The sequence below is a fragment of the Camelina sativa genome, chromosome 12 (genome assembly GCF_030686135.1).
Source record: "Camelina sativa cultivar CO46 ecotype springtype chromosome 12, ASM3068613v1".
In the NCBI taxonomy this organism is placed as follows: Eukaryota; Viridiplantae; Streptophyta; class Magnoliopsida; order Brassicales; family Brassicaceae; genus Camelina; species Camelina sativa.
The window spans coordinates 32465150-32537238 of record NC_141891.1 but is presented as its reverse complement, the minus strand read 5'-3'; the positions used below and the strand labels follow the sequence as shown (position 1 = coordinate 32537238).

Sequence of the window (72089 nt, the reverse complement as noted above, 5' to 3'; positions counted from 1 at the left end):
CTCAATCCGTCTCGACACCCTCGGCAACTCTCTCGGACATTCTTGGCAAGTCTCGGAAACTCTCGGACAACTCGGACGGTACGTCTTGGACTGCTCGGCCATTTCTCGATCCGTCCAAATTTTCTCGGACTTTCCTTCAGTAATCTTTCTGCTCTCTTTGCTGGCTTCCTTTCTTGGTCTTTTGGCCTTGATTTTTTATTTTTAAATTTATCTCATGATGAGGGTCACTACACCGACACCACCCACACCAGTTTAACTGGCTCCAACGGTCCAATTGGTACCACTACCGGCTAAACCCACCAACCCCTCCTGAAACACCTACGAATCACTAACACCCTCACCCGTCACACTCTGATTCACGGTCTCACTATCCACCGGGGATCCAACCTGACCACAAACACGACCGCGTCCATGACCACGACCGCGTCCACGTGCATCAACAACATCACCTCTAACCATCTGCGCTACCATGAATAGAAGGTTAAGAAAACAAACCCAAACCACACACAAAAAGGTAACTTACCATGGAATCTCATTGAAGGCTCGAAGTGGATGAGACTAGGACTTCACAACACACACAACCAACAGTATCAAAACATCATGCACCAAGCACAAGGAAATATAATTCAACAATCAAATTCCCTAAACCGTTCTAACCAGTCTTTTAACCCGACCTAGAAACGCAAGGGCTATGATCCAAACTAGAACAACCTAAAACGTTTTTTAAAATTCAGATTAATTGACTAGTTGTAACACCCGCAAACCAAAACTGTGCGTTTTGGGGGAGGGTGTCGATCGACACCAATATTCTCTGGTTGGACCAGTTCGATATATTTATCGATTTGGACCGGTTTTGTTTAAGGAAACCATTGAACCGAGATATTAAAGTGAGAAATCGACCTAGGTCGTGTTTTGTTTTGTCTCACACCGTTTTTGAGAAAACAAAGAGAGAAAAGTGTTCTTGAGGTTCTAGAGAGAGATTGGGAGATTTGTTGGCTTTTGTTGGGAAATTTAGAGCTAGGAAGGAGCTAGAAGCTTGCTAGGAAGGTTGGATTCGTTGCTGTTGGTCAGAATCTTCCTGCAAAGAGGTGAGTGCATGACCATGACTGATCTAAGCCTGTGATTCCTTGTTCTTGCTGGTTTGTTGCTGTTTTTGTTTGTTTTTCTTGCTGGGATTGATTGCTACGGATGTATATGGCTTGGGTTTTGAGTATTGGGCGATTTGGTGGAGTTTGGGAGCGAGATTCGACTCTCGGCTTCGTGCGGATCGCGGTTGCAGAGGTAGTGTCGACCAACACCAATTGGTGTCGGTCGACACCAGTGAAGCTGAATCGATCGACACCAGTGAAGCGGCATCGATCAACAGTGTGGGGTAGTGTCCGTCAACACCAAGAGCCAGTGTCGGTCGACACTTGGCTGGTGTTGGTCGACACCTCCCTTCCAGCGAGATGATGTTTGTTTTCCTGGTTTGTATGCTTTGTTTGTTGATTGTTTGGAACATTGGAATTACAGTTGCTTGTGTGTATAGCCCAGTAGATGGGAGGATTGCCTCACTGAGTGTTTATAAAATACTCAAGCATCTCAATTTGTGTTTGCGGTGCAGGTAAAGGCAAAGTGTGATCGTGGAATCAAGGCAATGAAAAGAAGGATGTTCTAGGGACTCGATTGGTTGTTGTCTGACACTGCTAGGTTGCTAGAGTTGGTTCATTAGAAAAAATGCTAGGTTGCTGGTTCTATGATTCCTGTTGGTTGAATTTTGGATATGGTTATGTTATAATTATTGGATTATTATTGGATATTTATTGGTTATTGGTATTGGTTATTTCCGCTGTTTATTATGATTGTGGTTAGGTGGCTAGTGGGTATGGGATCACTCTTTGTAGTTTATTATTATTATTTATTATCTATTATTTTATTTATTAAAAAAAAAACGGGTCCAGTCATTTCAGTTTGGTATCAGAGCCCTTACGGTTCTAGGTTTGGGTTCACTAGGCGTTGTGCTGTAGATGTTTGGGGATTTTCATGCTTTGATTGATTATGTGAGTTAGTCAATTGTGTGTGGCATGGGGTCCTAGAACATCCTCTTCGAGCATACTATGTGATTCCACGGTGAGTATACGTTTTATTGTTGGTATAATTACGTGCTTAGCCTTCTGTTCATGGTAGTGCTGATGGTTAGAGAGGATGCTGTTGCTGGTCGTGGTCGTGGACGCAGATGTGGTCGTGGACGCAGACGTGGTCGTGGAGGCGGACGTGGTCGTGGTAGGTTAGTGAGACTGCGGACAAGAGTGTGACAGCTGAGGGTGTTGGCGAGTCGCAGGGTGTCTAGGAGGATTCCATGAGTGTGGCCGGAGGGGGCGGTGTTGATGCTCCAGTGGCCGGTGATGTTATGCTTCCGGGTGTGGGAGTCCCAGGGGGTGGAGTCCGTGGTGTTGATCTTGTGGGCTTGTTAGCACAGTTGTTGGAGCGGTTGTCGGCAGTGATACCGGCTCAGGCTCATGTAGTGCCACCAGTGGTGGCAGAGGAGCGGCAGCCAGTGGCTGCGGATGCGGGAGCTCATTCTCGTTATGTGTCCATGCTGAGGGGGATGTGTGGCATTGATACTGCGCGGTTTTCAGGTGGTACAGATCCTACTGCTGCAGATGAGTGGAGGACGAGTGTGGAACATAACTTCTAGACTCTGAGATGTCCTAGGAGTTTTTGGTGGACATAGGGGTCCACCACTTGATTGGTGATCCTCAGGTGTGGTGGAGATCAGTGGCTGCTAGGAGAGCGCAGAGGGAGATGACTTGGGCTGACTTCATGGGGGAGTTCAACCGCAAGTACTTTCCGAGAGAGGCATTGGACCGGTTGGAGGTGTAGTTCCTTCAGTTATCTCAGGGGACGCGATCAGTGCGGGAGCTAGATTTGGAGTTTAGTCGACTTCTATCCTGAGGGGGTCGTGCTATGGAGTCTGAGGAGGCTCAGATCAGGACGTTTTTAAGGGCTCTACGTGACGATTTGAGGGTTCACTATAGGGGGCGGAGCTATATACTACACGTGCAGAGCTGGTTGAGACTGCGGCAGAGATCGAGGAGAATATCCGGGCACACTCAGTGGCGGTTAGTCCAGCAGTTCAGCCTAGTAAGGCTCAGCATCATGGAAGTTCTAGCAGGGGTGGCAAGCCTGCGTAGGGAACCAAGAAGAGGTGGGAGGCTATGCAGAGGCCGAGTTGTGCGAGTTGCTTCGGGTGTGGGAGCAAGGATCACAAGGTTGCTAGTTGTCCCAAGAGGAGTGCTCCAACGGCAGCGGCTCGTGTATGCTATCATTGCAGGGATCCAGGGCACATCAGGCCCTTGTGATGTGAGCGCGGGTCGTGGTGTTTGTGGAGACGTACGGGCGGATGGTCGCTAAAGACGGACGTTCGTTACGGACAGTCGGACGCGGATCTCTAGTTGCAGAACGACGTACGGTCTTTGAACTAGTTGGTTCTTCTTCAAGGTTTGATGGGATGGAGGGAATTGACCGATAAGAAGGATGGAAGGATGGATAGGACGTTGCATATGGACGGTGATTCCGACGGACGGTCGAACACAATGGGCGGACAGATGGGAGAACGTCTCGGTAAGAAACTCAACCCGATCAGTTCTCAAAGAGATGGACGGAAGGGACGCTACGTATGGACGGAAGTACGGATGCAGTGGAACGGTGGATCGATGCGATGACACACGAGAGATGGCTCAGCTCGTAATGCGAAAAAGGAGAAGGTTGATCACGCGTCATGAATCTCCTAGGGTTTCCTTCAAGCTTAGTCCCAGGCTAATTTGCAAGAAAGGAGAAGGGTGAGACAAGAACCAAAGATTCACTCTTTAAGAAATTAATTCTATATTCAAGTCTAAAGAACCTAAGCTAGCGGCGTTGGAAGCTTAAATAGTGTAAGGGATAAAGGGAACTATGGACACGCGGACTCACAATGGTCCACACACGTTGCCCTTGACGCGTCTCCACAGACGGTGAACACGTCACACTATCCCAATGTTCACAAGGGAAGGATCTAGAGAAGTTCAAAACGCAAAACTTAAAAAAAAAAAACAAAATAGGCCACGTCCTTAGGCTGGACGCGGGAACCACGTCATTGGCTTCAAAATGTGGCATTGTGCGTTAGGACTCGTCGCCTCGTTAAAACCTTTTCCGGTAAACCCCATGGGAAAAACCCGAAGTAAGGAAAAAGAGTACGAGTCATGATCCAAACGTATTTGGCGCCCTCATCCTTGGGTAAGGACGAAGGCCGTAAGGACGATCTCGCCGATGGTTGCCTTGGCCGACTCGATCTCTTGGTCTTCTTGGACGATGCTTGGACGAAGCGGTTAATCTTGTGTCTTAAAGTCCTAGATGAGCTCTTGGTCCGACCTGTTGCACCGGGAAAGATCCAAGGAATGCCGGCTCCAAGTTGTCCCGCGGGTGATAAGAGTGTCTGAGAGGTGTCCGGGTCCGGCTCGAGCGTTTCGGGACATATGTCCGATCCCGTGCTCACATCACCTTGTGTTCCAAGTTGCAGCCGGTGGCAGTGGCAGCTTTGCAGAATGTGCAGCCAAGAGGGCAGCAAGTGGCACGGATTGAGCAGGCGCCACGGGTGTACACGACTGCTGAGACTGGTGGAACAAGTGCTGGGGCGATCACAGGTATAATTTCTGGTACTTAAACTTCTAGTACTCCGGAGTGTGCAGAGAGCGCGGGAATCAGAGGGGATCTCGGGGAGCGTACAGGAGTTGTCAGAGATGTGGGAGGCAAGTTCCAGAGATTTATTAAATGAGCTAGAGGAGTGGATATTCAGATCGCAGGAGAGTCGTGGCCACCGGATTTGCTTATCAGTCCAGTGGAGTTGTATGATGTTATTCTCAGGATGGATTGGTTGCATCGGCATATGGTACATTTGAATTGCCATCGGGTAGTCTCTTGATCTGAACAATTCAGGCTAGGAAGATGATCGAGAAGGGCTGTGAGGCTTATCTGGTTACTATATCTATGCCAGAGTCAGTGGGGAAGTTTGAGGATGTGTTTTAGGTAGTGGAGGAGTTTGAGGATGTGTTTCAGTCATTGCAAGGATTACCACCATCTCGGTCGGATCTTTTTACTATTGAACTGGAACCGGGGACGACGACATTATCCAAGGCTCCTTACAGAATGGCTCAGCAGAGATGGCAGAGCTGAAGAAGTAGTTAGTGGATTTGTTGACTAAGGGATTCATCGGTCCTAGTGTATCACCATGGGGAGCGCCGGTGTTATTTGTTAAGTAGAAGGATGGAAGTTTCCGGTTGTGTATTGATTACCGGGGTTTGAACCAGGTCACTGTGAAGAACAAGTACCCTCTTCCCAGAATCGATGAGTTGTTGGATCAATTGAGAGATGCTACATGGTTCTCCAAGGTAGATCTGGCGTCGAGTTATTATCAGAGACCGATAGATGAGGCAGATGTGAGGAAGACGACTTTCAGGACGAGGTATGGGCATTATAAGTTTGTGGTGATGCCTTTTGGGTTGATGAACAGCGTGTTTCAAGAGTTTCTGGACGTGTCTGTCATCATTTTCATCGACAATATCCTGGTATTTTCTAAGAGTCCTGAAGAGCATGCAGTGCATTTGAGAGCAGTTTAAGAGAAGCTGAGGGAGCAGAAGTTCTTTGCTAAGTTGAGCAACTGCAGTTTTTGGCAACGTGAGATGGGTTTTTTGGGTCTCATTGTTTCCGCAGAGGGAGTTTCTATATATCCGGAGAAGATTCAGGCTATCAGGGATTGGCCTTGACCGCAGAATGCCACAGAAATCAGGAGTTTCCTTGGTTTGGCAGGTTGCTACAGGAGGTTTGTACAGGGTTTTGGAAGTAGGGCACGCCCTATGACTAAGTTGACGGGGAAGGATGTTCCTTTTGTTTACACACAGGAGTGTGAGGAGGGCTTTGAAAGCCTTAAGGAGATGTTGACTACTACCCTCAGTGTTGGTTTTGCCTGAGCAGGGAGAACCCTATGTGGTTTATATTGATGCATCTAGAGTTTGTTTGGGGTGTGTGTTGATGCAGCATGAGAAAGTTATTGCCTATGCTTCGCGGCAGTTGCAGAAGCATGAGGGCAGCTATCCTACTCATGATTTGGAGATGGCTGCTGTAGTTTTTGCCTTGAAGATTTAGAGTTCTTATCTTTATGGTGCAAAGGTACAGGTGTTTATAGATCATAAGAGCCTGAAGTATATATTCACTCAGCCCGAGCTGAACTTGAGGCAGAGGCGGTGGATGGAGCTTGTGGCGGATTATGATTTGGAGATAGCCTATCACCATGGTAAGGCTAACACGGTTGCAGATGCTCTGAGTTGGAAGAGGGTAGCTTCGGCTCATGAGCAGGAGATGGAGTCTCTAGTAGGAGAGATCAGTGCTTTGAGATTATGTGCTACTTCTCAGGAACCGTTGGGTTTCGAGGCGGTTGATAGAGCTGATCTTCTGAGTAGGGTGCGTTTGGCTCAGGAGAAGGATTTGGGGCTAGTAAATACCTCTAAGGATGTTGATTCAGAGTATCATGTCTTAGATAATGGTACTATCTTGGTGCACGGTCGGATTTGTGTGCCCAAGGAGTACCAGGTCTCATATAATGGTACTATCTTGGTGCACGGTCGGATTTATGTGCCCAAGGATGAGGAGTTGAGGCAAGAGATCCTGAGAGAGACTCATGCGAGCAAGTTTTCTATTCATCCAGGAGCGACTAAGATGTACTGTGATCTCAAGAGGTACTATCACTGGGTCGGGATGAAGAAGGATGTAGCTAGTTGGGTCGCGAGGTGCGATGTGTGTCATCTAGTGAAGGCTGAGCATCAGGTTCCAGGCGGGTTACTGAAGAGTCTACCCATTCCTGAGTGGAAGTGGGATATGATCACTATGGATTTTGTGGTAGGATTGCCAGTGCCTTGGACTTTTGATGTTATTTGGGTCATTGTGGACCGGTTGACTAATTCAACACATTTTCTGGCCATTAAGAAGACTGATGGAGCAGCGGTCTTGGCTAAGCAGTATATGAAGGAGATACTCAAGTTGCATGGGGTGCCAGCGAGTATTGAGTCTAATAGGGACTCTAAGTTAACTTTGGTGTTCTAGAAGGCATTTCAGGCAGAGATGGGCACTAAGGTGCATATGAGTACAGCTTATCATCCCCAGACCGATGGACAATCAGAGAGGACGATCCAGATGCTGGAGGATTTGCTGAGGATTTGTGTGTTGGATTAGGGTGGCCATTAGGCAGACCACCTGAACCTGGTAGAGTTTGGAAGGCATTTCAGGCAGAGATGGGCACTAAGGTGCATATGAGTACAACTTATCATCCCCAGACCGATGGACAGTCAGAGAGGACGATCCAGACGCTGGAGGATTTGCTGAGGATGTGTGTGTTGGATTAGGGTGGCCATTAGGCAGACCACCTGAACATGGTAGAGTTTGCTTACAGCAACAGTTTTCAGGCGAGTATTAAGATGGCTCCTTATGAGGCTTTGTATGGGAGATTATGTCGTACACTATTTAGTTGGACTCAGGTGGGGGAGAGGAGCAAGTTTGGGGCAAATTTTGTTCAGGAGACCTCAGAGAAGATTCGGGTGCTCAAGCTGAACATGAAGGAAGCGCAGGATCGGTAGAGGAGTTATGCTGATAGGAGGAGGAGAGATCTTGAGTTTTAGGTAGGAGACAGAGTGTACCTCAAGATGGTCATGTTGTGGGGTCTGAACAGGTCATTGACAGAGACTAAGTTGAGTCTGAGGTTTATGGGTCCGTTCAGTGTGGTTGAGCGAGTGGGACCGGTAGCATATATGCTGGAGTTGCCTGAGGTTATGCGTGCGTTCCATAAGGTTTTCCATATTTCTATGTTGCGGAAGTGTCTCCGTGACGATGATCAGTTGTTGGCTAAGATTCCTGAAGATCTTCAGCCTAACATCACTTTGGAGGCGAGACCAGTGAGGGTTCTCGGGAGGAGGATCAAGGAACTTCGGAAGAAGAAGATTCCTTTGATGAGAGTCCTTTGGGACTGTGATGGTGTTGAGGAGCAGACTTGGGGGGGCCTGAGGCGAGGATGAAGGCAAGTTTTAAGAAGTGGTATGAGAAGCAAGCCGCGACTTGAGCTTGTCTAGCCTTGTCCCATCTATAGTCTGTGGCTGGAGCGGGAATGGAGTATTCCAGCCCATCTCTCTTGTTTACTTGGTCGCTTAGGGGTGGTTGGTTGTGTGACTAAGTAACAAGATGAGGTGGTGGTCGGGGTACAAATTTCCGTGAGGCGGGGTTTTGAGGGAAAGTTTCCTGATATAGAAGTTTCTAAAAGTGGAAAGTTTTCAAAAGTGGAAAGTTATAAAAATGGAAAGTTTTATGTGAGTTAGAATTTGTCCATTTTTAGTGGTTGTGAGCCTTGGAGGGGCTTGTGTGGCCTTAGTGGCGGACTTTTGAGTCATTGTGCCTGTGTGTGGCTGTCTTTTAAGACATTGTGTGGCCTTTCTGGCGGGCTGTTTAGCCAGTTGTGTGGCTTTTGTGGCAGGCTGTTTAGCCAGTTGTGTGGCCTTTGTGGCGGGCTGTTTAGCCAATTGTGTGGCTTTTGAGGCGGGCTGTTTAGCCAATGTGCCTGTGGAGGCGATCCTTCGGGATGTATGGTCTTTGTGACGGTCATTCGGGACTAGTGGTCTTCGTGACGGTCCTTTGGGACAAGTTGTCTTTGCGACGGTCCTGTTGAGGACATTTGTTTGGCCTTGGTGGCGGTCCTGTTGAGGACATTTGTTTGGCCTTGGTGGCGGTCTTGTTCAGGACATTTGTTTGGCCTTGGTGGCGGTCCTGTTGAGGACATTTGTTTGGCCTTGGTGGCGGTCCTGTTGAGGACATTTGTTTGGCCTTGGTGGCGGTCTTGTTCAGGACATTTGTTTGGCCTTGGTGGCGGTCCTGTTTAGGACATTTGTTTTGCCTTGGTGGCGGTCCTGTTTAGGACATTTGTTTGGCCTTGTGGCATGTATATTATCCTTGTGTGGTCATGAGGTATTCCAGAGAGGGGATATGTGGTTGGTAGGACATTTATATGTTCTACGCGAGCCACAGGAAGAAAACCTAGATAGGGATAGGACTCAGACGTGTTCAGAATTGTTTGCTCGCGACTCTTGGGGGACTTTGGTTCTCCTAGTACTATCATATTGTGAGACTTTGTGGCTTGGGAGTATGGTTGGTATATCGACTTCGGATGACGATCCGGGGGCGCACTGTAGGGTGGCAACCCGAGAAACGAATATTGGACTTCCTTTTATATATGGCATGCGGGCCTAAGGCTTAGGCCCGATGAGGAGCCAACATAATGGCATGCAGACTTAGGTCTGATGAGGAGCCAATAAAAACTCAATGTTTAGACATATGAGTAAAGGAAAGTCCAAAAGTCGAGAGCAAATAATGCCTGGAGCGTGTGTCTATTGCCTAGACGTGACCTTCTGTAGATCGGTCGGAGTGCGGGTCGTGGAGACGGTTGCACGAGAGTCCTTGGCTGATGGTTGTTCGAGATTCGAGGACGAATCTATGTTGGTGGGGAGAATTGTAACACCCGCAAACCAAAACTGTGCGTTTTGGCGGAGGGTGTCGATCGATACCAAGGGTGGTGTCGGTCGACACCAATATTCTCCTGTTCAACCAGTTCGATGTAATTATCGATTTGGACCGGATTGGTTTAAGGAAACTATTGAACCGAGATATTAGTGAGAAAATGACCTAGGTCGTGTTTTGTTTTGTCTCACGCCGTTTTTGAGAAAACAAAGAGAGAAAAGTGTACTTGAGGTTCTAGAGAGATTGGGAGATTTCTTGGCTTTTGTTGGGAAATTTGGAGCTAGGAAGGAGCTAGAAGCTTGCTAGGAAGGTTGGATTTATTGTTGTTGGTCAGAATCTTCCTGCAAAGAGGTGAGTGCATGACCATGGCTGATCTAAGCCTGTGATTCCTTGTTCTTGCTGTGATTGATTGCTACAGGTTCCTACGGACGTATATGGCTTGGGTTTTGAGTATTGGGCGATTTGGTGGAGTTTGGGAGCGAGATTCGACTCTCGGCTTCGTGCGGATCGCGGTTGCAGAGGTAGTGTCGATCGACACCAATTGGTGTCGGTCGACACCAGTGAAGCGGCATTGATCGACATTGTGGGGTAGTGTCGGTCGACACCAAGAGCCAGTGTCGGTCGACACTTGGCTGGTGTCGGTCGACACTTGGCTGGTGTCGGTCAACACCTCCCTTCCAGCGAGATGATGTTTATTTTCCTGGTTTGTATGCTTTGTTTGTTGATTGTTTGGAACATTGGAATTACAGTTGCTTGTGTGTATAGCCCAGTAGATGGGAGGATTGCCTCACTGAGTATTTATAAAATACTCATGCATCTCAATTTGTGTTTGCGGTGCAGGTAAAGGCAAAGTGTGATCGTGGAATCAAGGCAATGAAGAGGAGGATGTTCTAGGGACTCGATTGGTTGTTGTCTAGCATTGCTAGGTTGCTAGAGTTGGGTCATTAGAAATATTGCTAGGTTGCTGGTACTATGATTCCTGTTGGTTGTATTTTGGATATGGTTATGTTATAATTATTGGATTATTATTGGATATTTATTGGTTATTGGTATTGGTTATTTCTGCTGTTGATTGTGATTGTGGTTAGGTGACTAGTGGGTATTGGACCACTAGTTGTAGTTTATTATTATTATTATTTATTATCTATTATTTTATTAATTAAAAAAAAAACGGGTCGGTCGTTTCACTAGTCTTCATAAAAACTCAACTTTGAAGCTAGCACTACAAAAAATATATACATTGATAGCACCTCGTAATAGCACGATTTTCAAAATTGCTATCGAAGTTGAGTTTATAATTTGGTTACCATATGATAGCATTGTATTAACGCTATAATAGTATTTTAAGAAGTGGGAACTAAAATCACTTTTTCCGCCAAACACTTAGAAAATTTTGCCGAAAAATAAAAAGACTAAAATCACATATCAGACTCTCTCTCCTTCACTTCACCCTTTTTCTCTTTTACTTGCTGAAACCCTAAAATCTTGTGAGCCAATTCCGTTATTTAACTCGCCATCGCCACCCTCTGAAGCACCGCCAAACTTAATCTCTGCGGGATTTTAGCTGCAACTGAAGGTTGGTTTGATTGAGTCTCTCTCCTTCACTTCACCCAGTTGCCGACCCGTAAATCTATTACACACACCAATTGGTTCACCAATCGCCGTCGCCGTCGCCGCCCTCTGAAGTACCGCCGGAGTTAAGCTCTGGATTTGAGCTCCACTCGAAGGTTGTTTTTTTCCTCATATGATTTTTTATATAAGTTTTGATTTTTGGACATGCAATAGATTTGTTCAATTGATTCACAGTTATGAAATTGGAAAAATTCATAGTTATTTTTCGACATGAAATAGATTTGTTCAATTGATTTGTTCATTATCCAATTGATTCAGAGAACATTAGTATCCGATTAGTTATGTATCCAATTGGTCTCTGCGATTTTGTTTAAGTATCTGATTTTGTTATGTATCTGATTTAAGAACATTAGTTTAAAACTTATACTCTTTCTCTAATTATGTTTTGCAAGTGTTGCTAAGTGCATTGTTGGAACTGAACAAGCTTTTCTTTATCTCTATTCACAGGACAGGTTAGTAGCTTCTTTCTTTCCGTCTCTTATGATGTATATCTTGTTTTTTTTTTCTGTTTGGTTGTTTCTAAATACTGTTTCGTGTTTGTGATTGCTATTGATTTAATATATGCGATATAGTTGTCTTTTATTGTGATTCATGTCTAAGATTCTGTCAATAAATCGTATATGTTTTTATTGTACTAAGGTTAGATCATATAATGGTGGAGAAGGATTGGGTGCATCTTTGCAGGTATATCATTGCATAAATTATATAGGTTAGGCTAGCTTAAGTAGGGGTTTAGAGATTTTACTTTTTTTTTTCTCTTCAATTATGCAATGAAGAGCTGATCCAGCTTATGAGAGAGGGGCTTCAAATTTTGTACAAGTTGTGGCTGCTGATCTGGGAGATGTTGATAAGATTATATGTCCTTGCATTGACTGCCGTAACATTGATCGTCACTCTGCCAGTGTTATCGTTAACTATCTTGTTACAAGGGGTATGGATGAGGCTTATAAGTGGCGGTCAGATTGGTATCATCATGGAGAGTTAAAGTCTAGGGTTGCAGGTGACAATAAATTTAGTCACTTGAATGATGAGATATATGGGTTATATCAAGCTGCTGAGTTCATGGATGATGACTTTGTTAGAAATGCTGAACTCGGTGAGATTGTAGAGTGTGAGGACAAGAAAGAAGATGAGTTTCTTGTAAAGCTTGCAGATGCTGTAACACCCTTATATCCAAGAAAGAAGAATGACGAACATGGTTACTCGTGAAGTAAAGAAAGGTGTTCCACAGAAAGTGTTACGCTACTTTCCGATAATTCCACGGCTGAAGAGAATGTTTAGGTCCGAAGAGATGGATAAGGACTTAAGGTACCATCAAACTAACAACAGCAACGATGGTAAACTCCGCCAAACTGTGGATTCAGTAACATGGGATCAGATGAATGCCAAATATCCTTCCTTTGCAACTGAAGAAAGGAATGTGTGGCTTGGTCTTCCCACAGATGGATTTAATCCATTCAACATGAAGAACAACAACTACAGTTGCTGGCCTGTTTTGCTAGTAAACTACAATTTGCCACCTGACTTATGCATGAGGAACGAGAACACCATGCTTACATTGTTGATACCTTGAGCACAACAGCCTGGTAATAGCATTCATGTATAATTAGAGCCGCTCATAGAGGATCTTAACCATCTCTGGAACAATGGAGAGACAACATATGATGCATTCAGTAAATCAACTTTTAATCTGAACAATGCTGCTTTGGACGATTAGTGACTTTCCGGCTTATGGGAATCTTTCAGGCTGCAAAGTAAAGGGTCAGATGGCCTGTCCATTATGTGGAAAAAAATACAGACAGTTTGTGGTTGAAGTTCAGCCGAAAACATGTTTATATGTGTCATCGAAAGAGACTGCCACCAACGCATAGTTTCAGATTAAAGAAGTCGTGGTTTGATGGAAAAACTGAACAGTGGAGAAATGGAAGGATATTGTATGGGCAAGAAATTTCTCAAAACCTGAAAAATTTCAAAAATGACTTAGGAAATTGGAAATGATCTGCGCGCAAGAGGAAAAAGACTGAGTGTACTAGTATGTAGTCTGATATAGAGGAGTTATCGAGTGAGTCAGAAGAGGATGAAGAAAATGATGTAAATGTAGATGAGGGAGAGTTATCAAGATGGAAGAAAATGTCTATATTTTTCAAGTTACCGTATTGGGAGGTATAATTCTATTTTCAAATTTTATCCATTGAACTTTGTTGAACCTTATAGTTACCTATTGTATTTGTTCTGTGTATTTCTTAGGATCTTCCTGTGAGGCATAACTAAGATGTTATGCATGTAGAAAGGAATGTGGCTGCAAGTATTCTCTCTAAATGCTCGTAAAGATTTGGAGTATCTTGGTATTAGGAAGGATTTGCACCCTAGGACTCAAGGGAAAAGAACATATCTACCTACAGCTCCTTGGTCTTTATCGAAGAAAGAGAAAAAAATATTATGTTGTCTTCTTGTTGATTTCAAAGGACCAGATAGCTATTGTTCAAACATAATGAGAGGCGTATCTTTAGACGACTGCAAAGTAACAGGTCTAAAATCACACGACTATCACGTGTTAATGTAGCAACTCCTTCCGATTGCACTTAAAGGTTTGTTGCCAAAAGGTCCTAGGCTAGAAATTGTACGCTTATGTGCATTCTACAACCACTTGTGTCAGCAAGTAATTGATAGAAAGCAGATTTTGGTAATGGAAGCTAAGATTTTTGAAACGATATGCATGCTTGAAAGATTTTTTCCGCCAAGTTTCTTTGATACCATGGTGCACTTGACGGTTCATCTAGGAAGGGAAGCTCGGTTAGGTGGACCAGTCCATTTTAGATGGATGTACCCTTTTGAGAGGTATACATTATCCCTTTTTTGGTTATGTGGTAATATTTTCATTTTTTTTTCATTTCTAACCTATAAGTCTTCAAACATTTCATAGGTATATGAAAGTGCTCAAAGACTTTACGAGAAATCCTGCAAGACCAGAGGGTGTACTGCTGAGTGTTATCTAGCCGAAGAATGCATTCAGTTTTGTTGTGAATTCTTAAAGAAGTCTACAAACGTACAAGAAAAGCTAGATAAAAACACTAACTATGATAATAGTTCTATTCTAGAGGGTCGTCCTATATCTGCTGGAACTTCTATAACTCTTTCAGAAATGGATAAGAAAATAGCTCATCTTGCTGTCATCCAAAATATGGTTGTGGCTGAACCTTATATCGAGTAAGCATATTTTACAGTCTCTCATGAAACTTATTTTTATTAATTTTGTACAAGTGAGCATCTTCAGCATCTACAAGACACAAATGGAAGATGCCGACATGATGCATCAGTTTTATGGGCTACGCACACTGAGGATTTTGCGTCTTCGTTAAAACAACAGGCAAGTTACATCAATTCTACTACTTTCTGCTGTTATTTTATGTTTATGTTTGTAGGTGTCTGATTTTTTATTTTTTTTTTATTTGTCGTAGATACCACTTGATTCAGACAGCCATGGAGTAGTTCTAAAATTGTTGGCTTATGGTCCACATTCCATTGCACGGTCATATACGGGTTACATAGTGATTTGTCAACGGTTTCTTACAAGATCAGTTGATAGGAAAAATCAGAATAGTGGGGTTTTTAATGAGGCGACGTCAGTCTGTAGGGCTAGTGCGAAAGACACTTCACAAGTGGTTGATTTGGTATCCTACTACGGCCGAGTGATAGACATCATACTGTTAGATTATAATGTTTTTTATGTTCCTCTTTTCCGGTGTCAATGGGCAGTAATGGGTAATGGAGTTAAGATGGAAGATGGTTTCACACTAGTTAATTTGAATCATAGTCTCCTTTTTAAGAGATCCATATATATTAGCCTCGCAAGCAAAGCATGTGTTTTACTTAAGGGAAGACGCAGAATGAAGTTGGCATGTTGTTATGTGAGGTCCTTCAAGAAGATATAAGAAAGATTTGGATGATGGAATTGGAGACACTGGACCATTACCGTTAAATGTGGACATGGATGTTCACATGGATGAATCTGAAAATGCCCGAAATGATTGTGAAGGCATATATGTCTGAAATGGAGTTTGTTAGTCATTTACATTCTTCTAATTATTTTATTTGCTATATCTAATGACTGCTTGATAATTGTTTGATTTGTAGTTGTGTTTGTTTGTTATGTCTGATGACTGCTTGGTAATTTTTTATTTGCTATGTCTCATGACTGGTAATTGTTTATTTTCAGGTGAATTGACATGGGACCAAAGAAGAAGAATGTAGGGATCAGAAAAAAGAAAAAGAACTCCGATGAGCCAGAATTCATGTGTACGGTGCTTCCACAACCTGAGCAGCCTATAGGAGAGCAGCCTATAGGAGAGCATCCTTTAGGAGAGCAGCCAATAGGAGAGCAGCCTATATGAGAGCAGCCTATAGGAGAGCAGTCTATAGGAGAGCAATTACCAGAAGAGCAGCCTTTAGAAGAGCAGCCTACACGTAATAGAAAGCGAGGATCAACAAGGATGAAAGACATCGCCAAGGATCCAAATAGCAGAGTACATGTAGACTTCACTTTCATGGGAGAAAATTATGGTCCTGGGTCAGTTAAGTTGTCATCATATCTGGGTCCATTGGTAAGAGAACATGTTCCTGTAACAGTTGAAAAATGATCAAAAATTACTGAGGATGTCAAGACAGTGCTTTGGAAATCTATCCAGGTAAACTTTTCTCTACTTTGACATCTACTTACTTAATAGCTGGTTTAAATGTTGATTCTTAAAATGTGATTGATTACAAGTAAGGTTTGAATTAGACAAAGATTACCAAAAGACTGTCGTGCTTAAACAGATGGGGGGTTTGTGGAGGTCATCAAAGTCACGACTGGTTAGGAAAATTAGGGAAGCTCACACTAACCAACGAAGGATAAATATGCGACCTAAGAATGTTAATCCAACTTGTTGGCGTAAATTTGTGAAGAGCAAAACTAGCAATGAGTTTACGGTATTATTTTTTAAGTAAGTAAGTTTTATGTTTGTTTTTTGGATATAATATGACATATCTACAATCATGTGTTAGGTTCTAAGCGATGCCTATAAGGAAAGGAGGCGCAAACAGATTCCACACACTTGTAGTCGCAAAGGATTGGTTAGACTAGCTGAAGAATTGGTAAGCTTAATGCAATTACGTTGTCAATTCTCAGCAGTTAAAAAGTATTTTGATTTATATATTGTTTATTTGTTTAGAAACAAGAAAGTTCAGATCATTTTGAAGTCTTAAGACTCAAGGTGTGGGAGAAATCGCGTACTAGAAAGGATGGGACACCCGTGAATACAAATGCAGCTGAAAAAAAGTGTAAGTTATAATTTATGTACCTCGTGAATTTGGGACAAAAAAATACGTTTAATTTATACTGTTTTTACATGTAAATGACTAAATTTGCAGAAAAATGCAGCTGAACTTGTTAATTTTGATCATCCATCAGTTGCAACAAATGAAGGACAAGATACACTTAGCCAACTGTTAGGACCTGATAATCCCGGTCGAATAAGGGCAATGGGCTGAAATATGACTAAGACCAAATTAGCTTGTTTCCAAGTTAAGCACAAGTGTATGGCTGAAATGGAAGAGAATCAAATTAAGCTCACGCACAAGGTTACTAAGCTCACGCACTATTCTATTTGTAAAATAAGCTGATGGATTCTTGTAACATAAACTTTGTTTGATATTTTTCTTGCATGTTACAAAGACAAGAAGCTGAAGGTTGTGAAAACTCCGTTGCAAGGGTAAGTGATTAATAATCCATTATATTGATTTCTTTATAACTATACACCCTGATTTTGTTTTTAATAATCTAAATTTGCGTATAGTGTGAACAAAAAATCACAACCAAAGTGTATTTTGATTGACTAGTCTGGTGATGCGGCGAATGTTGCTGAGGGACGTATTATATTGACGGATCCAGATGATGTTGTGAATGGGATTCGTTTAGGTCCTTTAGATTTCCATGTGTCTATGTTGCGGAAGTGTCTCCGTGAGGATGATCAGTTGTTGGCTAAGATTCCTGAAGATCTTCAGCCAAACATGAGTTTGGAGGCGAGACCAGTGAGGATTCTCGAGAGGAGGATCAAGGAACTTCGGAAGAAGAAAGTTCCTTTGATGAGAATCCTTTGGGACTGTGATGGTGTGGAGGAGCAGACTTGGGATCCTAAGGCGAGGATGAAGGCAAGGTTTAAGAAGTGGTATGAGAAGCAAGCCGCGACTTGAACTTGTCTAGCCTGGTCCCATCCGTAATCCATGGCGGGAGCAGGAATGGAGTATTCCAGCCCATCTCTCTTGTTTACTCGGTCATTTGGGGTGGTTGGTTGTGCGACTCAGTAACAAGATGAGGTGGTGCTCGGGGTACAAAGTTTCCGTGAGGCGAATTTTTGGGGAAAGTTTCCTGAAATAGAAGTTTCCAAAAGTGGAAAGTGCTAAATATGAAAAGTTTTATGTGAGTTAGAATTTGTCCATTTAAGTGGTGGAGAGTCTTGGAGGGGCTTGTGTGGCCTTAGTGGCGGACTTTTGAGTCATTGTGCCGTGTGTGGCAGTCTTTTTAGACATTGTGTGGCCTTCATGGCAGGCTATTTAGCCAGATGTGTGGCCTTTGTGGCGGTCTGTTTAGCCAGATGTGTGGCCTTTGTGGCGGGCTGTTCAGCCAGAGTGCCTGTTTAGGCGGTCCTTCCGGACAGATCTTTGTGACGGTCCTTCGGGACAGATGGTCTTTGTGACGGTCCTTCGAGACAAATGGTCTTTGTGACGGTCCTGTTTAGGACCTATGGTTTGGTCTTTGTGACGGTCTTGTTTAAAACAGATTGTTGGTCTTTGCGACGGTCCTGTTTAGGACAGATTGTTTGGTCTTTGTGACAGTCCTGTTTAAGACATTTGTTTGGCCCTTGTGGCATGTATATGATCCTTGTGGGGTCATGAGGTATTCCAGTGATGGGATATGTGGTTGGTATGACATTGAGATGTTTTACGCGAGCCACGGGAAGGAAACATGGATAGGGATAGGACTCAGACGTGTTCAGAATTGTGTGCTCGCGACTCTTGGGGGACTTAGGTTCTCCTAGTACTGCCATATTCAGAGACTTTGTGGCTTGGGAGTATGGTTGGTATATCAACTTTGGATGACGATCCGGGGGCGCGCTGTAGGGTGGCAACCCGAGAGACGAGTATTGGATTTTCCTTATATATTTGCATGCGGGTTTAGGCCCGATGAGGAGCCAAAATTATGGCATGCAGACTTACGTCTGATGAGGAGCCAATAAAAACTCAAGGTTTAGGCCTATGAGTAAAGGAAAGTCCAAAAGTCAAGAGCAAATAATGCATGGAGCATGAGTCAAGGTTTAGGCCTATGGTTTAGGCCTAGAGGTGACCTTCCGTAGATCGGTCGGAGGAGTGCGGGCCATGGAGACGGTTGCACGGGAGTCCTTGGCTGATGGTTGTTTGAGATTCGAGGACGAATCTAGATTGGTGGGGGAGAATTGTAACATCCGTGAACGAAATCCCGGTTTAGGGGATTGCATCAGTCGATGCATATAGTGCATCGGGTTGATGCAGGTTTAGTTTTCTGCGTTTTCACTTAAGTTAAACGCTGCGTTTTGGGTATGGAAAACCCGTAAGTCGTGTTTTTGTCTCATTCGACGAATTTGGCCGATTTTGAGAGAAAATAAGAGAGGAAAAGAGTTCTTTAGCGTTTTGGGGAGATTCTTGGAGATTTGTGGCGTTCGTGGTGAGATTTGAGGCTTAGAACGTTGTAGGAGCTTGCTAGGAGTGGCTTCTTGATTGTTTGAGGTTCAGAATCGTCTTGGCAAAGGTAAGTGTATGACCATGGCTTATCTAAGCTAGAGATCTCTCTGATTTGCTTTTTATGTGTTGTTAGGCTTGTTAGATTGATATTTGGGACTTTAGCAAGCTTTCTTGTGGCTTGGGATCAAGTTTTGTGGTTGTAGGAACGAAGATCCGGCGAGAAGCTTCGGGGAGAACATGATGCTCGGCATTGCATCGGTCGATGCACTTTGTGTGTCGGTCGATGCAGGTGCGAGAACGGCGCGTAAAACCAAGGGTTTTTATGTTATGTTGAGCATGCGTCGGTCGATGCAGTGCAAGTGTCGATTGATGCAAGTGCATCTAGCATTGGTCGATGCAACCTTGTGTCGGTCGATGCATCTCCATCTGGTGTCGGTCGATGCATGTTGGTGTCGGACGATGCAGAGTCCTGGTTTGTTTATTGTTGATTGTTGATTGTTGGTTGATGGTTAGAGATGTCTCCATTGCTTGTGTGTATAGCCCAGTAGATGGGAGGATTGCCTTACTGAGTGTTTTTTTGAAATACTCATGCATTGCAATTTGTGTTTGTGGTGCAGGTAAAGGCAAAGTGTGATCGTGGAATCAAGGCAATCAAGAGGAGGATGTTCTAGGCACTCAATTGGTTGTTGTCCGGCATTGCTAGGTTGCTAGAATTGAGTCATTAGAAACATTGCTAGGTTGTTGTTTCTATGATTCTTCTGTTTGGTATTTGGATATTGATTATGTTATAATATTGGATTATTATTGGATAATGGTATTTGTTATTCCGCTGTTGATTGTGCTTGTGGTTAGGTGGCTAGTGGGTATGGGACCACTAGTTGTAATTTCTTTACTAGGAGAGTTACCCGCACGCTTGTGCGGGCAGGAACTGAATAGAAAAAAAAAAAATTTAATTCTGTAAAATGTTGAATCAAATTTTTATTATATTTTAAAAACCTGTTTAATTTTTTTAATTTTTATAGTAGTTCGTATGTTCAAATATAAATTATCTTTTTAAGTTTCGTATTAAATATTATTTTTTCACTTTTTAAAATAATAAAATGAATAGTTAATAAAATGTTTATAGTATTAATCTACATATGCAAAATATAAATTGAAATTTTAAAGTCCATTTTTAAAGTTTAATTAAAATTTTAAAGTCCATTTTCAAAGTTTAAACCCAAATTTACCGTAACAAAGGTTTAAATGAGCCAAATACAATTGTTACGGTCAATTTTAATTACCTTGATATAATAATTTGGGACAATATAATATGTAATTTCGTTTAGACCATTAAAATAATATTTTAAGTAACCCATAAATGTACTTCTATTTAGACCATTCTTTATGACTGAGTCCCTGAACTCTCACTTTGATGCTCCATCACATGGTTTATGTAATAACGTCTAGCAGACTCAGACCTGTAAATATATAAAGTGTATGAAACAAAATTATTTTAACATCATACATAATCAGATATAAAGTATATAAAGTTATTTTTACAAATTCAAATCTTACATAGCCTGGTGATGCTCTAGTCCTTCGAACTGTGGTTTTATAAAGATCTTCGAATAGGCCAATGTGTTTTCGATACATGGTGCACCTATAAACATTTGCAGTTTAAAGTGAATATTTTTGTTACCTTATGAAGATTATATCAAAACTATTTTATGTTACACACCTTCATATTCTCCGACTTTCACAAACCGCATTACACAAAACAAAGGTTCGGATTTGTATATGAGATGACACCCGTTTGATTGCCATTTAGACATGAATTGAGAAGTGTAGTTGTCTTTGACACAACATTTCACAGTTTCATTCCTACATGTTTATCAAATTAATAAAAAAATTTAACTGAGACAACTTTAAAACGTAATTGTCCTAAAGGTAGAGTAAATGTCTTTTACCTACCATTCAACAACGTGACAACATCATTACTATTATTGGCACTCTCAGGTCTTCTTTTATCTCCCACATCTACTATACACTCACATACATCTAATTTGGGAAAAAGACAGAATTTAGCTTTCCAAAGTATTGCAAATCTATATTTGGTAAAATTTTAATTCATACTTTTCTAAGGAAGGGACCAATACACAAAGTTACAACAAATCCTATAAAGATTCTAGATTCCCGAACCTAATGTTACAATTAACTATACTCACATATTGTACCATATCAATATTAAATTAATTAACGAAACACTTACCGAAAGAGATGGGATGCTTTATTTTTCAATGATATATATCATCCAAATCCTTGAATCAAAAGTAATTCTTTGGACTCAATTGTTGGGCCAGCGTCATAGTGGTATCGTCCGTGAATTTAATTTGATAATGATGATAAGTATTCCTCTCATTCAGGGTTGGATTGATTACTTTGAAAGTTCTAATATCATACCCTTCACCATCGTCGATATATTTCCGGAGTTTAGCGAGTGTATTTGGTAAAAAATTAGTTTTGATTGTGTTACTCTTTACAGTTTAATAACAATTGTGTAGGAAGTCGTATATATAAGAATTGTTAAAAATTGAACTTTAAATAAGAATGATGTTCAATTAACGATACTAACCTCTACTTCCACAAGAAGCAATACTCTTTTTGTAAAAAACTCGCTGATACTCCAAGAATGTAAGACCTTGGCGTGTATACGCCAATTAGTTCTTCCGGAAAGAAGATCAATTAGACTTTGACCTTGGCGCTAATCATAATCTCATGATTTTCTCCAATTAGGGTTTTTCCTGTTTCTTCTCTGTTATCGAAACCGAAAAGGAGATTCCAGATTTGTAAGAATACAAACAGTCACGATTAAACGTTGCGTCTTAATCGTTTTAGTGTCTCACCTTTTGTTTGACTATTAAATATTTTTAATATTTATTGTTATATATATAATTACAGATTAAAGGTAAAGTTTGTAGTTAATAGAAATGATGTAAAATTATATATACATTTTATGACACAGCTAACAATTATATGTTTTTAAACAACATTGTTGCAACCAAATAAAATATAATCATGTGAAATTTTTTAATAAAATGTTCTTAGATCATCTACAATGTATTTATCTATTATTTTATGATATAGAATAAGTCAAAATTAGAAAATGGTTTTCTCCAATATGGAAGTCTATATCTGACTATTAAATAGAGGTAGTGTTAAAGATATTAAAAATCACTTTATTTAAGAGAAAAAATATAATTCAAGTCTAAATATCCAAAACAATTATTCAACTACACACCATAATTATACAGTCTCAAATACCTCTTTGAAAACAACATTAAGTGTTTTATTCTGGCATTTCCCATCTTTATCTGTAATTAATACCTTTAAGCATTTTCTGGTTGTGACTCGAGAGAAGGCAACATAAAGCTGTCCCTGTGTGAAAACCGGTTTCGGTAGAAACAATCCAACATGTTCTAGCGTCTGACCTTGACTTTTGTTTATAGTAATTGCAAACGCCACGGTAATAGTAAACTTTCGTCGCCTCATACGAAAGGGAAACTTTGCATCAGGTGGACTAACATACATCCTAGGGATAAGTACTTTATCACCAACCTTTTTCCTCTCACAATTCTTGCTTCGATTACATGATTGGTCATATGAGTAATAATTAACCTCGAACCGTTACGCAAACCTCCCTTAGGATCTATATTCCTTAGCAACATGACAGGTGCTCCTATTTTCAATGTTAAAGCATGACTTGGCAATCCAGAAACTTATATACTGTATTAGGAAATCCTGAGTGTAGATCAAATTATCATGAGCACTTTTATCTGACGTTTCAATACTATCAGAGTTAAGATATCGTCTCTCCTCACCTGTAAATAAAAAAATAAAGATGGAATTTTAGATATGTGATATCTTGTTTTTTATTGGGTTTTAAGCCTTGTTTTTGGTTAGTTTTGTTGCATAATCTTAACATTCTAGGTTGTTTTAGGAGCATATGCATCTAGTGTGCTACCTCTCAGGTTCTTGGAGTAAAATCATCACATTTGGAGCATTTGGACTTGTTTCGATGCAAAGAAGCAAAGAAGAGTGAAGTGGAGAAGAGGCACTTGATCACCACCATCAGCGGCCAAGACCACCGGCCAAACGGTGGCCGAGTGAAGCAAGCGGTCAAGACCAGCAGCCAAACACAAGCCGATGGAACAAGAGACGCACTTGATCACCACCATCAGCGGCCACCTCCCGCGGTCAAACCTTTTCCGCGTGAAGCCAGCGGCCACATCCCGCGGCCAAACCATGCCTGCGTGAAGCCATCGGCCACCTCCCACCAGCCAAACGGGGGCCGAGTGAAGCAAGCGGTCAAGACCAGCAGCCAAACACAAGCCGATGGAATAGGAGACACACTTGATCGCCACCATCAGCGGCCACCTCCCGCGGCCAAACCTTTTCCGCGTGAAGCCAGCGGCCACCTCCCGCGGCCAAACCATGCCTGCGTGAAGCCATTGGCCACCTCCCATCAGCCAAACCTTGCCCGCGTGAAGCAAGCGGTCAAGACCAGCAGCCAAACACAAGCCGATGGAACATGAGACACACTTGATCGCCACCATCAGCGGCCACCTCCCGCGGCCAAACCTTTTCCACGTGAAGCCAGCAGCCACCTCCCGCGGCCAAACCATGCCTGCGTGAAGCCATCGGCCACCTCCCACCGGCCAAACGGTGGCCGAGTGAAGCAAGAGGTCAAGACCAGCAGCAAAACACAAGCCGATGGATCAGGAGATGCACTTGATCGCCACCATTAGCGGCCACCTCCCGCGGCCAAACCTTTTCCGCGTGAAGCCAGCCGCCACCTCCCGCGGCCAAACCATGCTTGCATGAAGCCTTCGGCCACCTCCCACCGGCCAAACGGTGGCCGAGTGAAGCAAGCGGTCAAGACCAGCAGCCAAACACAATCCGATGGAACAGGAGACGCACTTGATCACCACCATCAGCAGCCACCTCCCGCAGCCAAACCTTTTCCCCGTGAAGACAGCGCCCACGTCCTGCGGCCAAACCATGCCTACGTGAAGCTATCGGCCACCTCCCATCGGCCGAACCTTGCCCGCGTGAAGCAAGCGGTCAAGACCAGCAGCCAAACACAAGCCAATGGAACATGAGACACACTTGATCGCCACCATCAGCGGCCACCTCCCGCGGCCAAACCTTTTCCGCGTGAAGCCAGCGGCCACCTCCCGCAGCCAAACCATGCCTGCGTGAAGCCATCGGCCACCTCCCACCAGCCAAACGGTGGTCGAGTGAAGCAAGCGGTCAAGACCAGCAGCCAAACACAAGCCGATGGAATAGGAGACGCAATTGATCGCCACCATCAGCGGCCACCTCCCGCGGCCAAACCTTTTCCGCGTGAAGACAGCGCCCACCTCCCGCGGCCAAACCATGCCTGCGTGAAGCCATCGGCCACCTCCCATTGGCCAAACCTTGCCCGCGTGAAGCAAGCGGTCAAGACCAGAAGCCAAACACAAGCCGATGGAACATGAGACACACTTGATCGCCACCATCAGCGGCCACCTCCCGCGGCCAAACCTTTTCCGCGTGAAGCCAGCGGCCACCTCCCGCGGCCAATCCATGCCCGCGTGAAGCCATCCGCCACCTCCCATTGGCCAAATCCTGCCCGCGTGGAGCCGCCAGGCTCCTCACTTGTTTTAGTTTTTATCCGGGTTTAAATCGGTTTGAAGTGGATTGACCCGGCTCCCTTTTATCATTTATCTTATATTTTGTTTAGCAGCCACTTAGGGTTCTTAAGCTTATCTACTCTTGGTTTGTTGAATGATTTAGTACTTCTAAGTTTTTAATAGCAATTTCTCCTTTAAATCTCTTAATCTATAATCTCTTATTATGATTTCACAAAGATCAAACTCTTTCCTTTGTGTGATCATGATGATGAGTGAGTAGATCCTTAGAACTTTGGGCTAGCTAGATTAAGGAGATAGATGATTGATCTTTGATGTTTAAGGCTTTATTTATGTGTTAATTATCTAGATTAGTGTTAATAATGCTAGATAGCCTTGATTATGCTTGAATCTAGACATTAGGATTTCCATGCCCATAAGATGTTTGATGAAATTCCCGAACCAAATTAATCAAGAGCTTTGTATTCCTAGCCAATGAGAATTGATGATTAGGGTGCTTAGTGGTATTTAGACTTGTTCTTAATGCATGTTTGCCTTGTGATTGCCTTTGGAAATTGTTGATTATCACTTGATTAGCATAGGAATCTCTATAACGGAAATGAATTGATTTGCATAAGTGTTCTTAGCCATAGGATTGTTCTTGATTGTTGCTTAGACATCTAGGATTGGTTAGCTATCTCCCAAGTCAATTACCTTGCCTAAGGTTCACTTGTTTAATCTTGATTTAAAGTTTGTTGCTAGTTGTGTTTTGTTTCTTTGAGTTTGCATTGTTTGAATTGTCTTGTTTTCTTTCTTTGAATCAGTTTGTTAGTTAAGATTGTTACAAAAGAACCTTTTCCTGTTTAAGAATAGATTAAGCATATTTGTGTATTCTTAGTGAGTTAATTAATGCAAATTGTAGATTGATAATTTAATTGATAGAAAAATACTACATCAATATGTATTTAATATTAGTATTTTTAAAAATTATTACTTCAATATCCATATTCCATATCCTATTTAATTTGCATACCTGGTAGCTTGCTAAGCATAAATTGATTTATCTTATCAACATCATCATTTCTTGGACTTAGAATAGCTCTTTCCCTATAGAACGTTGGATCAGTTCTGCTTGCAAAATTTTCACCTTAGTTTTCTTTAACTATTGCTTGAATAGGATTTCCACTTGTATTCATTAATAAATCATCCGGAATTTCTATCTCCATATCTCCACTTTGTTTTGTTGATTTTGCCATCCCCGATATCAAGAAGCTACTTTGAAAAAGTGGCGAGAGCACCGCATCCATACTATTATGTGCCTTGCCAAGTCTCAAATTTTCGGTAAGTTTAAGAACCTTACAACTATTCCAAAGAACAGATGAGTTGATAGATGCTAAAATTGTCGCTACTCTTCCTCCTTCTGTAATAACATGTAGAATCTGTCTAAAATCACCTCCAACCACAACAACTTTACCTCCAAAAATCTGGTCACATCTCATGATATCTCGCAAACTCCTATCCAAATTTTCGTAACAAAGCTTGTTCATCATTGGAGCCTCGTCCCATATTATGAGCTTTGCTTCTCTAATTAAGTACCAGCAAGATCAGATTCAGCATCGATCGTACACACAGAATATCCATTAAGATTGATTGGAATACCAAATCTTGAGTAATCCGTTCTACCACCTTTCAAAAGCAAAACAGCTATACCACTTGAAGCAACATTCAGAACAATATTACCTTTAGACCTTATATCAGCACCAAGAATAGTCCACAATAAAGTTTTCCCAGTACCACCAAATCCATGAATAAAAAACATACCACCTTTGTCGTGATTCACAGAGTGAATGATTTCTTCATAAACATGTCTTTGTTCCTCAGTTAGCATAGGTAACAACTCATTGTATAATTCCTGTTGTTTATGAGGCTTATATATTCTCTTATCTGCGATAAGCCTATTTACACCTGTGTTCATCATACTATTATCTGGTTTAGGCATTTTCTCGAAGGTCGTAAGATACGTCCCATTCGATTGCAACATCAGTTCTATTTCAATTAAACATATATTTTCTATCTAAGCCCATGTCAACATTAGACCTACAACAGTAAAGTCAAACACTTATTTATAATTTTGTTTTGCGGAAAAATAAATTACATTCAATTAACAAAATAACAATTTGATGTACCTGGATCTTTCATGCGTTTCTCAATATTTCTCATGATTTAAATTACCCTTTTCAAACTGTCAAATTTGTTATAGTTATCTCAATATTGCATACAATTCTTTATTAGAACTAAATTAACACCCAAAAAAATCAAAATTATATGTTTAGTTTAATGAATATGACTTCTACTGTTTTGGCTCAGCATGAATTTATAGTTTATAAGAAATATTATTGAAGATTTATGAAGATAATTTTGTTAAGTTTAGATATATTTCAATTTTTATTTTTAGATGTATAGCTTTCTTGTAAGATCCAAATTTGCATGCTTCAGTCACGTAATTGTTCCACACATACATGGAAGTGTCGGCTCTAAGCATGTAATTAGGGTGCAAAGGCATAACGTCTACTTTGTTTTTGATAAATTTGTACATAACTTAAGGTACACTTAATAAAACAATTGTTTTTTATATATACTTGTGAAATTAAATTATTTATAGTTTTGTACATGATAAATAATATTAATGAGACATGATTGAATCCTAGTTAAACACCATTAATATATATATGAAAAATTTGAATCTAAATAAATCGAGCTCTGATAAAGATAGCTACTTAGGAGGCACATGAATAGTTTGGGATGGATTGATCATAGAAAAGGAAAAAGATTGAGGGAAGCTTGAGTTGAAGGAGGCGAGATGGAGACAGCGTTGAACTACTGCAACATAGTCCATCACCACATGCAGTTTTCGAGAGGATGTCCAATGTTATTTATCTTCCTTGATGGCCAACTTGAGATATCGTTTTCAGCCCTTTTCTTGCGTTTTCAGCTCTCCTGAGAGGAAGAAGAAGAAAATAAAAGCGACTTTCCCTTCGGCTCTGAAGGTTGTTTCTTGGTTGCAATAAAAAGGTCTTTCAGCTATTTTTTGGCCTTGAGTAGATGGGGCTCTGAAAAGGCGGCCAGGTAGCAGGGGATGTCTTGGTCAACAAAATAAGAGGCGGAGATTAGAGCCAGAAGACAGGATGAGTCATGCCTTGGAGATTTTAGGCCACCTCTATGTGAAGGTCATTCGTGTGCGGCTGAGGAAAAAAGGACACCACTGAGAGATTAATATTTGAGAGAATGTCCAACTGAATTAAGATAAGGGACTTGAAGAACTGACCTTGAGAAGGGCTAAGGAACGATGGAGGGGGTTGGTAAAGTCTGGAGATCGAAGGCAAAGTCACGACATAAGCATCTTTATTAAAAGTCGATTGATGGAGAGCTTTGGTTTTATCAGATTTGTGACTCTAATTTGGTCTTGTTTATATAAAGTAACGTAAGCAACGGATGTTAACCATTGAAGCTCTCCAAATGCTGCTTACGTCAACCAAAACCGCGTAATCCCATCCTTAACCAATAACAATGATCCAAATGATTAAATATCGCAAGGTGTATGAGATCAAGTGATCAACTATACATATATGTAGACTGCATCTTCATATATATATATATATATATATATATATATATATATTTTAAAAAATTTAGTTTGTAATATACATAAAAAGGTCAATACTTTAACTTTAATCTAATTAATATAATAGATAAGTCACACAATCAATTCATTTTTAGTTTAGACATTAAATACATCTGACATGAGCATTAGATGGCAATTTTTGTTTGTTATTTTTGTAAATAAGTCACTAACAAATAAAAAAGAGTTAGCAAAAGAAGAAGAAGAACATCTATACACAAAGGGAATTAAAAAAAAGAGTTGTAACCGTGATAGATAAGTGGTAAATAACATACCTTTTACCTTCACATGTGAGATCACAAACCGGCTAGAAGATGGATTGTTAGGGTTTAGGAAAACCAAATTGAAAAAGAGAAACCCTATTGATAAAAAATTAAAAAATTAGATTATTTTACTTAATCGTCCGAAAGATTCAAACTATCATTCCAATATCAAAACTATTATCCCATCAACCATGCACCTCAAATACTATAGTACTTGGAAATTTTGAATTCAAATAAAATTCCAAAAAAGAAGAAAAAATACAAAAGGAACCAAAAATTAAACCTAATAATACCTTTTTAATATTACTTTTATCTCTTTGTATGTAGATATCTTCTTAAACACATCAAGAACCACGATGATTTGTAGTTCCAAAATCCCACGGTAAACCCTAAAACAAACAAAATCAAGTCAGTAAGATAATATTGATCTATAATCGAATCAAAGGTTTTTGAAAACTAAATCAGAAAATCATTAGCACCTTAATAGAAAGAAAAAAACAACAATAATAATCCCGTGATATAAACAAACAACCACTAAATAGAGAACTAAAAATTAAAATAAGATGCAATCAAATCAAGGACCAAAATTATAATACAAATATAAATATAAATTTGAGAACATGATAATAGATTAGGGTTTTTTCTTGTTTTGGAGTTATGGAGAATGATTAGAGAATCAAGTATTTATAATAGTAAACCGTTTATGATTTTAGGGTTTTGAGTAAGGAGGTGTATGTTACGGGTTTTATTTACAAAAGCCCATTTACATATATTCAGATTATATTTTCGATTATATTTAGAATCCAATGAAATCGTCATAATTATCTTTACCTATTTTAACATGTAAAATAATAGAAATTTTCTTTAAACGGATATTCATAATATATTCTAATATTTATCTTTTATTTTTTAAAAGAGAGATATTGCATATAAATATATTAGATTCCCGTTTTTATTTTTAATTTTCGTTTTTTTTTTAATTTAAAAAAATTTAAAACTTAGCAAAAGGGTAAAATCGTCTTGTTTTGAATCTCATTAATGGCAAATTAGTAATCTTAAGTCTGAGGATGAATGTGGTGCGTTTCAGCAACCTAAATAGAGAGAAAAGCTTCTCCGAAATATTTTTAGGGGTATTTTTCATTAAGGGCAAAGGAGGTCAAATTTTGTGAGATTCGCTGTGAGCCATCTCGACTTCTCCTTTAATATATTAGATTATATTATATTTATATATTTATTATTTATTAATTTTTGTTATTTAAAAATTAAAAAAAAAAAGGTCGGTCTTTTCAGTCTTTCTTGTAGTGTAGCACACATGAACTTTGCGACAAAGAACAAGTTCACTACTCGCTTAAACAACTTGATTTATGATGTTCATATATTTTACTATATTTTCCCTTAGTATATTTACATCTTTTGCTAGCCATTTTCACCATTATTGCATAGCTTTAGGACTAATCATGCATTAGAGTTTAGTTGCATTGCATTTGCATCTTTTCATGCATAATCAGGTGATTTTGGAGCCTAAAGAGCATGGAAGCAATGCTGAGGAGAAGTGAAGCAATCATGAAGGGAAAGCAAGAGAGTTAAGGCTGAAGAACCAAGGTCCGGAGTCCACTCCCTCTCCTATATAAAGCCTTGTACCTGCAGCCACCAAAAGAGTCCAGCTTTTTAGATATTCTCTAAACCTAGTTTTACCCTTTTGGAAATTATTCCTTTTGCACTTTTATTTTTCTTAGATCTTGTACTTGTTTTTAAGGAGAAAAGACTAAATTCTTCAATATTGTTGGTTCCATAACTTTCTTAATATTGAGAATTCGAGTTTGATTCTTTCTCCAATATTGTAGATCTTTGTTTCATCTTTCTAATGATGCAAGTTTCATATTTTCTGGGTTTTTGACTTTGTTCATCATGTGTTCTTGTGAGTAGTTCTCTAGGATCTTGAGGATAGGTTAGGCTGGATAGATCTTGTGGTTTATTTGATTTGGTCAAGCTTGATTGTTGTAGATCTCTTCTAGGCTAGATGTTCTTAATGCTGATCATATATCTGAGAGGGTAAGGTTTGATTTCAAGCATCTTAGCATCACACCAATGTTTAAGAAGCATAGATAAGGCCAGATCTAGAGCTTACCATTAAGCTTGCTAAGAGATTAGAGGTCTTGTTTGGTTTGAGATGTATTGCTTAATGCCTGCTTGTGTAGATTCTTTACTTTGTGAGAACAAGTCTAGAGATGCATAGGTTTGATTGTTTCTTGCCATGAGAGTGGAGGAAACTTGTCTTAGATTTATATGTCTAGAGATTACCTCAAAGTTTACTTGACATTTGTTGACCAAGTTAGATAACCACAATGATTAGTTCAGCCCATGAATCCCTCCTCAAAGCCTTCTTTGTTTATTGATTTTTAAGTCTTAATCTTGTTGCTTGCTTGTTGTTTGATTTGTTTTTGCATTGCTCTGTTTTTATTGTGTTGCTCTATTTTTGCGTTTAGTCCAGCTCGACCCTGCACTCGATCTACACTCGATCGAGTGCTTGCTCGAGTTCTTCCCCAGAACTTTGGTTTATGATTTGTAGTTGTCCTGTCTTATCTCTAGTCTCATTCTATTTGCATTTCTGTTGCATTTACTTATTTTCCTGTTCATTATTGTCTTGCATTAGTTCATTATTGTAGTTTCTATTTATGTTCTAGCTTCATATTAGTCATAACCATTCTGTTCCATCTACATTTAGCATCTAGTTCTTGTAGTTTTACTTCTTGCATGTTCATGATAGGATTGTTAGTGACAAACATCCTTACATTTGGCTTGACTTAGTCTCATATGCATGTCTTAATTGTTCACAAACACTCAGATAGGATTGACACCTCTTATACCTCTTACCATCCATTCATTCATATCTCACCATTGCATACATTCATCATCATTCACCACCCATATAAAAACCTTGTTTCAATTTGGCGCCGTTGCCCATTTGAGTGTGTTTTTTGTGACATTTACGATCCATATTAGTCTAAGATTAAGTTCGTTTATACACTTGTGAAGTTGCTGGATTCGAATATTCTGTTGCTGGGCTGTCTTGAGTTTCAGGTACCCACTCGACCAACCACTCGACCACCACTCAACCAAGCAGTGATCGAGCACCTGATCGAGTCAGAAGCCGTCTCTATTTGGACACCACTTCCCAGTCGCCTTAACCGCCTACACAAGCCTGAGCTCAACTGTGTACCTGTTCAAGTATGTACTCGTGTCTGTTGATGCACACAAGGTCTAAGGGGAAAGACAATCTTCAAAAGCCTCTTGACGACATCCATAGGAAGCAAAAGGGTTTGGGGAATCAAAGAAGGAGAGTAGTTCAACAACAGCAAGAGGTTCCAATCATAATGGAGCAACAAGATGCAGTTCCAAGACCAAGGAACATTGGTGCTGGAGATGCACCCAACACACACAACCAAAGAGCTGGTATTGTGCCTCCCACAGTGCCAAACAACAACTTTGAGATCAAGAGTGGATTGATCTCCATGATTCAAGCCAACAAGTTTCATGGGTTGCCAATGGAGGATCCTCTAGACCACCTTGATGAATTTGATAGAATCTGTGGTCTTACAAAGATAAATGGAGTGAGTGAAGATGGATTTAAGTTGAGGCTCTTCCCATTCTCACTTGGAGACAAGGCACACCTTTGGGAGAAGATTCTTCCTACTGGAGCAATAACCACATGGGATGCTTGCAAGAAAACTTTCTTGGCAAAATTCTTCTCAAATGCAAGGACTGCTAGATTGAGGAATGAAATTTCTGGGTTTGCTCAAAGAAACAATGAAAGCTTTTGTGAAGCTTGGGAGAGGTTCAAAGGATTTCAAACTCAGTGTCCTCACCATGGCTTCAGCAATGAGTCACTCTTGAGTACATTGTATAGAGGAGTGCTTCCCAAGATCAGGATGCTTCTTGACACAGCCTCTAATGGAAACTTCCTCAACAAGAATGTGGAAGAAGGCTGGGAGTTAGTTGAGAACCTTGCTCAGTCAGATGGCAACTATAATGAGGATTATGACAGAACCATAAGGTCATCATCAACTGATCAAGAGGACAAATACAAGAAGGACTTGAAGATGGTCAATGAGAAGCTTGACAAGATCCTTCTTAGCCAACAAAAGTCTCTTCACTGAATTTGCTAAGCTATGTTATATGCAAAACCAAGGTGGATTCAAAAGCTACAACCAAGGAGGGTTCAAGAACAACAACTTCTCCTATAGGAGCACCAATGTAGCTAATCCACAAGACCAAGTGTATCCACCTCAACAGCCTCAACAGCAACAATACTATGTCCCCAAACAACAACATCAAGTATTCCAGCCTCACTTGTGTCCCCCACCAGGGTTTCAGACTAACCAAGGCCAAGAACAAGACCTAAGAGCTATGATGCAACAGTTGTTGATTGGGCAAACACAAGGAAAGATTGAGGAGGCCAAGCAGTTTTCTGAAGTGAATCAAAGGCTCACATCCCAGTATAATGACCTTAACATGAAGTTTGAAGGTCTCAACTCTAGAGTGAAGTTTATGGAGAGCAACATTGCCTCTACGTCTGCTCCTAAACCCAACCAACTCCCTGGAAAAGCTGTTCAAAATCCAAGGGAGTTCACTGCAAAAGCCATCCATATCTCTGATGAGGAAGTCACTGAGGACAGTGATGTTCAAGATGGGGAGGATTGGTCAGTTATTGAAGCTTTGAGTGAAGTTTGTGCAGAGAAATCTGAATCTGCCATTGCACTCGACCAGGTACTCGAGCCAACACTCGACCGAGTGCCTGATCGAGTGGTCGATCGAGCTGGAGGATCAGGAGCTGTTAAACCTGCTAAGTACATTCCTCCTGCTTACAAACCACCTCTACCATTCCCAGGACGTTTCAAAGCACAAAGGATCAAGGAATTAAGGGAAATGATTGAGAAAAAGGAGATGTTGGCTAAGCAACAAAAGGATGAGGAAGCTTTGAAGGAAGAAGTTGTGGTTGAGAAACAAGAGGAAGTGATGGCTATACAAGCGATCATCATTGCTTATCAAGAAGAGGAGAGAGGACCTGCCTTGGAACAGTATGAACCTTATCCTCTCTATAGAGATTTTTTGCTTGATTTGTCAAAGAAGAAGGCTCAAGCTCAAGATGAGAAGGATCTTGAGAACCTTGGAGGAGTGATCATCCCAATTAAGCTTAAGGATCCAGGACCATTCTATCTACCTTGCACAATCAGTTACCTTCACTACAACTAATGCCTTTCTGATTTGGGAGCTTCAACTGGTGTGATGCCATACTCATTAGCTCAAAAGCTTGGGAGAACTGATTTCAAATCCACCAACCTCCATGTATGTCTAGCTGATGGGTCAAACAGAGAAGTAGTTGAAAGGTTGGAGAATGTCCCAATCAAGATAGGGAAGGCAAGTTCATGGGGCTTTGCATGGAGGGCTACAAAGAAGAAAGTTGTGAGTTCCTAGCCACTGTCAAGCTGACTACATATGCAAGGAAAGATGCTGAATTTGGAGCTGGTCACATTGCTTTCACAATCAAGGGGAAGAGGTATGATCTTTCAATGAAGAAGATAGCAAATGTGTTTGGATTTGAGGTTGGGAGCAATAGGAATTTGATGATTCCAAGAGAAGAACTCTATGCTGTTTGGGAAACCATTGGGGACAACAAACTCTACTCATCCTCCAATTCCAAGAGTTCAAGGATAAGGAGCCCACCTAAGGTACTTCCACAAAGCTCTTGCCAACACCTTCTTTGCAAGGAAGGAAACTGGGAATATCAATGAGGGAGAGCTTAAGATGATTGATATGGCTCTCAATGGGATCATCCTCAAGGCAAGAGATGGAACCATCATTCTTGAGAGCACTATGGAGACTGATCATGCAATGGTGCTCATAGACCATATGATATATTTGAGAAGTTGGGTAGGCAAGTTGGAGAACAAAGGCTCAAGAGGAGCACTAACCATTGGAGGCATCATTACTCCAATCTTACAAGCTGCCAAGGTCCCACTTAGAGGAGAAAGGGTCTCACCAAGATGGATTGACTCAAGCTACCTCACCTCTACTCTCATCCTAGCCAAGGAGATGCATCAAGGAAATCACATCTTCAATTTTGAGCTTCCAACACTTGGGAAGAAACAATTGATCTTGCCTAACCAAGAGCTCACCACCATTCAAGAAGGAGCCAACATTGACTTTTGGCCAGCTGAGGAGCACTTGTTTGATGGGATAGTTCAACCTAGAGTTGAAGAAGCTAGGAATGCACAAATGGCTGATGGGGAGGAGCAATTCTACTTTGAAGATTATGAGCCCAACCCAAGGGATAATAGAGGAGTGAGGGAGAATAGCAAGAGGTTGACACTTTTGCAAAGATGGAGCAAGTGGAATGGGAAGAGGTTTGATAAGCTTAAGAAGAAGGTGGGCAACATGGCTAAGTCCATCAAGAGCTTAAAGAAGGAAATTGTTGAGCTAAAGAGTGGAAATTCATCTCCAAGCCATTCAAGCCCTTTGAGAAGAAGTAGCTCAACTAGAGCACTTTCAAGAGTTGCAAACCCTTTGGAACCAGCTAGGGCTTCAATGTATGAGCCAAATTAGAGGAAGAGGAGCTCAAGTACCCAAGAACAACAATTTTCAAGGCATTCGACCCGGTCACTCGAGCGCCCACTCGACCGAGCACCCCCGATGTACTCGACCGAGTTCCAGCCCAGATCACCATATGGCTTCCCACCTCCAGCTGCTTATCCAGACTATCCAGGTTACCTCCCATCCAACCTCAATACTTCATGGATCCAGCTCTCTACCTGCAGTTCTACCAGCAGCAGGCTCAACATTTTGACACACGCGGTCCAGCTTAACCCCCCCACTCGAGCACGCACTCGACCGAGTGCCGGTCGATCGCTGTCGTCGAGCTGCCCCAATCTCCATCTCCAAGTCACCATGAAGACCCCAACTACTCCTTTGACAGAATGCAAGAGGATGTGGACAACTTCTTCTCCAATCCTTGAGGTACCACTATCACCTTCCCTTGTAAATATCATTGCATTTCATATTTTGTTTAGTTTTTTTTAGTCCTGAATCCTCAATCAAATTTCTTTCACACAAGGGACTGTGTGATTTAAGTGTTTGACATTGTGTTTTGTGTTCTTTTTTCAAATTTTTAGCATCTTCATATTAGTATTTGCATAAGCATCGACCGATGCTTATGCATCGATCGACACAGAAGCTGCATCGATCGACGCAAGGGTAACTTGCATCGACCGATACCCAATCTGCATCGACCGACGCATGCTCGACGTTACACGAAAACCCTAGAGTTTACGCGCCGTCCTCGCACTTGCATCGACCGACGCAAGATATGCATCGATCGACGCAACGTCGAGCACCGTGATTTCCCCGAAGCTTCTCGCTGGATCTTCGTTCCTACAACCACAAAACTCGATCCCAAGCCACAAGAAAGCTCCCTAACGTCCATAGCAACGAACTAACAAGCCTAACATCACACAACCAGCAGATTAAAGAATCCTCTAGCTTAGATAAGCCATGGTCATGCACTTACCTTTGCCACAGAAGAATCTGAACCTTAAACAAACAAGAACAGGCCTCTAGGAAGCTCCTACAACGATCCCAGCTACATATCTCTACAAGAACGCCTCCAATCTCCCAGAATTCTCAAGAACACTCAAGAACAACTTTTCTCTCTTTCTCTTTTCTCAAAAACGGCCACCCAAACACGAATGAGACAAAACTCGCATCTAAGGGTTTTCCTTAACCCAAAACGCAGCGTTTGACTTAAGTCAAAACGCACATAATTGAACATGCATCGACCGATGCACCATCTGCATCGACCGATGCAACTCCCAAACCGGGATTCCGGTTCACGGATGTTACAATATCTCAGATGGAATATGCAATTGTAAAACAATAAACGTAATCACAAAAGACATTGACAAACAATTATTAATAGATATTATAGATAAAATAGATGATCAAGAAACAAAAAAAAATAATATTTATTAAAATTAAAAGATTTAGTACAACGAGAAAATCAATTATTAACTCCACAACCATTTAGTCTTAACAAAATAATAGAAAAATATCCCTCTCCAACACTATTTAAACAAGTAACTACTGGTGAATTACAAGAAGAAGTTAAAAATTTAAAAACACAAATAAAAGAATTACAACAAATAGTTCACCAACATCAACTTCACCAATTGCAAGTAGACGCTAGATTAGCCCTTATAGAACCAAAAGTCCATGAATCTTCACCCACAACAATGGACAAACCCTCCACAAGCAACCCTGAAAACCATAAACAAACAAAAGAAGAAGAAGAATATATCCAGATAATAAACAAAATAAACTATCAAAAATGGTATACAAAAATCACATTACACATAGGTATGATTTTAAACTAGAAACAATAGCACTTTTAGATACAGGAGCTGACTATAATTGTATTAGAGAAGGAATAGTTCCTACAAAATTCTATGAAAAAAACATATGAAAAACTTAGTGGTGCAAACGGAAGTAGTTTGAAGGTCAACTATAAATTACCTAAAGCAAAAATCTGTAACAAAAATTATTGTTTTAAAACTCAATTTATCCTTGTGAAAAACTTAAGCCAAGAAGTTATACTAGGAACTCAATTTTTTACACAAATTTATCCGTTTAAAGTTACAGAACTAGGAATTACCACAAAAATTGTAGGAGAAAAAATAATGTTTGAATTTCTATCCCCAATGAAAACAAAAGAAATCTTAGCCTTACAAAAATCAACAATAGAGAAATCCATAAATTTAATCGATGGGGAAACAAAAACAGATACAATATTTACAACAAGAAATAAAATACCAACAGATAGAAAAACAACTAAGTGATCCACAAATCACAAATAAAATAAAAATATTAGAAATCGAACTACTAAACCAGGTATGTTCCGAACTCCCAAATGCCTTTTGGGAAAGGAAAAAACATATTGTTGAAATACCCTACGAAAAGGATTTTAATTAAAAAAATATTCCAACTAAAGCTAGATCCATTCAAATGAATCAAGAACTTCTAGAACATTGCAAAAAAGAAATACAAGAATTACTAAATAAAACTTAATAAGAAAATCTAAATCTCCTTGGAGTTGTTCAGCATTTTATGTAAACAACCAAGCTGAAAAAGAAAGAGGAGTACCACGCTTAGTAATCAACTATAAACCCTTAAACAATGTAATACAATGGATAAGATACCCAATACCAAACAAAAGAGATCTATTAAAACGATTATATGACGCCTGTATATTTTCTAAATTTGATATGAAAAGTGGATTTTGGCAAATCAAATTGCCGAGAAGGATAAATATAAAACAGCATTCACAGTACCTTTTGGGCATTACGAATGGAATGTTATGCCTTTCGGTTTAAAAAACGCACCATCCGAAATTCAAAATATAATGAACGAAATATTTAACCCTTACTCCACCTTCTCAATTGTATACATAGATGATGTGTTAATATATTCAAAATCTATCGACCAACACTTTCAACATCTATACACCTTTTTGAACATTGTTAAAAAGCATGGACTAGTAGTATCTGCAAAAAAGATGCAAATATTTCAAACAAAAATACAATTTTTAGGCCACAACATTTATCAAGGCACTATAACACCTATATCTAGATCTATAGAATTTGCAAATAAATTTCCAGATGAAATAAAAGAGAAATCACAATTACAAAGATTTTTAGGTTGCTTAAACTACATATCTGATTTTCTACCTAATCTACGAAAAACTATACAACCATTGTTTCAAAGATTACAAAAGAACCCCATACCATGGTCAAGTCTGCATACTAGTCTAGTCCAGGATATCAAGAAAAAGGTTATAAAACTACCATGTCTAGTCATCTCACACCCCAATGCATTCATGATAGTAGAAACTGATGCATCATAAATAGGTTATGGGGGATCCTTAAACAAAAAATGCCAGAGTCTACCCAAGAGTCTATAGTTTGTTTCCACTCAGTTGTTTGGCTTGGACCACAAAAGAATTACTCTACAGTTAAAAAGGAAGTTTTCTCTATAGTAAATTGTATTTCTAAATTTCAAGATGATATAATAAACAAAAAGTTTTTACTACGTGTCGATTGCAAATCGGCCAAAGAGATTTTACAAAAGGATGTTAAAAACTTAGTTTCTAAACAAATATTTGCTAGATGGCAAGCTATTTTATCTATTTTTATTTCGATATACAATATATAAAAGGGGAAAATAATTCTTTACCTGATTTTCTAACAAGGGAGTATTTACATGGAAAATCTCAGGATCACCAAAATGAGTGAAACACAAAAGAAACCAATGAGTGGATCAGACTACGTCAAGAATCAACCACATTTACAAGGAAAGCAATTAACCACTAGCAACCAATTCTCTCCGTTGGCGGAATTTTCTCCTTTATCCTATGCAAAAGCCGTCAACCCCCAGCCACAAAAAATATCCAATCCATCCTCCTCACAAAATACCGTAGACCAAAAATCATCCTACTTCCTTAAACCACAATGCCAACACCTTATTACAACCTCATTTACCAAACCAATATCCCTTAAAGACCTAACCCAATATACCAACCGCATATTTACGAAGAAAGCCAATACCTTACCGACAACCTTACCAAAAACCGCACATTCTACGAATTCATTCTCGTAGACACCAAATCAGTAGAAATAACCCACCATACCAACAAGAATGACCCAAACCTCATTTCCTACTCCACCTGCAAAATCCTCAAAGTATGCAATCCCCAAGATCTCGGATTCATAAACCTGCACACTGCAAAAGAATTCTCCATCCCGGGTTCCATATTCCAAGATTTACCTACATAGATTTCTGATGTTCATATATTTTACCATGTTTTCCCTTAGTATATTCACATCTTTTGCATCTTTTGCTAGCCATTTTCACCATTATTGCATAGCTTTAGGACTAATCATGCATTAGAGTTTAGTTGCATTGCATTTGCATCTTTTCATACATAATCAGGTGATTTTGGAGCTTAAGGAGCATGGAAGCAATGTTGAGAAGAAGTGAAGCAATCATGAAGGAAAAGCAAGAGAGTTAAGGCTGAAGAACCAAGGTCCGGAGTCCAACTCGACCGCACACTCGACCAGACACTCGACCGTGTGCTGAGTAGGACTCGACCGAGTGGAGGATGCACGAGAGAAGCCAGCTCGACCTGCCACTTGACCGAGCACAGGTCGAGTTGACCGAGCCGTTGACTATTTTGTCTTTTAGTATTTTTAGGGCTTCCACTCCCTCTCCTATAAAATGCCTTGTACCTGCAGCCACCAAAAGAGTCCAGCTTTTTAGATATTCTCTAAACCTAGTTTTTACCCTTTTGGGAATTATTCCTTTTGCACTTTTATTTTTCTTAGATCTTGTACTTGTTTTTAAAGAGAAAAGACTAAATTCTTCAATATTGTTGGTTCCATAACTTTCTTAATATTGAGAATTCGAGTTTGATTCTTTCTCCAATATTGTAGATCTTTGTTTTTCTGGGTTTTTAACTTTGTTCATCATGTGTTCTTGTGAGTAGTTCTCTAGGATCTTGAGGATGGGTTAGGCTGGATTGATCTTGTGGCTTGTTTGCTTTGGTCAAGCTTGATTGTTGTAGATCTCTTCTAGGCTAGATGTTCTTGATGTTCATATATTTTACCTTATTTTCCCTTAGTTTATTCACATCTTTTGCATCTTTTGCTATTCAATTTAACCATTATTGCATAGCTTTAGGACCAATCATGCATTAGAGTTTGGTTGCATTGCATTTGCATCTTTTCATGCATAAACAGGTGATTTTGGAGCTTAAGGAGCATGGAAGCAATGGAGAAGAGATGTGAAGCAATCATGAGGAGGAAACAAGGGAGTTAAGGCTGAAGAACCAAGGTCCAGAGTCCAACTCGACCGCACACTCGACCAGACACTCGACCGTGTGCTGAGGAGGACTCGACCGAGTGGAGATTGCACGAGAGAAGCCAGCTCGACCAAGCCACTCGACCGAGCACTGGTCGAGTTAACCGAGCCATTGACTACTTTGACTTTTTGTATTTTTAGGGCTTCCACCTCCTCTTCTATATGAAGCCTTGTACCTGCAGCCACCAAAAAAGCCCAGCTTTTTTTTAGATATTCTCTAAACCTAGTTTTTATCCCTTTTGGGAATTATTCCTTTTGCACTTTTATTTTTCTTAGATTTTGTACTTGAAAAAGACTAAATTCCTCAATATTGTTAGTTTCATAACTTTCTTAATATTGAGAATTTGAGTTTGATCCTTTCATTAATATTGAAGTCTTTGTTTCATCTTTCTGATAGTGCAAGTTTCAATATTTTCTGAGTTTTTGACTTTGTTCATCATGTATTGTTGTGAGTAGTTTCCTTAGGATCTTGAGGATGGGTTAGGCTAGGCTTTGTTTGAGGTTTGTTTGCTTTGGTCAAGCTTGATTGTTGTAGATCTCTTCTAGGGTAGATGTTCTTAATGCTGATCCTATATCTGAGAGGGTAGGATCTGATCTTAAGCTTCTTAGCATCACACCAATGTTTAAGAGGCATAGATAAGGCTAGATCTATAGCTTACCATCTTGCTTGCTAAGAGATTAGAGGTTTTGCTTGGTATGAGACATATTGCTTAATGCCTGCTTGTGTAGATTCTTTACTTTGTGAGAACAAGTCTAGAGATGCATAGGTTTGATTGATTCTTGCCATGAGAGTGGAAGAAGCTTGTCTTAGATTAATGTGTCTAGAGATTGGCTCAAAGCTTTGCTTGAGATTTGTTGGCCAAAGTGTGATAGCCTCATTCATTAGTCTAGCCCATGAATCCCTCCTCAAGGCCTTCTTTGTTTATTGATATATTAGTCTTAATCCTGTTGCTTGCTTGTTGTTTGATTCGTTCTTGTGTTGCTCTGTTTTTCTAGCATTGCTCTGTTTTCCGGATTATTCTAGCTCGACCCTGTACTCGACCTACACTCGGTCGAGTGCTTGCTCGAGTTCATCCCCAGAATTCTTGTTTATGATTTGTGATTGTCCTGTTTCATTCCTGTTTCATTTTAGTTGCATTCATTTAGTTTTCAGTTCATTACCTGTCTTGCTTTAGTTCATTAGTAGTAGTTCCTACTTCTGTTCTTGCTTCATTACTGTTACAATCATTCAGTTTCATTTGCATCTAGTTCTTAGTTCTTGTAGTTTATTTTCTGCATTTTACATTTCCATCTTAGGATTGTTAGTGACAAACAATCTTCACATTTGTCTTAACTTAGATTCATATGCATATCTTAATTGTTCACAAACACTCATTTAGGATTGATACCTCTTATACTGCAACAGCATAAGGGGAATTGAAACACCCATCCATCATTCCATTCATATCTCACCATTGCATACATTCATCATTCACCACCATAAATAAATACTTGTTTCAATTTGGCGCCGTTGCCCATTTGAGTGTGTTTTTGTGACATTTAGGATCCATATTAGTCTAAGATTAACTTCGTTTATACACTTGAATCTTCTGTTGTTGGGTTGAAGTTCCATTTCAGGTACCACTCGACCAGTCACTCGACCATCACTCGACCGAGCAGTGATCGAGCACCTGATCGAGCCAGAAGCCGTGTACATTTGGACACCACTTCCCAGTCGACTTGACCCCCCAGACGAGCCTGAGCTCAATTGTGAACCTGTTCGAGTCTGTACTCGCGTTTGTTGATGCACACAAGGTCTAAGGGGAAAGATAATCTTCAAAGGCCTATTGACAACATACATAGGAAGCCAAAGGGTTTGGGAAATCAGAGAAGAAGGGTAGTTCAAGTTCAGCAAGAGGATTCAGTGATCATGGAGCAACAAGCTAACCATGAGCAGAGACCTAGGCACATTGGTGCTGGAGATGCACCCAACACCCACAACCAAAGGGCTGGAATTGTGCCTCCAACTGTAGCAAACAACAACTTTGAGATCAAGAGTGGATTGATCTCCATGATTCAAGCTAACAAGTTCCATGGGTTGCCAATGGAGGATCCACTAGATCACCTTGATGAGTTTGACAGAATTTGTGGTCTTACAAAGATCAATGGAGTGAGTGAAGATGGATTCAAGTTGAGGCTCTTCCCATTCTCACTTGGAGATAAGGCACACCTTTGGGAGAAGACTCTTCCTACTGGAGCAATAACCACATGGGATGCTTGCAAGAAGGCTTTCTTAGCCAAATTCTTCTCCAATGCAAGGACTGCTAAGTTGAGGAATGAGATTTCTGGGTTTGCCCAAAGAAACAATGAAAGCTTTTGTGAAGCATGGGAGAGGTTCAAAGGATTTCAGACTCAATGTCCTCATCATGGCTTTAGTAATGAGTCACTCTTGAGTACATTGTATAGAGGAGTACTTCCCAAGATAAGGATGTTTCTTGACACAGATTCTAATGGCAACTTCCTCAACAAGAATGTGGAAGAAGGCTGGGAATTAGTTGAGAATCTTGCTCAGTCAGATGGCAACTATAATGAGGACTATGACAGAACCATAAGGAGTTGCTCAACTGATCAAGCGGACAAGTACAAGAAGGACTTGAAGATGGTCAATGAGAAGCTTGACAAGATCCTTCTTAGCCAACAAAAGTCTATTCACTTTATTGGTGAAGAAGAGGTTCCAGCTCAAGAGGGGGAGACTGAATTTGCTGAGTTGTGCTACATGCAAAACCAAGGAGGATTCAAAGGCTACAACCAAGGAGGTTTCAAAAACAACAATCTCTCTTATAGGAGTACCAATGTGGCCAATCCTCAAGACCAAGTCTATCCACCTCAACAGCCTCAACAGCAACAAAACTACATCCCCAAACAACAACATCAAGTGTTCCAGCCTCAGTTGTGTCCCCCACTAGGGTTTTAGACTAACCAAGGCCAAGAACAAGACTTAAGAGCAATGATACAACAATTGTTGATTGGGCAAACACAAGGAAAGATTGAGGCCACCAACAGATTTGATGAGTTGAACAGGAGGATATCAGATGTTTACAGTGACCTCCATGCCAAGTTTGGTGCACTTACTTGCAGGATTGTGACTATGGAGAATCAACTAGCTAATGCCCCAAATAACAAGGGCAAGGCCATCATGCACTCTATAGAATCTGCTCATGCTATCAATCTACGCAGTGGAAGGGTTCTACCAACAAGAGAGGGAGCTTTGCCAGACACTGAGGACAGTGGTGATCAAGAGGGGGAGGGTTTTCAGCAAGAAGAAACTCAGAATGAAAATGCCACCGAACTCGACCCACCACTCGACCACTCACTCGACCGAGTGTGTGATCGAGCAGCCGATCGAGCAGCCTCTGAAGAAAAAACCAAGCCAGTTGCTTCCAAAGACAAAGAAGTTTGGTTCATTCCTCCTCCTTACAAGCCTCCACTACCTTTCTCAGGAAGATTTAAGAAGCAAATGGTTGAGAAATACAAGGCATTGTTTGACAAACAAGTTAGGGAGATTGAGCTTAGAATGCCTCTAATAGATGCATTTATGATGATTCCTCCTTACCAGAAATTCTTGAAAGATGCTGTGATGGAAAGGATCAAAGAAGTTCAAGGGATGGTGATTCTTAGCCAAGAGTGCAGTGCCATCATCACAAAGCAAGTGAATCCTCAAAAGCTAAGGGATCATGGCTCCTTTACTCTACCTTGCTCTATAGGCCCTATAACTTTCAACAGATGCCTATGTGATTTGGGAGCCTCAGTTAGCCTAATGCCTCTATCAGTTGCTAAGCGCCTAGGGTTTACAAGTTATAAGCCATGCAATATATCCTTGATCTTGGCTGATAGATCAATAAGATTACCACATGGTGTTTTGGAGGATCTACCAGTTAGAGTTGGAGAAGTAGAAGTCCCAACAGACTTTGTAGTCTTGGAAATGGATGAAGAACCAAAGGATCCTTTGATACTAGGGAGACCCTTCCAAGCTACAGCAGGAGCAATAATTGATGTGAGACAACGGAAGATTGATCTTAACTTGGTAGAGGATTTCAAAATGATATTTGACATTGTGGAGGCTATGAAGAAACCAACCATTGGAGGGCAAGTCTTTTGGACTGAAGAGATGGACAAACTATCAAAGGAATTGATAGAGGAACTAGCAGAACAAGATCACCTTAGAACTGTTTTAACCAAAAGTGGGGAGGAAGGATTCCTTCATCAAGAAACCAAGGCTTATGAGGAGATATTGGACTCCTGTAGAAAATCAGACCACCCAGAGGTTTTTGAGGGATTACCAGCACAAAGAGAGGAAGTCTGGTCAGTTCAAATAGCAACTTTGGATAGCTCGACCATCAACTCGAGCATATACTCGACCGAGCACCAGAGCCACTCGACCGAGTGCACCACCGAGTCCTACACAAATGATTGGTCCGAACTAAAGGCACCAAAAGTAGAGCTCAAACCTCTCTCATATGGGCTAAGGTACGTTTTTCTAGGTAAGAACTCTACTTATCCTGTGATAGTAAATGCTAAGTTGAGTGAAAATGAACTTGAATTGCTAGTTGTAGAGCTAAGGAAGTATAGGAAAGCAATTGGTTATACTTTGGATGACATTCAAGGCCTTTCACCTAGTCTTTGCATGCATAGAATCCATCTTGAAAATGAATCCTACTCTAGTATTGAACCTCAAAGAAGGTTAAACCCCAACTTAAAGGAAGTAGTTAAAAAAGAAATCCTTAAGTTGCTTGATGCTGGTGTAATCTATCCTATCTCTGATAGTACTTGGGTTTCACCAGTTCATTGTGTCCCAAAAAAGGGAGGAATAACTGTGGTAAAGAATGATCAAAATGAATTAATTCCCACTAGAACCATTACAGGGCATAGAATGTGCATTGACTATAGAAAGCTTACTTCAGCCACTAGGAAAGATCACTTTCCTCTTCCTTTCATTGATCAAATGATGGAAAGATTAGCTAATCACACTCACTACTGTTTCTTGGATGGATATTCTGGATTTTTCCAAATTCCTATTCATCCCAATGATCAAGAGAAGACAACATTCACATGTCCATATGGTACTTTTGCTTATAGAAGGATGCCATTTGGATTATGTAATGCTCCAGCAACTTTTCAAAGATGCATATTGTCTATCTTCTCTGATCTCATTAAGGATGTTGTGGAAGTTTTTATGGATGATTTCTCTGTCTATGGAGACTCCTTTCCTTCTTGTCTTGCTAATTTATGCAGGGTTCTAAAGAGATGTGAGGAGACAAATCTTGTTTTGAACTGGGAAAAGTGTCACTTCATGGTTGAAGAAGGGATAGTTCTTGGCCATAAGATTTCAGAAAAGGGGATTGACGTTGATAAGGCAAAGATTGAGGTCATGGTTCAACTCCAACCTCCAAAAACAGTCAAGGACATAAGAAGCTTTCTTGGGCCTGCTGGGTTTTATAGGAGATTCATCAAGGATTTCTCAAAGATAGCTAGGCCATTGACAAGGTTGCTATGTAAGGAGACTGAGTTCAACTTTGATGAGGATTGCTTGAAGGCTTTCAAGGAGATCAAAACTGCTTTGATTTCAGCTCCAATAGTCCAAGCTCCAAACTGGGATCTTCCATTTGAGATTATGTGTGATGCTTCAAACTTTGCAGTAGGAGCAGTCCTAGGTCAGAAAAAAGATAAGAGGCTGCATGTGATTCACTATGCAAGTAGAACCTTGGATGAAACTCAAGGAAGATATTCAACAACAGAGAAAGAGCTCTTAGCAGTGGTATTTGCCTTTGAAAAGTTCAGAAGCTACTTAGTAGGGTCCAAGGTGATTGTGTACACTAATCATGCTGCTTTGAGGCACATCTACTCAAAGAAGGATACAAAACCAAGGTTGTTGAGATGGATTTTGCTTCTCCAAGAGTTTGACATGGAAATAGTTGATAAAAAAGGGATAGAGATATGGAGTAGCTGATCACTTGTCTAGGATGAGGATAGAAGAGGAGATTCCAATTGATGATTCAATGCCTGAGGAGAAACTGATGCTGATTGGGTCAACACGGCTCCCCACTCGACCCCCTACTCGAGCAAGCACTCGACCGAGTATGTTTGGGAGCCCGATCGAGCAGGACAAGATGGAGGAGTTGATGGCACTTGAGAGTGAGGATCTGCCTTGGTATGCTGATATAGTCAATTACAAGGTGTGTGAAGAAGTCCCAGCAGACATGGACTCTTATAGGAAGAAGAAACTCCTCAAGGACATCAATGGATACTATTGGGATGAACCTTACTTATACAAGAAGGGATCAGATGGATTGTTTAGGAGGTGCATAGCAGAGAATGAGGTTGAAGGAGTGTTAGGACATTGCCATGGTTCTGCTTATGGAGGCCATTTTGCAACTTTCAAGACAGCCTAAAAAGTCTTACAAGCTGGCCTATGGTGGCCTACATTGTTCAAGGACACTCACAAGTTCATCACAAAATGTGATGCTTGCCAAAGGATGGGGAATATCACAAGAAGAAATGAGATGCCTCAAAATCCAATTCTTGAAGTTGAGATATTTGATGTGTGGGGGATTGATTTCATGGGACCCTTTAATCCACCTTCAAATGGGAATGCCTACATCTTAGTAGCAGTGGACTATGTCTCCAAATGGGTGGAAGCCATTGCTAGCCCCACTAATGATCACAAGGTAGTTCTTAAACTTTTCAAGAACATAATCTTTCCAAGGTATGGAATCCCAAGAGTTGTGATAAGTGATGGAGGATCACACTTCATCAATAAGATCTTTGAAGGAATGCTAAGGAAGTATAGAGTTAAGCACAAGGTGTCTACAGCCTATTACCCTCAGACAAATGGGCAAGTTGAGGTGTCAAACAAACAGATCAAGGCCATTCTATCAAGAATAGTAGGAGCAACAAGGAAGGATTGGTCTAGTAAACTTGATGAAACACTTTGGCTTATAGAACAGCCTTCAAAACACCCATAGGAAGAACCCCATTCCAGCTTGTGTATGGAAAGTCTTGTCACCTTCCAGTTGAGGTTGAATACAAGGCTCTATGGGCAATCAAACTTCTGAACCTGGATCTTGAAACAGCACAAGCTAAGAGAAGCCTTGACTTGCATGAACTTGAGGAGATCAGATTGGAGGCTTATGAAAACTCCAAAATCTACAAGGAGAGGACTAAGGCTTTCCATGATAAGAGGATTCTCATTAAGGACCTTAGGCCTGGAGACCAAGCCTTGCTTTACAATTCAAAACTCAAGTTATTCCCTGGGAAGTTGAAAAGTAGATGGGGAGGTCCTTTTGAAATAAAAGAGATTTTACCATATGGAGCTGTCACACTTCTCAACAAGGATGGTAGTGAGTTCACAGTTAATGGTCAAAGGTTTAAGAAGTATTTGGGAGAAAAGGAGACACATGAGAAGTGCTCAATACTTCTCATAGATGCTCCTCAAGCTTGAAGAGCCATAAAAGTCAAGCTTAGTGACTCTAAACAAGCTCACTAGGGAGGAAATCCCTAAGGTATCTCTGTATATATTGCTTAGGATTTTGGTATTTTGATTTTTGCTTTAGTATTTTCATGGTCAGGGAAGCAAGGGAGCCTGAATAGAAGAGGAAGGGACAGCTAATGGACACTCGCGGTCCAGCTCGACCCCCCCCCCACTCGGACACGTACTCGACCGAGTGCCGGTCGATCTCCATCGTCGAGCTGCCCCAAAGCCCATCTCCAAGTCACCAACAAGACCCCAACTACTCCTATGACAGCATACAGATGGATGTGGACAACTTCTTCCACAACCCCTAAGGTACCACTATCACCTTCACTTGTAAATATCATTGCATTTCATATTATGTTTTGTTTTGTTTTTAGTCTTGAATCCTCTTACAAATTTCTTTCACACAGAGGACTGTGTGATTTAAGTTTGGGGGAGGATTTGAGATAGCATTTGACATTGTGTTTTGTGTTCTTATTTCAAATTTTTATCATCATCATGTTAGCACTTGCATAAGCATCTAAGGCATAAAAAACCATAAAAATTTGAAAAATTTTGAAAAAAAAATCTTCAATAAAAAGAGTGTTCATGTAGTTTGCATTGCATATTAGGATCTTGTTTAGCATGTTTCATGTAGAATTGTATAATATTTGCATTAGGGATCTATGATGAGTATTTCCTTGTTAGCTAGCTTATTCACTAGACTAGGATCAATGCCCAAGTTATTAGTACTTTGATGCTAGTTGAGTAGTTAGAATCATAAGATTGAACCAAGCCTTGAATTCTTGCATTGCATTTGGTCTAAATTGAAGCATGTTGAGATTTGAAACCATTTCCTATTTATAAGAACCTAATATTGACTTTTAATTATCAATGTGTGCATTGTTTTAAACTCATGGATACCATATACATACTTGGATCATCTTTCTCCTTTTTACCACTCTTGTTGATCCAAGTAGCTGATTAAATCATTAAGATCAGTTCCCCTACCTCTAAACCAAACCTTCTTTCAAGCCTTGTTGATTCTTGAGTGTGTGAGGCCTATTTTTGGGATTGAGCTTGGTAGAAAGTGTTAGGTTTGAACTGACAAGAGTAAGACCTTGTGTAGTTCTAGTTTGCATTTTTCAAGTTAGATAAGACTATGTGGTTCACTTGTTGGGTTTGGGACTTGGCTTTTATAAAAAGAAATGAAAGAAAAGAGAAAGAAGGGTAGAGTCTTTAAGAGGAGATTGTGTTTAAGCAAAAGTCTAGTGAAAGGATGGGAAGTAAAATGTTGTTTAAGATGGTTCTAGTTAAGGAAAAGAAAAGAAAGAAAAGAAAAGTTTAGCAAAATGCTTATATGTCTTAAGAATAAGAAGAAAAGAGAACCATAGCAAATAAGTAAGAATCCCCCATCCCACTAGAAAGATCCAATAAGAAAACATCTCCTAAGACTTGAAAACCAAAAGAGAAAAAGGGTTAAAGAGAAAAGAAGAAGTAAAGGGTAGCACTAGAATCATTTGGGTTTAGATTGCTAGGATAAACACTTTGGGTGCCTTTAGGTAGACAAGGTTTTATTCTTGTATGTGTCTAGGTGTTCTTACCTTTAGCATTCTTCTAAAGCTCAATCCATTTTCATGAGAGAATCTTGATATTGACAAGCCCCACTCTAAAAGAGACCATCATTGTCTCAAAACCCTTTATTACCAAGCCAAATGAGTTTAAGCATTGCATAGAATTGATTCATGTTCTTGTTTAATGAATGTTAAAGGAAATGGTTGATTTGAATGCATGTGGATATCTAAGGCTCAAATCAATAAAGGTTGTGAAATGCTTGTCTAAAGTCTTTAATTCCAGCTCATTCAACTTGCATCATAGTATTAGTAACTTGGACATTGATCCTAGATGGTCTTTTTGCAAGCTATAGGAGCTGAGATCCCATTTTTAAACATCACTTACCTTCTTATGTCTTGCTTATTTGCTTGAGGGCAAGCAAAGACTAAGTTTAGAGGTGTTGATGTTCATATATTTTACCTTGTTTTCCCTTAGTTTATTCACATCTTTTGCATCTTTTGCTATCCATTCTAACCATTATTGCATAGCTTTAGGACCAATCATGCATTAGAGTTTGGTTGCATTGCATTTGCATCTTTTCATGCATAAACAGGTGATTTTGGAGCTTAAGGAGCATGGAAGCAATGGAGAAGAGATGTGAAGCAATCATGAGGAGGAAACAAGAGAGTTAAGGCTGAAGAACCAAGGTCTAGAGTCCAACTCGACCGCACACTCGACCAGACACTCGACCGTGTGCTGAGGAGGACTCGACCGAGTGGAGATTGCACGAGAGAAGCCAGCTCGACCAAGCCACTCGACCGAGCACTGGTCGAGTTAACCGAGCCGTTGACTACTTTGACTTTTTGTATTTTTAGGGCTTCCACCTCCTCTCCTATATGAAGCCTTGTACCTGCAGCCACCAAAGAAGCCCAGCTTTTTTTTAGATATTCTCTAAACCTAGTTTTTACCCCTTTTGGGAATTATTTCTTTTGCACTTTTATTTTTCTTAGATTTTGTACTTGTAAAAGACTAAATTTCTCAATATTGTTAGTTTCATAACTTTCTTAATATTGAGAATTTGAGTTTGATCCTTTCATTAATATTGAAGATCTTTGTTTCATCTTTCTGATAATACAAGTTTCAATATTTTCTGGGTTTTTAACTTTGTTCATCATGTATTGTTGTGAGTAGTTTCCTTAGGATCTTGAGGATGGGTTAGGCTAGGCTTTGTTTGAGGTTTGTTTGCTTTGGTCAAGCTTGATTGTTGTAGATCTCTTCTAGGGTAGATGTTCTTAATGCTGATCCTATATCTGAGAGGGTAGGATCTGATCTTAAGCTTCTTAGCATCACACCAATGTTTAAGAGGCATAGATAAGGCTAAATCTAGAGCTTACCATCTTGCTTGCTAAGAGATTAGAGGTTTTGTTTGGTATGAGACATATTGCTTAATGCCTGCTTGTGTTGATTCTTTACTTTGTGAGAACAAGTCTAGATGTAACAACCCGTCCCGTGGACCCTGCTAGCCTCACTGCTAGCCCGCTAGCCTCACTGCTAGCCGCCCAAACGGACCCCAAGCTGGCCCTGCAGGGCATCGATCCTAACCCATCACTGTGGAAATCCACATCCACCAGTAGGTTATTGGTGCACCAGACATTCCTCGAACCCTGGTCCCCACCCTTTAACAACCTTCCCACAGACAAGTTGCCACCAATTGATCTGCAGCTCATTAACTTTGTAGTTAGAGAGCATTTAAGGAAGGATTAGCATGCAAATGTTAATAACTCGTGTTAGGCTAAAATTGTAGAAATTTTTTTCTTAAAGAAGCAAATAGGTCCAAATAATAACACATGGCTGCCTGCATAGTTTTGATTAATTACTTTCCCAATCATATCCGGCGCCAATAAATTACTACTTTCTTTTTTGTGTCAGTGTAAGAATTCCACGTGGCACCAACTCAATTTATTGAATTCCAAAAACTTTCGAATTCAATTCTTTCAGGCAGAGCCCCCTTTGTTTGATTTAACCGTGATATTTAAAAGTTTGTATATATTTTAATATTTCTTGGGAATATTAAAGTTTTCTTAGGTCATATATAATAAATGAACTAGGTTCAGGTTCTATGTTCTCACGGTGAATGATGATGAATCATACGGATGCTTTGCGAATGCATAGGTTTGATTGATTCTTACCATGAGAGTGGAAGAAGCTTGTTTTAGATTAATGTGTCTAGAGATTGGCTCAAAGCTTTGCTTGAGATTTGTTGGCCAAAGTGTGATAGCCTAATTCATTAGTCTAGCCCATGAATCCCTCCTCAAGGCCTTCTTTGTTTATTGATATCTTAGTCTTAATCCTGTTGCTTGCGTGTTGTTTGATTCGTTCTTGTGTTGCTCTGTTTTTCTAGCATTGCTCTGTTTTCCGGATTATTCTAGCTCGACCCTGTACTCGACCTACACTCGGTCGAGTGCTTGCTCGAGTTCATCCCCAGAATTCTTGTTTATGATTTGTGATTGTCCTGTTTCATTCCTGTTTCATTTTAGTTGCATTCATTTAGTTTTCAGTTCATTACCTGTTACTTAGTAGTAGTTCCTACTTCTGTTCGTAGTAGTTCATTAGTAGTAGTTCCTACTTCTGTTCTTGCTTCATTACTGTTACAATCATTCAGTTTCATTTGCATCTAGTTCTTAGTTCTTGTAGTTTATTTTCTGCATTTTACATTTCCATCTTAGGATTGTTAGTGACAAACATTCTTCACATTTGTCTTAACTTAGATTCATATGCATATCTTAATTGTTCACAAACACTCATTTAGGATTGATACCTCTTATACTGCAACAGCATAAGGGGAATTGAAACACCCATCCATCATTCCATTCATATCTCACCATTGCATACATTCATCATTCACCACCATAAATAAATACTTGTTTCAGTTCTTAATGCTGATCCTATATCTGAGAAGGTAGGGTTTGATTTCAAGCATCTTAGCATCACACCAATGTTTAAGAAGCATAGATAAGGCTAGATCTAGAGCTTACCATTAGGCTTGCTAAGAGATTAGAGGTCTTGTTTGGTTTGAGATGTATTGCTTAATGCCTGCTTGTGTAGATTCTTTACTTTGTGAGAACAAGTCTAGAGATGCATAGGTTTGATTGTTTCTTGCCATGAGAGTGGAGGAAACTTGTCTTAGATTTATATGTCTAGAGATTAGCTCAAAGTTTGCTTGAGATTTGTTGACCAAGTTAGATAACCACAATGATTAGTTCAGCCCATGAATCCCTCCTCAAGGCCTTCTTTGTTTATTGATTTTTAAGTCTTAATCATGTTGCTTGCTTGTTGTTTGATTCGTTTTTGCATTGCTCTATTTTATTGTGTTGCTCTGTTTTTGCGTTTAGTCCAGCTCGACCCTGCACTCGATCTTTACTCGATCGAGTGCTTGCTCGAGTTCTTCCCCAGAACTTTGGTTTATGATTTGTAGTTTTCCTGTCTTATCTCTAGTCTCATTCTATTTGCATTTCTGTTGCATTTACTTATTGCATGTTCATTATTGTCTTGCATTGGTTCATTATTGTACTTTCTATTTCTGTTCTAGCTTCATATTAGTCATAATCATTCTGTTATATTTATATTTAGCATCTAGTTCTTGTAGTTTACTTTCTGCATTTTGCATTTTCATCATAGGATTGTTAGTGACAAACAACCCTTACATTTGGCTTGACTTAGTATCATATGCATGTCTTGATTGTTCACAAACACTCAGATAGGATTGACACCTCTTATACTGCAACTGCATAAGGGGAATTGAAACACCTTACCATCCATTCATTCATATCTCACCATTGCATACATTCATCATCATTCACCACCCAAATAAAAACCTTGTTTCAATTTGGCGCCATTGCCCATTTGAGTGTGTTTTTGTGACATTTAGGATCCATATTAGTCTAAGATTAAGTTCGTTTATACACTTGTGAAGTTGCTGGATTCGAATCTTCTGTTGCTGGGTTGTCTTGAGTTTCAGGTACCCACTCGACCAACCACTCGACCACCACTTGACCGAGCAGTGATCGAGCACCTGATCGAGTCAGAAGCCGTCTCTATTTGGACACCACTTCCCAGTCGCCTTGACCGCCTACACGAGCCTGAGCTCAACTGTGTACCTGTTTGAGTCTGTACTCGTGTCTCTTGATGCACACAAGGTCAAAGGGGAAAGACAATCTTCAAAAGCCTCTTGACAACATCCATAGGAAGCAAAAAGGTTTGGGAAATCAGAGAAGGAGAGTAGTTCAACAACAGCAAGAGGTTCCAATCATAATGGAGCAACAAGATCCAGTTCCAAGACCAAGGAACATTGGTGCTGGAGATGCACCCAACACACACAACCAAAGAGCTGGTATTGTGCCTCCCACAGTGCCAAACAACAACTTTGAGATCAAGAGTGGATTGATCTCCATGATTCAAGCCAACAAGTTCCATGGGTTGCCAATGGAGGATCCAGTAGATCACCTTGATGAGTTTGACAGAATCTGTGGTCTTACCAAGATTAATGGAGTGAGTGAGGATGGATTCAAGTTGAGGCTCTTCCCATTTTCACTTGGAGATAAGGCTCACCTATGGGAGAAGACACTTCCTACTGGAGCAATAACCACATGGGATGCTTGCAAAAAGGCTGTCTTGGCAAAATTCTTCTCAAATGCAAGGACTGCTAGATTGAGGAATGAAATTTCTGGGTTTTCTCAAAGAAACAATGAAAGCTTTAGTGAAGCTTGGGAGAGGTTCAAAGGATTTCAAACTCAGTGTCCTCACCATGGCTTCAGCAATGAGTCTCTCTTGAGTACATTGTATAGAGGAGTGCTTCCCAAGATCAGGATGCTTCTTGACACAGCCTCTAATGGAAACTTCCTCAACAAGAATGTGGAAGAAGGCTGGGAGTTAGTTGAGAACCTTGCTCAGTCAGATGGCAACGATAATGAGGATTATGACAGAACCATAAGGTCATCATCAACTGATCAAGAGGACAAGTATAAGAAGGACTTGAAGATGGTCAATGAGAAGCTTGACAAGATCCTTCTTAGCCAACAAAAGTCTATTCACTTCATTGGTGAAGAAGATGTTCTAGTTCAAGAGGGGGAGAATGAGTTTGCTGAGTTGTGCTACATGCAAAACTAGGGTGGCTTCAAAGGCTACAACCAAGGAGGGTTCAAGAACAACAACCTCTCCTATAGAAGCACCAATGTGGCCAATCCATAAGACCAAGTGTATCCACCTCAACAGCCTCAACAGCAACAAAACTATGTCCCCAAACAACAACATCAAGTGTTCCAGCCTCAGTTGTGTCCCCCACCAGGGTTTCAGACTAACCAAGACCAAGAACAAGACCTAAGAGCTATGATGCAACAGTTGTTGATTGGGCAAACACAAGGAAAAATTGAGGCAGCGAACAGATTTGCTGAGTTAAACAGGAGAATATCAGATGTTTACAGTGACCTCCATGCCAAGTTTGACACACTGACTTCAAGGATTGTGACTTCGGAGAACCACCTAGCTAATGCACCAAACAACAAAGGCAAGGCCATTATGAACTCCATAGAATCTGCTCATGCTATCAATCTAAGCAGTGGAAGGGTTCTACCAACTAGAGAGGGAGCATTACCAGACACTGATGACAGTGGTGATCAAGAAGGGGAGGGTTTTCAACAAGAAGAAACTCAGAATGAAAATGCCATCAAACTCGACCCACCACTCGACAACTCGCTCGACCGGTGTGATCGAGCACCCGATCGAGCAGCCTCCCAGGAGAAAACTAAGCCAGCCACTTCCAAAGAAAAAGAAGTCCGGTTCATTCCTCCTCCTTACAAGCCTCCACTACCTTTCCCAGGGAGATTTAAGAAGCAGATGATTGAGAAATACAAGGCATTGTTTGACAAACAAGTTAGAGAGATTGAGCTTAGAACGCCTCTAATAGATGCCTTTGTGATGATTCCTCCTTACCAGAAATTCTTGAAAGATGTTGTGATGGAAAGGATCAAAGAAGTCCAGGGGATGGTGATTCTTAGCCAAGAGTGCAGTGCTATCATCACAAAGCAAGTGAATCCTCAAAAGCTAAGAGATCCTGGCTCCTTTACTCTACCTTGCTCTATAGGCCCTTTAACCTTCAACAGATGCCTATGTGATTTGGGAGCCTCAGTAAGCCTAATGCCTCTATCAGTTGCTAAGCGCCTAGGGTATACAAGGTATAAGCCATGTATTATATCCTTGATCTTAGCTGATAGATCAATAAGATTACCACATGGTGTTTTGGAGGATCTACCAGTTAGAGCTGGAGCAGTAGAAGTCCCAACAGACTTTGTAGTCTTGGAAATGGATGAAGAACCAAAAGACCCTTTGATATTAGGGAGACCTTTCCTAGCTACAGCAGGAGCAATAATTAATGTGAGACAAGGGAAGATTGATCTTAACTTGGGAGAGGACCTCAAAATGACATTTGACATTGTAGAAGCTATGAAGAAACCAACCATTGGAGGGCAAGTCTTTTGGACTGAAGAGATGGAAAAATTATCAGGAGAATTGATGGAAGAACTAGCTTAACAAGATCACCTTAGAACTGCTTTAACCAAAAGTGGGGAGGAAGGATTCATTCATAAGGAAGCCAAGGCCTATGAGGAGATATTGGACTCCTGTAGAGAATCAGATCATCCAGAGGTTTTTGAGGGATTACCTGCACAAAGAGAGGAAGTCTGGTCAGTTCAAATAGCAACTTCAGATAGCTCGACCGTCAGCTCGAGCACGCACTCGACCGAGCACCAAAACCACTCGACCGAGTGCAACGCCGAGTCCTACACAGATGATTGGTCCGAACTAAAGGCACCAAAAGTATAGCTCAAACCTCTACCATCTGGGCTAAGGTACGTTTTTCTAGGTGAGAACTCTACTTATCATGTTATAGTAATGCTAAATTGAGTAAGAAAGAACTTGATTTGCTAGTTGTTGAGCTAAGGAAGTATAGGAGAGCCATTGGTTATACTTTGGATGTCATTCAAGGCCTTTCACCTAGTCTTTGCATGCATAGAATCCATCTTGAAAATGAATCTTACTCCAGCATTGAACCCCAAAGAAGGTTAAACCCCAACCTAAAAGAAGTAGTTACGAAAGAGATCCTTAAGTTGCTTGATGCTGGTGTAATCTATCCTATCTCTGATAGTACTTGAGTTTCACCAGTTCATTGTGTCCCAAAAAAGGGAGGGATCACTGTAGTAAAGAATGATCATGATGAATTAATTTTTAACTAGAACCATTACAGGACATAGAATGTGCATTGATTATAGAAAGCTTAATTCAGCAACTAGGAAAGATCATTTCCCTCTTCCTTTCATTGATCAAATGTTGGAAAGACTAGCTAATCACACTCACTACTGTTTCTTGGATGGATATTCTGGATTTTTCCAAATTCCTATTCATCCTAATGATCAAGAGAAGACAACATTCACATGTCCATATGGTACCTTTGCTTATAGAAGGATGCCATTTGGATTATGTAATGCTCCAGCAACTTTTCAAAGATGCATGATGTCTATCTTCTCTACTCTCATTGAGGATGTTGTGGAAGTTTTTATGGATGACTTCTCTGTCTATGGAGACTCATTTCCCTCTTGTCTTGCTAATTTGTGCAGGGTTTTAAAGAGATGTGAGGAGACAAATCTAGTTTTGAACTGGGAGAAGTGTCACTTCATGGTTGAAGAAGGGATAGTTCTTGGTCATAAGATTTCAGAGAAAGGGATTGAGGTTGATAAGGCAAAGATTGAAGTCATGGTTCAACTTCAACCACCAAAGACAGTCAAGGACATAAGAAGCTTTCTTGGTCATGCTGGGTTTTATAGAAGATTCATCAAGGATTTTTCAAAGATCGCTAGGCCATTGACAAGGTTGCTTTGTAAGGAAACTGAGTTCAACTTTGATGAAGAATGCTTGAAAGCTTTCAAGGAGATCAAGGCTGCTTTGATTTCAGCTCCAACAGTCCAAGCTCCAAACTGGGATCTTCCATTTGAGATTATGTGTGATGCTTCAGACTTTGCAGTAGGAGCAGTCCTAGGGCAGAAAAGGGATAAGAAGCTGCATGTGATTCATTATGCAAGTAGAACCTTGGATGAGACTCAAGGGAGATATTCAACAACAGAGAAAGAGCTCCTAGTAGTAGTGTTTGCTTTTGAAAAATTCAGAAGCTACTTAGTAGGGTCAAAGGTAATTGTGTATACTGATCATGCTGCTTTGAGGCACATCTACTCAAAGAAGGATACAAAACCAAGGTTGTTGAGATGGATTTTGCTTCTCCAAGAATTTGACATGGAGATAGTTGATAAAAAGGGGATAGAGAATGGAGTAGCTGATCATTTGTCCAGGATGAGGATAGAAGAGGAGATTCCAATTGATGATTCAATGCCTGAAGAGAAACTGATTCTGATTGGGACAACACGGCCTACAGCTCGACCCCCTACTCGAACAGACACTCGGCCGAGTTGGTTTGGGTACTCGATCGAGCAGGATGAGATGGAAGAGTGGATGGCACTTGAGAGTGAGGATCTGTCTTGGTATGCTGATATAGTCAATTACAAAGTATGTGAAGAAATCCCAGTAGACATGGACCCCTATAGGAAGAAGAAGCTCCTCAAGGACATCAATGGATACTATTGGGATGAACCTTACTTATACAAGAAGGGATCAGATGGATTGTTTAGAAGGTGCATAGCAGAGAATGAAGTTGAAGGAGTGTTAGGACATTGCCATGGTTCTGCTTATGGAGGCCATTTTGCACCTTTTAAGACAGCCCAGAAAGTCTTACAAGCTGGTCTATGGTGGCCTACATTATTCAAGGACACTCACAAGTTCATCACAAAATGTGATGCTTGCCAAAGAATGGGGAATATCACAAGAAGGAATGAGATGCCCCAAAATCCAATTCTTGAAGTTGAGATATTTGATGTGTAGGGAATTGATTTCATGGGACATTTTAACCCTCCTTCAAATGGGAATACCTACATCTTAGTAGCAGTGGACTATGTCTCCAAATGGGTAGAAGCCATTGCCAGCCCCACCAATGATCATAAGGTGGTTCTCAAACTTTTCAAGACCATAATCTTTCCAAGGTATGGAATCCCAAGAGTTGTAATAAGTGATGGAGGGACACACTTCATTAACAAGATTTTTGAAGGGATGCTAAGGAAGTATGGAGTTAAGCACAAGGTGTCTACAGCCTATCACCCTCAAACAAGTGGGCAAGTTGAGGTGTCAAACAAACAGATCAAGGCCATTCTATCAAGAATAGTAGGAGCAACAAGAAAAGACTGGTCTAGTAAACTTGATAAAACACTTTGGGCTTATAGGACAGCTTTCAAGACACCTATAGGAAGAACCCCATTCCAGCTTGTGTATGGAAAGTCTTGTCACCTCCCAGTGGAAGTTGAGTACAAGGCTCTATGGGCAATCAAACTTTTGAACTTGGATCTTGAAACAGCACAAGCTAAGAGAAGCCTTGATTTGCATGAACTTGAGGAGATCAGATTGGAAGCTTATGAAAACTCCAAAATCTACAAGGAAAGGACTAAGGCCTTCCATGATAAGAAGATTCTCATCAAAGACCTAAAGCCTGGAGACCAAGCCTTACTTTACAATTCAAAACTCAAGTTATTCCCTAGGAAGTTGAAAAGTAGATGGGGAGGTCCTTTTGAAATAAAAGAGATTTTACCTTATGGAGCTGTCACACTTCTCAACAAGGATGGTAATGACTTTACAGTCAATGGTCAGAGAGTTAAGAAGTATTTGGGAGAGAAGGAGACACATGAGAAGTGCACAATGCTTCTCAAGGATGCCCCTCAAGCTTGAAGACCTATAGAAGTCAAGCTTAGTGACTATAAAAAAAGCTCATTAGGGAGGAAGTCCCTAAGGTATCTCTGTATATATTGCTTAGGATTTTTGTATTTTGAGTTTTGTTTTGGTGTTTTCATGGTCAGTGAAGCAAGGGAGTCTAAACTGAAGAAGAGAGGGACACACGCGGTCCAGCTCGACCCCCCCCCCCCACTCGAGCACGAACTCGACCGAGTGCCGATCGATCGCCGTCGTCGAGCTGCCCCAATCTCCATCTCCAAGTCACCAAGAAGACCCCAACTACACCTTTGATAGCATGCAAGAGGATGTGGACAACTTCTTCTCCAATCCTTGAATTACCACTATCACCTTCACTTGTAAATACCATTGCATCTCAGATTATGTTTTGTTTTTGATCTTGAATCCTCTTACAAATTTCTTTCACAGAAGGGACTGTGTGATTTAAGTTTGGGGGAGGGTTTGAGATAGCATTTGACATTGTGTTTTGTGTTCTTATTTCAAATTTTTAGCATCTTCATATTAGTATTTGCATAAGCATCTAAAGCATAGAAAAACCCTAAAAATTTGAAAAATGTTTGCAAAAATCTTTATAAAAAAAGAGTGTTCATGTAGTTTGCATTGCATATTAGGATCTTGTTTAGCATGTTTCATATAGGATTGTATAATATTTGCATTAGGGATCTATGATGAGTATTTCCTTATTAGCTTGCTTATTCACTAGACTAGGATCAATGCCCAAGTTAATAGTACTTTGATGCTAGTTGAGTGGTTAGAAGCATAAGGTTGAACCAAGCTTTGAATTCCTGCATTGTATTTGGTCTAAATTGAAGCATGTTGTAATTTGACACCATTTCCTATTTATAAGAACCTAATATTGAATCTCAATTATCAATGTGTGCATTGCTTTAAACTCATGGATACCATATATATATTTGGATCATCTTTCTCCTTTTTACCACTCTTGTTGATCCAAGTAGCTGATTAAACCATTGAAATCAGTTTCCCTACCCCTTAACCAACCCTTCTTTCACGCCATGTTTATTCTTGTGTGTGTGAGGCCTATTTTTGGGATTGAGCTTGGTAGAAAGTGTTAGGTTTGAACTGACAAGAGTAAGACCTTGTGTAGTTCTAGTTTGCATTTTTCAAACTAGATAGGACTAGGTGGTTCACTTGTTGGGTTTGGGACTTGGCTGTTTTGAAAAGAAAAGAGGAAAAATAGAAAGAAAAAGGGTAGAGTCTTTAAGAGGAGAATGTGTTTAAGCAAAGTCTAGTGAAAGGATGCGAAGTAAAAATTGTTGAAGATGGTTCTAGTTAAAGAAAAAAAAAGTCTAGCAAAATGCTTGTATGTCTTAAGAATAAGAAGAAAAGAGGACCATAGCAAATAAGTAAGAATCCCCCATCCCACTAGAAAGATCAAATAAGAAACCTCTCCTAATACTTGAAAACCAAAAGAGAAAAGGGTGAAAGAAAAAGAAGAAGTTAAAGGGTAGCACTAGGATCATTTGGGTTTAGATTGATAGGATAAATACTTTGGGTGCCTTTGGGTAGACAAGGTTTTGTTCTTGTATGTGTCTAAGTATTCTTACCTTTAGCATTCTTCTAAAGCTCAATCCATTTTATGAGAAAACCTTTATATTGACAAGCCTCACTCTAAAAAGAGACCATCATTGTCTCAAAACCCTTACCTCCAAGCCAAATGAGTTTAAGCATTGCATAGAATTGATTCATGTTCTTGATTAATGAATGTTAAAGGAAATGGTTGATTTGAATGCATGTGGATATCCTAGGCTCAAATCAGTAAAGGTTGTGATATGCTTGTCTAAAGTCTTTAAGTACATCTCATTCAACTTGCATCATAGTACTAGTAACTTGGACATTGATTCTAGATGGTCTATTTGCAAGCTTTAGGAGCTGAGATCCCATTTTCAAACCTCACATACCTTCTTATGTCTTGTTTATTTGCTTGAGGGCAAGCAAAGACTAAGTTTGGGGGTGTTGCTGTTCATATATTTTACCAAGTTTTCCCTTATTATATTCACATCTTTTGCATCTTTTGCTAGCCATTTCCACCATTATTGCATAGCTTTAGGACTAATCATGCATTAGAATTAGTTGCATTGCATTTGCATCTTTTCATGCATAATCAGGTGATTTTGGAGCTTAAGGAGCATGGAAGCAATGCTGAGGAGAAGTGAAGCAATCATGAAGGGAAAGCAAGAGAGTTAAGGCTGAAGAACCAAGGTCCGGAGTCCAACTCGACCGCACACTCGACCAGACACTCGACCGTGTGCTGAGGAGGACTCGACCGAGTGGAGGATGCACGAGCGAAGCCAGCTCGACCTGCCACTCGACCGAGCACAGGTCGAGTTGACCGAGCCGTTGACTATTTTGTCTTTTAGTATTTTTAGGGCTTCCACTCCCTCTCCTATAAAAAGCCTTGTACCTGCAGCCACCAAAAGAGTCCAGCTTTTTAGATATTCTCTAAACCTAGTTTTTACCCTTTTGGGAATTATTTCTTTTGCACTTTTATTTTTCTTAGATCTTGTACTTGTTTTTAAGGAGAAAAGACTAAATTCTTCAATATTGTTGGTTCCATAACTTTCTTAATATTGAGAATTCGAGTTTGATTCTTTCTCCAATATTGTAGATCTTTGTTTCATCTTTCTAATGATGCAAGTTTCGTATTTTTCTGGGTTTTTGACTTTGTTCATCATGTGTTCTTGTGAGTAGTTCTCTAGGATCTTGAGGATGGGTTAGGCTGGATTGATCTTGTGGCTTGTTGCTTTGGTCAAGCTTGATTGTTGTAGATCTCTTCTAGGCTAGATGTTCTTAATGCTGATCCTATATCTAAGAAGGTAGGGTTTGATTTCAAGCATCTTAGCATCACACCAATGTTTAAGAAGCATAGATAAGGCTAGATCTAGAGCTTACCATTAGGCTTGCTAAGAGATTAGAGGTCTTGTTTGGTTTGAGATGTATTGCTTAATGCCTGCTTGTGTAGATTCTTTACTTTGTGAGAACAAGTCTAGAGATGCATAGGTTTGATTGTTTCTTGCCATGAGAGTGGAGGAAACTTGTCTTAGATTTATATGTCTAGAGATTAGCTCAAAGTTTGCTTGAGATTTGTTGACCAAGTTAGATAACCACAATGATTAGTTCAGCCCATGAATCCCTCTTCAAGGCCTTCTTTGTTTATTGATTTTTTAGTCTTAATCCTGTTGCTTGCTTGTTGTTTGATTCGTTTTTGCATTGCTATGTTTTTATTGTGTTGCTCTATTTTTGCGTTTAGTCCAGCTCAACCCTGCACTCGATCTACACTCGATCGAGTGCTTGCTCGAGTTCTTCCCCAGAACTTTGGTTTATGATTTGTAGTTGTCCTGTCTTAACTCTAGTCTCATTCTATTTGCATTTCTGTTGCATTTACTTATTGTCCTATTCATTATTGTCTTGCGATTGTTCATTATTGTAGTTTCTATTTCTGTTCTAGCTTCATATTAGTCATAATCATTCTGTTCCATTTACATTTAGCATCTAGTTCTTGTAGTTTACTTTCTGCATTTTGCATTTTCATCATAGGATTGTTAGTGACAAACAACCCTTACATTTGGCTTGACTTAGTCTCATATGCATGTCTTGATTGTTCACAAACACTCAGATAGGATTGACACCTCTTATGCTGCAACTGCATAAGGCGAATTGAAACACCTTACCATCCATTCATTCATATCTCACCATTGCATACATTCATCATCATTCACCACCCAAATAAAAACCTTGTTTCAATTACCAGAAAGCCTTTCTCCACACCTTTTACTTACGAACCTATGATCACTCCTGGTTCCTCTCCTTCGACTTTCATTTCCCTAAGACAATACCAGGATGGTTCTACGAATGGTGGTACTGGTTTGGCCCAACCGATGACATATATCCTCCTCAAATACCCAAGGTTTCACTACCCTACTACATTAAACACGAAAAGCACCAACTCATCGGCCCTCTACCAAAGATAGCTTTCCACATAGATATGGGAATACCCTGGATACTATCTTGGCACTACAACCTTCTACCCATCGTACCGGAGATGCCATATTCACTAGTCCGAGAATGCAGAATCAAATGGTGGGACAAGTACAACCTCGACCGCTGCTCTTTATCCAACTTGGAGAAATGGATCCAGACACATCAACAAATTAAGCAATCCATCGCTATAGTATCTCAAGCATTACCACCTATTCAAACGAAAACTTCGCCTTGCAAACCACCAAGTCCTACAGAATCAACAACTTCCTCCAGATCCAAGAAAAGTAAAGGCAAAGAAAAACTCAAGAAACTCCTCGAGACAATTGTGATGCAAATATCCTCCTCATACGACGAAGATGATGTAACGCAAGACAACAATACGCAAGACGACGATCCATTCTAAAACATGATTATCTGAAAAAAAAAAAAAAAAAAAAAAAAAAAAAAAAAAAAAAAAAAAAAAAAACGTGAAAGTATGCTGCTACAGCTCTTTTAAAATATTTTTAAGTTGATAAATCATGCTTGTAATGTATATATATTTACTATATTATGTGCTTGTAATATAAATACATATATTTAATATATAATCTTGTAGAAGAAAGAAGCAACCTCTTCCACCGACTCCATCAAGACTCCATTTTCCAAGGCAAGATGAAGACAAAAACCCAATTATGCAACAGCTCAACTATCAATACAAGACTTCAAGATCAAGAAATGAAGACTTCAAGACTATGCAACAAGACAAAGACTTCAATCAATAAAGGATTAGTCATCTCTCGCAATCCCAAAAATAGGACACGTCTACAACAACTTACGCAACTTCATACATCTTTGTATAAATAAGGAAGTGAGAGTAATAGGAGAGGGCAGAGTGTTTTTAGCGATCATTCACAAATTCCCTATACATCCTACTCTCTAGTTTTCATAAGTTTGTTTTCAAAGTTTGTACCTTTACTCTTGTATTTAAATCAAGTTTAAATAAAGTAAGTTTTAATCATCCCTCTTGTCTTTATTTTAAGTTAATCGTTTTATCTATAAACTTGGTTTTCTATAATTATACAACAATCTAAAATATATAATCTATATATTTTATCCTGGGTTTGTTTAAGAACGTATGGTATTAGAGCCATACGTTCCAGCATGTATGTACCAACGATTAGTGATAGGTCTCAATTAGAGTTTCAAGAACAATGGACGCATAGTTTATTAAAGCTCATACAAAGGTTTAGAACTATTGAATCATAGGAAAATAAAGAAAAACACCCGAAAGATAAACACCAGAAAGACAAATCCTAATCAAAGCTCAATAATATCTCATTGAAATAAAAACATAAAACCAAAAACTAAAAACCAGAAACCAAAAACCCTTCTCCAAAACCGATTTAAACCTTGTACCAAGCTAGCTCTAGAGAGAAGGATTGTCACATCACATATAAACTACCCAAGGAAACTAATCCCAACCAATGTGGGATTTCTAATAGCATCTCGAGATATGCGGGTGGGAAACGGTCTAACGGAAACTGCTCAAGTCCAACATCTCGAAAATACAACAAAACATGCCTTTTATATGGCCAAATAGGTGGCCACATCACATATAAACTACCAAAGGAAACTAATCTCAACCGATGTGGAATATTCTAAAAGAAAATTTCATCAAACACTCCAAAAAAAAAATTTCTCTCACGGTTTGGCAAAGTGAAAGAGAGTTTCCACGGATTAGCCACCTCATAAAAAAGACAACTATACCCTTGTAACTGACCAATTACAACCCAACCGATGCACTGTTACAGTTAATTAAAAATATTCATTTAATAACCAACCATTGCATTGTTTAATTAATTTAAAATTAATTTAATAACCAACCATTGCATTGTTTAATTAATTTAAAAAGTTTAAAAAGTTAAACTAAAAAGTAAATCTTTGTTTCGGTAGAAACGAAGAAAAGAAGGAGAGAGTGTAGGCGACAATTTTGGTTGTTTGATTTGGGTTGTAGAACTCTGGCGAGAAGAAACTGGCGATTTGAGCTAGTAGAATTCTTGTGAGAATAAGGTGTGTAGATCTCCGAGAAGAAGAAGAAGAGGAGGAAGACATTATGAAGGTACTCCACGAAGAAGAACTCCGGGGAGTAGCTTCACTGGGTATTCGATTTCCAGTGAAGATTAAGAAGGTAATTTTAAATTTATTTGTTATATGGGTAAGTGATTGGATTGACTTTCCCATTTGATTGAACGAAGATTGCAACCGAAATCCTACATTTGTGAGATAGGTTTATCGAATAAAGCAATTTGGGAATTGATTTGATTCCAAAGGTTTTTAAATTTTATGATTAATTATGTATTTGCAGCGGGGAAAGAAAGTAGAACCCTAGTTGTGTACAAGTGTTTTACAATTTGTGTACCCTAAATGTGAAATTTGGTACACACTATATTTTTCATTGTTGTTGTGTATGTATAGAATAATATGTTTGATGCTATGTACGTAATTTTTTTATTCGATGTTATGTACCTATATTGGATATGAGAAATTTGGGACACATTCATTGTTGTTGTGTATGTACATTGTTAGTAAATTCGATGGTTTGAGAATCTGTTTTATTTTTGTTGTGTACGTATAATTGCAATTGTTATAGTTTTGTTTGATAAAAATGTAGTACAATTCATTCATATGTTGCAGGAATTGGTAGGATGGAACCGGAAGAAGAAAAGAATATATCTCGAAGGAGATTGGATTTACCGAGAAGGTTATTTGCGACCATAACCCCTAATTAAGATCAACGCATATTCTAAACCGGAGTATCTTCCTATAATAGCAAAAGTGCTGAAGGGAACAAAGGAAATGGAAAATCTGTTAAAGTCTCCATTTGGGCAGCTTTTTCGCATCCCTCGGAACAAGTCTTCATTTTCAAGGAAGCTTATTCATGGATTAGTTTTCCGTCAGTTGGTGACCAAAAAATGGCATGAGATGTGGATGTTTTTTGGTGGTCATCCAATAAAGTTTGGATTAACAGAATTCGCTATGATAACAGGTCTCAAATGTGGAAAGTATCCAAAAAAGAGAGATGTGAAAGCAGTGGCTAAAAAGGAAAGAGGATGTTAGACTGTTTGGGATACACTATTCGGAAAAAATAAGGAACCAACAATCTCCGAGTTGGTTCAGAAGTTGGAGACTGATAGATGGAAATGTGGAAGAAATTAGCTTTATCGTTAATAATAATAGTAGATGGTGTCCTCACTTGCTTTACTAAGCTAGTCAAACCTTGTTCCAAAACAGTGGAGATGACCAAGATTATTGATTTTTTTCTTCAAATACCCATGGGGAAGGATGTCATTTTATCGGACGTTGGAGACTATTACAGGGTTCAGTTTTCCGGCAGACGTTGACACTACAATGAAAAGTTGCAAGCGACGGTCATTAGTTGTTCATGGATTTCCTCTTGCCCTCCAGCTGCTGGTATTTCAGACTGTCCCATCACTTGCAAAATTAATACCAGCTGACAAAGACGATCATGCATTCACTAAAAGATCAATTCATAATCTGGCAAATATGCGCCCAATCCGAACAGCAAGCATCTTCGCATGTGAGGCCGCTAAAGAGGTATGTCCATTAGCACTGAAGTGTATATATGTATGTGGATGATAGAAAAGTTAAAATTATCTAATATGTGTATATTTACTTAATACATGTATCATTTTCTAGGTGGTTATTACCCGTATTGTTTAACCAGAGGAGCATAGTTCTCGTGGATCCTTGTTATGGCATGATGAGGTGGAAGACCATCAAATTGAGAACATTTAAAATCTCATTAATGCTGGCCACAAATGGGATGAGGCAACATGGGTGGGAGGTGATGATGAGTGCCCAAAACTTGTTCGACCTGGAGAGAAAGGTATATTGACAATTGTGTTAAGGTTTGATACCAAACCCTACAAGCGTTCTCGTCAAATTCATCCCTGTTTCTATGAAACCACTCTTTGTATTGATAGAAGCGGTCAACAGCATCGACATGAACACTGTCTCACTCGCTCAGTTTGTCACATGGCCTCACTTCATCCAACTGGAGTCCAAGTTTATGGCGTATTTTGAACTTCTCCTGCAAAGGGGAAACATCGTGGCGATGTACCTTGAAGGCATAAGTGCCTTTAACTTTCCAACTGTTGGTGAAGGTATGGCACTGATTCGTTAAGTTGCACATATTGATCCATATGTGAACTTCACCAATGTTTTGTTTGCAACATGCACCGGTAATGGCGTCGAGGCTGATACATTTGCAAATATGTTATGGGAGAAGCTCCCTCAGTTGAACAACGCAGTCGAAATGGCTGACCAGGTCATGTTCCATATAACCAACCTTCACCTCCGAGGACCCCCTGATGGGAACGAGCTTGGAGATTTGTCCAACCACCCCCATGTGGTACGCGTTGCATGTATGTCAATGGGTGTAAAACCTGTTTTTTCTACTGGTATGCACATGAGATGTGCATGTGTTTATAAGGTGAACTTTTGATGTTTGGGCGGCTGAAGCATAAAATTTTCTCCTTACATGGTCTATGCTTTATAATTTTATGTTAGTGCTTTATATGTTAAGATGAAACTATGTTGCTTTGTATGGGAAAAGGGCCATTTCTGATCTGTACAATGTCAAAAGTGTCAATTTATACTTGTACAAACTCTCAATGCTAATTTCTACCTATACTCAAATAAAATTCAAATTTCATACCCAATTATAAAAAAGTGCCGATTTCAAAGTCAAAATCAAGAGCTGACACAGATGACACGTAGTAGATGAAGTGGCATGGTATATTAAAACGACGTCGTTTTGATGCTGTAATTTCGTTTTACAAAACAAAGAAAGCAAGACCCCAGACTCGAACCGGGTCCATCCAAGATTTTATCAAAGCTTTAACCATATGATCCAACAGCCTCATTCAGTATACTTGGGAACATTAATAATTATATCCTATCCACCCCCGAGAATCTCCCTCCTCTTCCTCTTCTTCTCTTCCTTGACATCGTTAATGGCATCATAATTTTGCCTTACTCATTCCTTAATTTTTACTGGAAAACAAAAACCCTAGTGATGATGATTGTGATCAAAGAGGAACATAGAATCTCCAAAATTCAAAATTTTAAAAGAATCAAAAAGTTAAAAAATCAAATCTTGGGAAATATAGATGTAATCAATTAGCAATTGGACCAACAGAGGCGGATCTAGATGGAGAATAAACCACGACGGAGCAGCCATTAATGATGCCAAGAAAGAGAAGAAGAGGAAGAGGAGATAGATTCTCACGGGCGGATATGATTATAAACAATAAAGTTCCCTAATATTTTGAATAAAGCTGCTGGATCATATGGTTAAAGCTTTGATTCATTCTTTGACGGACCCGGGTTCAAATCTAGAGTCTTACATTTTTTTTTTAAAACGAAATTACAGCATCAAAACGACGTCGTTTTAATTTACGATGCCACTTCATCTAATACGTGTCTTCTGAGTCAGCGCTTGACTAATATTTATTAATTTTGACTTTGAAATCGGCACTTTTTTATAATTGGGTATTGAATTTTATTTGAGTATAGGTAGAAATTGGCACCGAGAGTTTGTACATGTATAAATTGACACTTTTGAGATTGTACTGGTCAGAATGGCCTTTTTCCCTGCTTTGTATTATGGACTTTCTTATATAATGAAACCAATGTGTTATATTTAATGAACTCTAATTAATGTTTCCAATAACATTTCTTATCATATGTACGATGCAGCCAATATATTAATGTACGTGGAATAATTTCTACGTACGTACACAATAATATGAAAATATTCATACATAACATTACTGACTTGAGTATACGTACACCGGATGCAAAGAACCGTACATTAAAAAAAATATACATAACATTCATCTTATATAGTATACAAAGTAATGAGATACACAACATACACAGTACTAGCAAAATACATCGTACATTAGTCCGTAGACAGGAGTACTAGGGTATTTAAATCAAATTTTTGCAAATCTTCCTGTTATGGCTGGAGATTCTACATCTGGTAAAATTATTTGGTAGAGGTCATTTTTTTCTTTTTTCAGGTAATAATAATTGGAAAAGTTCTTCTTCAGATCAACTATATATAATTTCAAAAAATATAATCGAAATCTCAAATTTAGAAACAATAACTACTAACCCTGTTTTCTCCTTTGACAGTATCCTCTTTGAAGTTGCCCTTCATGGTGGTCGTCTACTATGTAGAGGGAAAAAATTAACTTCCGAGTCACCAACTGGTATTTCGACGTCGTTTGGATCCTCAATAGGTAAAACTTGTTCTTGATAAGAATCTGTAAACGTGTTTAGTATATACCACCTAGAAGCCACAGACTTTCGATTTATACCAAAATGAATTGCAGCCGCTAAACCGTGTTCACATGGAATTCCTAACCTTGTGTACACAAGAAAGGTACACGTACATTGGTGGAGAACAACATGGAAATACTCTCCTGAATTGCTAGTCACTTGGTAACTCCATGGTCAAGACATAACACCTAAAAACTTCCTAGATTCAGGAAGATCTTGCAAAATCCGGTCATCAACTTCAGGAGTTACCAAAGACTTACACTTGGCAGCTTTTTTCCTCCTTTCTCAAAACCATCGCACCTCACTAATGAACTCCAACATGTAGACAATCGGATATGTTTTCGCTTTGTGAGGACATTATTCAAAGACTCACAAGTGTTGCTTGACATTATATTATATCTCTCCCCCTTACAATATGCTCTTGTCAAATGCTCCATCCCAATATCCTCTAAATATTTTGCGCATTCTACTGTATCAACTAGCCTATAGTCGACCAAGGTTACTCAAACAGAAACAAACGTAACCATATCGGTTTCGTTTAGGTTGCATGACATCACTTGAAGTGTATAAGTGTCCAAAATTTTAGAGGTGGCTAAAAGGTGAAAAGTGTTTTTTAGTTTGACCTAAAGTGGTTAAATAACTCCTGCTATGGATAAGGTATGGAAATTACCCATAACTCTCTAAAGATGTGGGTGGGAAACGATCCAACGAAGAACTGCTCAAGCCCAACATCTCGGAAATACAATCAGACATACCACTTATATACATCGATGAGAAATCATTTTTATGAGAATTTGCTTGTTGGGCAAACCATGGACTCTAATATCAATGTGGCCTAACTAATTCTATAAACTAGCTCTTCATAAAAAGTTGCTACATCACCTATAAACTACCCAAAAAAAAAAACTAATCCCAACTAATGTAGGATGTTCTAATAGGTTCAGCTTTCGAACTGTTGAACAAATTCATGACTCTTGATCAAACTAAAAAATCCCCAAATTTTTATTAGGGTTCGTGTTTGATTCAAATCATTTTCTCTTTGACGTCAACGGGTTTAGTGGATCTATATGCTCGAAACAGCCCATATAAAACTCAATAAGATACAATTGGCCCGCTAGTTTTTAACTTGAACATCACTTAATTTGAAAAAGAAAAACAAATCCTATATATAATAGCGCAGTTTTCTCTCATTTGAGAATGTCTACCTTAGCATTGATTGTTTGGCCAAATTCACCTCAGCAACGATATGCACTATATATAATAGCGCAGTTTTCCTACATGGGCCAAAAAAAACAAACGATAGTGGATCTACTATATGCTCGAAACAGCCCATTTAAAAGTCCATATCGTTTGTTTTTTTTGGCCCATGTAGGAAAAAGACAAAAGATTATTCCTTCCACTCACCTCTGTTTTTTTTTTGTCCATTGGCCGTTGTTTGAGATTCTCAACAAAGAAGATGAATCATCAACACTCAATCAACAGTTATTCACAAGTAAGATTCTTAAACTCATGTATTCAGTCCTTATTTAAACTCCACTACTTGACTCTCATATCGTATTTGTGATTTAACTTCTCCTCTACTGAAACGGAAATTGGAATTAATCATTCTCAGTCCAATATATGTCGATTAGCCTTTCTATGAACTACTATAAATCACCTAACACCACCCAAGAACACGAATTCATCCTTCTACCTTGAGTAAACACACTGAAACTTCATTTTGAGAAATGGTATGAACTTGATGTTGTTGCGATTCCTGCTGAAGGAGCAAACTATGTAAGCTTCGATGGCTTACTTCTTGGTTGTTCTTCTCAACAAGTTATTGGTCGTATTCTTTTTTTTTGGGATTGTAATCGTCTGACATCATCACCTCAGCAACATGTAAACCATGAATTTCGTCTCAAATTTTAATTTTTTTGGTGTCTGTTTTTGTGAATCTCATATAGACCTATTTCTTCTCTGACGTGGCCTATATAGCACATGTATTGAGATAATGTTTGTGGAAAAGGTCGTTAAAGCCATGTCTCCATGGTTGGTGAATTTTGGTTTATAGTGCAGGCTTTTTGATGAAGGAACTTGAGTATTGTTGTAAGAATCCTAAATTAGGTATTTGACTTTCAACTGTTTGGAACTTGGAACGGTGATATGTTTTTGTTCTAAACAACATTATTTAGTTGATAAGATTTTCACACTTGTGTTTAGCTTCTGGGACTTGCTTTAGACGTGTAAATCTCTTATGATAATTTTTAATTTATTTAATTCATTTCAGTACCCTATGCCGATGAAGAAGG

At 39.7% G+C, this 72089-nt stretch overlaps 1 long non-coding RNA gene, 3 other non-coding genes and 3 pseudogenes across 4 annotated transcripts in view; 3 read left to right on the top strand and 4 right to left on the bottom strand.

Annotated features, from left to right (window-relative positions):
* Positions 1 to 14341: 14341 nt before the first annotated feature.
* LOC147932910 (uncharacterized) lies at positions 14342 to 15249 on the top strand (annotated as a pseudogene).
* A 176-nt stretch (positions 15250 to 15425) lies between these two features.
* Positions 15426 to 16860, top strand: LOC147932909 (uncharacterized; annotated as a pseudogene).
* A 15454-nt stretch (positions 16861 to 32314) lies between these two features.
* On the bottom strand, positions 32315 to 32421 carry LOC147932908 (small nucleolar RNA R71). Its single transcript, XR_015576798.1, has one exon. It is a non-coding gene; the product is annotated as a small nucleolar RNA R71 (small nucleolar RNA).
* A 10395-nt stretch (positions 32422 to 42816) lies between these two features.
* LOC147932907 (small nucleolar RNA R71) lies at positions 42817 to 42923 on the bottom strand. Its single transcript, XR_015576727.1, has one exon. It is a non-coding gene; the product is annotated as a small nucleolar RNA R71 (small nucleolar RNA).
* Positions 42924 to 54258: 11335 nt separating this feature from the next.
* LOC147932906 (small nucleolar RNA R71) lies at positions 54259 to 54365 on the bottom strand. The gene has a single exon (XR_015576802.1). It is a non-coding gene; the product is annotated as a small nucleolar RNA R71 (small nucleolar RNA).
* A 15079-nt stretch (positions 54366 to 69444) lies between these two features.
* Positions 69445 to 70187, bottom strand: LOC147932905 (uncharacterized; annotated as a pseudogene).
* Positions 70188 to 71207: 1020 nt separating this feature from the next.
* The window catches only part of LOC147932904 (uncharacterized), a 1171-nt gene continuing 289 nt past the window's right edge, over positions 71208 to 72089 (top strand). The window contains exons 1-2 of the long non-coding RNA XR_015575032.1: positions 71208 to 71290; positions 72068 to 72089. The exon at positions 72068 to 72089 is cut by the window's right edge and continues 289 nt beyond it. This is a non-coding gene — a long non-coding RNA (uncharacterized LOC147932904). The remainder of the gene's footprint in view (positions 71291 to 72067) is intronic.